At 40.1% G+C, this 67,150-nt stretch overlaps 3 protein-coding genes and 3 non-coding genes across 9 annotated transcripts; 2 read left to right on the forward strand and 4 right to left on the reverse strand.

Annotated features, from left to right (window-relative positions):
* Positions 1-8,104: 8,104 nt before the first annotated feature.
* On the forward strand, positions 8,105-9,162 carry LOC125919843 (olfactory receptor 11A1-like). The gene has a single exon (XM_049626679.1). The coding sequence runs from the start codon at positions 8,110-8,112 to the stop codon at positions 9,160-9,162; it is 1,053 nt and encodes a 350-aa protein (XP_049482636.1). The 5' UTR covers positions 8,105-8,109.
* A 5,099-nt stretch (positions 9,163-14,261) lies between these two features.
* LOC125920219 (lysozyme C, milk isozyme-like) lies at positions 14,262-17,086 on the forward strand. The gene is given in 5 exon segments (XM_049627284.1): positions 14,262-14,382; positions 14,385-14,456; positions 15,690-15,851; positions 16,399-16,477; positions 16,823-17,086. Coding segments are annotated over 5 exon segments (444 nt in total). The 5' UTR covers positions 14,262-14,318; the 3' UTR covers positions 16,890-17,086.
* A 21,845-nt stretch (positions 17,087-38,931) lies between these two features.
* KANSL2 (KAT8 regulatory NSL complex subunit 2) lies at positions 38,932-58,891 on the reverse strand. Of its 4 annotated transcripts, XM_049627246.1 has the most exons (10): positions 58,801-58,891; positions 57,991-58,249; positions 57,019-57,197; positions 56,351-56,465; positions 50,717-50,880; positions 50,325-50,491; positions 49,331-49,427; positions 45,516-45,769; positions 40,578-40,697; positions 38,932-39,661 (listed from the first exon to the last, which is right to left on the reverse strand). In XM_049627246.1, exons 2-10 carry the CDS (start codon positions 58,239-58,241, stop codon positions 39,530-39,532), a joined length of 1,479 nt encoding a protein of 492 aa, XP_049483203.1. In that variant the 5' UTR covers positions 58,242-58,249; positions 58,801-58,891; the 3' UTR covers positions 38,932-39,529. The 4 variants fall into 4 exon arrangements, with proteins under 4 accessions (XP_049483203.1, XP_049483205.1, XP_049483202.1 ...); XM_049627248.1 differs by lacking the exon at positions 58,801-58,891 and having other exon boundaries at positions 45,618-45,769; positions 50,325-50,487; positions 50,713-50,880; positions 57,991-58,443; XM_049627245.1 differs by lacking the exon at positions 58,801-58,891 and having other exon boundaries at positions 50,325-50,487; positions 50,713-50,880; positions 57,991-58,440.
* LOC125920547 (small nucleolar RNA SNORA2/SNORA34 family) lies at positions 39,864-39,998 on the reverse strand. Its single transcript, XR_007457126.1, has one exon. It is a non-coding gene; the product is annotated as a small nucleolar RNA SNORA2/SNORA34 family (small nucleolar RNA).
* On the reverse strand, positions 41,627-41,759 carry LOC125920546 (small nucleolar RNA SNORA2/SNORA34 family). The gene has a single exon (XR_007457125.1). It is a non-coding gene; the product is annotated as a small nucleolar RNA SNORA2/SNORA34 family (small nucleolar RNA).
* LOC125920545 (small nucleolar RNA SNORA2/SNORA34 family) lies at positions 49,103-49,239 on the reverse strand. The gene has a single exon (XR_007457124.1). It is a non-coding gene; the product is annotated as a small nucleolar RNA SNORA2/SNORA34 family (small nucleolar RNA).
* Positions 58,892-67,150: the final 8,259 nt, after the last annotated feature.

The raw sequence follows: 67,150 nt of genomic DNA on the forward strand, positions 1-67,150 counted from the left end.
GATTGTTTTCTTTGCTGTGCAGAAGCTTTTTGTTTTGATGAGGTCCCAATAGTTCGTTTTTGCTTTTGTTTCCCCTGCCTCCGGAGACGTGTTGAGTAAGAAGTTGCTGTGGCCAAGGTCAAAGAGGTTTTTGCCTGCTTTGTCCTTGAAGATTTTGATGGCTTCCTGTCTTACATTTAGGTCTTTCATCCATTTTGAGTTTATTTTTGTGTATGGTGTGAGAAAGTGGTCCAGATTCATTCTTCTGCATGTCACTGTCCAGTTTTCCCAGCACCACTTGCTGAAGAGACAATCTTTATTCCATTGGATATTCTTTCCTGCTTTGTCAAAGATTAGTTGGCCACACATTTGGCCTACTCTGTTCCATTGAACTGAGTGTCCGTTTTTGTGCCAGTACTGTCTTGATGATTACAGCTTTGGAATACATATCTTTTTTTTTTTTCAATGTTTATTTATTTTTGAGAGAGAGAGAGAGAAACAGAGCCCAAGCGGGGGAGGGGCAGAGAGAGAAGGAGACACAGAATCCAAAGCAGACTCTGGACTCTGACCTATCAGTACAAAGCCCGATGCAGGGCTCAAACTCACAGAACCATGAGATCATGACCTGAGCCAAAGTCAGCTGCTTAACCGACTGAGCCACCCAGGTGCCCTGGAATACCTCTTCAAGTCCAGGATTGTGATGCCTCCTGTTTTGGTTTTCTTTTTCAAAATTGCTTTGGCTATTCAGGTCTTTTCTGGTTCCACACAAATTTTATGATTGTTTGTTCTAACTCTGTGAAGAATGCTGGTGTTATTTTGATAGGTATTGCATTGAATATGTAGATTGCTTTGGGTAGTATTGACATTTTAACAATATTTGTTGTTCCTATCCAGGAGCATGGAATATTTTTCCTTTTGTGTGTGTGTGTCTTCTTCAATTTCTTTCATAAGCTTTCTATAGTTTTCAGTGTATAGATTTTTCACCTCTTTGGTTAGAGTTATTCCTAGGTATTTTATGGCTTATGGTGCAATTGTAAGTAGGATCAATTCCTTAATTTCTCTTTCTGTTGCTTCATTATTGGTACATAAGAATGCAACCGATTTCTGTGCATTGATTTTATATCCTGCGACTTTGCTGAATTCATGGATCAGTTCTAGCAGTTTTTTGATGGAATCTTTTGGGTTTTCTATATAGAGTATCATGTCATCTGCAAAGAGTGAAAATTTGACCTCCTCCTGGCCGATTTGGATGCCTTTTATTTCTTTGTGCTGTCTGATTACTGAGGCTAAGACTTCCAATACTATGTTGAATAACAGTGGTGAGAGTGGACATCCTTGTCTTGTTCCTGACCTTAGGGGGAAAGTTCTGTTTTTCCCCAGTGAGGAGGATATTAGTGGTAGGTCTTTCATATGTGGCTTTTATGATCTCGAGGTATGATCCTTCTATCCCTACTTTCTTGAGGGTTTTTATCAAGAAAGGATGCTGCATTTTGTCAAATGCTTTCTCTGCATCTATTGAGAGGATCATGTGGTTCTTGTCCTTTCTTTTATTGATATGATGAATCACATTGATTGTTTTGAGGATATTGAACCAGCCCTGCATCCCAGTTATAAATCCCACTTGGTTGTGGTGAATAATATTTTTAATGCATTGTTGGATTCAGTCAGCTAGTATCTTGTTGATGATTTTTGCCTCCATGTTCATCAGGGAAATTGGTCTATAGTTCTCCTTTTTAGTGGGATCTTTTCTGGTTTGGGAATCAAGGTAATGCTGGCTTCATAGAAAGAATTTGGACATTTTCCTTCCATTTCTATTTTTTGAATAGAGCTTCAAGAGAATAGGTGTTAACTCTTCCTTAAATATTTGGTAGAATTCCCCTGGAAAGTCGTCTGGCCCTGGACTCTGGTTTTTGGGAGATTTTTGATTACTAATTCGATTTCTTTACTGTTCATGGGTCTGTTCAAATTTTCTATTTCTTCCTGTTTCAATTTTGGTAGTTCATATGTTTCTAGGAATTTGTCCATTTCTTCCAGATTGCCCATTTTATTGGCATATAATTGCTTGTAATATTCTCTTATGATTGTTTGTATTTCTGCTGTGTTGGTTGTGATCTCTCCTGTTTCGTTCTTGATTTTACTTATTTGGGTTCTTTCTTTTTTCTTTTTGATCAAACTAGCTAGGAGTTTATCAATTTTGTTAATTCTTTCAAAGAGCCAGCTTCTGGTTTCATTGATCTGTTCTACTGTGTGTTTTTGTTTGTTTGTTTGTTTTGTTTTTTGTTTGTTTTTGGTTTTGATAGCATTGATTTCTGTCCTGATCGTTATTATTTCTTGCCTTCTTCTGGATTTGAGTTTTATTTGCTCTTCTTTTGCCAGCTCTTTAAGGTGTAAGGTTAGGTTGTGTATCTGTGACCTTTCTTCCTTCTTTAGGAAGGCCTGGATTGCTATATACTTCCCTCTTAGGACCGCCTTTGCTGCGTCCCAGAGGTTTTGGGCTGTGGTGTTATCATTTTCATTGGCTTCTATGTACTTTTTAATTTTTCTCTTTAACTTCTTGGTTAACCCATTCATTCTTTAGAATAGTCTTTAGTCTCCAAGTATTTGTTATCTTTCCAAATTTTTTCTCGTGGTTGATTTCAAGTTTCATAGCGTTGTGGTCTGAAAATATGCATGGTATGATCTCGATCTTTTTGTACTTGGTGAGGACTGATTTGTGTCCCAGTATGTGATCTATTCTAGAGAATGTTCCATGTGCACTGGAGAAGAATGTGTATTCTGCTGCTCTAGGATGTTCTGAATCTATTAAGTCCATCTGGTCCAGTGTGTCATTCAAAGCCATTTTTTCCTTATTGATTTTCTATTTATATGATCTGTCCATTGCTATAAGTGGGGTGTTGAAGTCCCCTACTATTATGACATTATTATCAATGAGTTTCTTTATGTTTGTGATTAATTGATTTATATATTTGGGTGCTTCCACATTTGGAGCATAAATGTTTACAATTTTTGGGTCTTCTTGGTAGATAGACCCCTTAATTATGATATAATGCCCTTCTTCATCTCTTGTTACAGTCTTTATTTTAAAGTCTAGATTATCTGATATAAGTATGGCTACTTCAGCTTTCTTTTGTGTTATGACACACATTTATACAAAAATATAATTTAATACCTAGAAAATAGGATATAGATCCTTTATTTCCACTTTAAACTTACAGATAACACTTCAGAAAAGAGTTGAAATTAAAATAAATCTTAAGTACACGCTGTATATTTTTATCACAATTATCATAAATTCTAAGTCATGGAGTGCCTGTGTGGTACAGTCAGTTAGGCATCTGACTGTGGATTTCAGCTCACATGATCTCACAGTTCATGGGTTTGAGCCCTACAACAGGTGCTGCGCTGACAGCACGGAGCCTACTTGGGATTCTCTGTCTCTCCCCCTCTCTCTGCTCCTCCCCCACTCACACTGTCTCTGTCTCTCTCAAAATAAATAAATAAATAATTTTTAAATAGTAAAATAAAAAAAATAAATTCTAAGTCAATAAACACAAAGAGCCTTTCTACCTAGGAAGAAAGATATTCTTCTTTTTCTCACCTGACATATCCCTCAGGCTCTTGACACAACCCAGGACCTAGGCAGACATATTTTATTTTCAACTACTCCCTCAAAGAGAATATGCTAGGAAACTAATTTGACAATAAATTTCATATAATAAAAAATAAAATAAAATAAAATAAAATATAAAAAAAATAAAAAATAAAAAATGGTAAAAAAAAAAAAGAATATGCTAATTAATTCCTTGCAGGTCACCTCTTCCTTATCCAAGTTTTCCACTCTGTCTTTCACCTGTCAATGTAAGACACTTGTCCAATTTCTTCTAGGAAGGGCCATCATAGACTGTTACTGGAAAAACCCAGCCCCTGTCATGACCCTATGCTATCCTCCTCCTGGCCTAGACCTGCTCTCTGTTTTCGTATGGAAATAACTCAATACTACATTTCTGTAGCAGGTTTCCTTTGCATTTGTCAGTCAGCTGCATTTACTATCTGCCTCTACTATCTTGATGGGGCCTGACCTGGTTTTATATTAATCTGTGATGTTAAACTATCAAACTAAACAGAACAAATTATCTACAGAATTACATGGCAGTTTCTTCCTGCCTCCTCCCTGTTAAGAGATTAAAGTAGGACCCCAGGTCCTAATTCATACCACAACAGAAAGACTGCTGATCTAGCCATTATAGGTCATCCTCTAGATAATCCATCCCAATGCTGCAAGACCAAATCACAGCATACTCACATTACACCCTGGGGCTCATTCTGAGCATTGGATATTAATTAAATAAGTTAATATTTGCTTTGTGAATTATAAAGTATTAGATAAATGTTGGTCTTAATTGTGGCTATTTTTATGTCTTTCCAGTCTTTCCCTATATCATAAGAAAGAAGTCATTAGTGAGTGAAATACCTGGATGGGGTCCCTGGTGGACCAGAATATTCCCCTGGAACCAAAACACAGGTGCAGCTGCTCCAGTTAGCTCCAAGCTACATCTCCTCCCCAGGAGGCTCTTCTTCATCCCCCCACAAGGGAAGGAGGTTGCCCTGCTCTAGAAAAGGCAGTAGTGTCCACTGCAGCACATGTAAAATAAGGACAATAGTGGTCTGTGAGCACTCTGGAGTAGGGGAAGCCAGTAACATGGAGCCTCCATAAGAGAGAAGCATAAAGTCCACAGAGCTGACAGCTGACAGAAGAATTTAGTCTGGAGGTAAGAACAACCAGGAGAGGAGTTGACTCAAAGCCCAAAGCAGATCAGACTCCCTTTCCACTGAATCTGAGTGTCTAGGGTGCATCTGGCTCAACACTACTCTCTGCCAACAGAGAGAACCACCTCTGACCAACCTAAACAAATTCAGAATGGAGCTTGCCATATTTTTTAAATGTCTTGTGCTTATTCCAGTATGTTCCAATGAATGGGACCCATTATTTGCCAACTCCTGGAGCCTCTAGGAAGGAACTTCATTTCCTCCCCTCTGATCCTGTCCAATGAGCCTCACTTTATTTTGATACCCCAATATCATGCTGTAAATAATAATAGTCCACCCCATAAGAATCACCTCTTTGAAACCAGCACAGGTAGGTGGGTACGGATTTTCCACCATCATCACCCCTTGGTCCTTGTTCTGCCCTCTGAGCACCTATGAGCTAACTTTAGTCCCTCTTCTTTATAAGAATCCTTCCAGGGGGCTGGGGGAGGAAGGAATTGGATGAAGGTGGTCAAAAGGTACAAACTCCAGCTATAAAATAAATAAGTCCTGGGGTGGGGGGGATCCTTCCAATACCTGAAAACAGCTATCATATTCTCCCATCATTTTGTCATTTCCAGAGTAAACATCTCCACATTCTTCACATGTTCCTCATACTTCACAGTTCTGAAGTCCCAATTCATAACACTCAACAAAATCTCAAATCATTTTCACATAAATGGCTACTTTTCAATTGATTGTTAAAGCCTACAAGCCGATTTTATATGTGCCCCGGTTAAATTTCATCTTTTTAGTCTAGCATTTCAAAAGACAAGATTATTTTGAATTATAATTCTATCACCTATAATACTGGCTTTTTCACTCTGTTTTCATATCATCTGAAGTTTGATGAGCCATGCATATTTGCTGTTTATGGAAGTCACTGCCAAAAGAGGTAAAGACAAGAAGACAAAGCCTTCTCCTTTTTACTAGACATGTTTCTCCAGATTTTCAGAATCATTAATGAGAAATTTTGGTGTATAGTAGCCAAACTAAAAGTGTTATTTTTAAGCTCACAGTCATTATCTTTTCTATGAAGCTTTACTGAAATTAATATGCCCTTTTTCTACTCCTTTCTCCTGATCTACTAAATTATTAATACTACCATTAAGGGACATCATGTGAGGTTTGACATTATATTTAGTAGCATTATTTAGCTTCTGGTGATGTCTCCTTATGAGACTTCCACGTGCTCTATAAAGCATCTATTTAATAATTTTACCAGGGACCAAGGTCAAATTAACTGGTTAACAAGAGCAACAGTAACTTTTTTATCATAAGCATTGACTCAGAGACTTGACAAGACTTAAGAAGTTTTGGGTCTGTTGACTGGTTGGTTGTTCTGGTTTGACTAGTTTTTTAGTTTCTTCCCTTGCTCCATCTTTCTGCTAAACCTAGGATCTATTCCATTCTCAATTTAAATCTCTTTCTAGCTCTTTAAGAAGTCACTAGTATGCAAAAGATAAAACTATGTATCCAATACATTTGAAAATATTCTATTCCTTCTATGTCTGTATCCCCCATGTGACCAAATGTGTGTCTGCATAATATAAGCCCAAAACCAGAGGGAAAGGTAAGACCAGGGAAGGAATACAAAAACCATGTATTCTTGCTGCCATCTGCTAATGCGGCACGTCATCTTTTTTTTTTTTTTTAATGTTTATTTATTTTGAGGAGGAGGGGCAGAGACAGAGGGAGAGAGAGAATCGAAAGCAGGCTCTGCACTATCAGTCCAGAGCCCAATGTGGGGCTCAATCTCACAAACTGTGAGATCATGACCTGAGCAAAAATCAAGAATCAGACCCTTAACCAACTGAACCACCCAGGTGCCCCTGGAATGTCATCTTTCTTAACTTCAAAAATGAGAAAACTCTCTATCATGTTGGGCTTTCTGGTTTCTTCCCCCTACCATACACATACACACACACACACACACACACACACCTACTTGGCTTCCATCTCCAACTTTAATCATGGTTCCATCTCAAACTCTGAGTGACAATATACCAATATTCCCTCAGTTAGGGAAGAACTCAGAGATTCCCTCTCTTATTTTAGCAATCATTTAAATGCCTCTTTCCCTAGCCCAATCATTAATAATCAGATGCTGCAAGTTTTTTGTGGCAATTTATCATAGGAAAATTACTGTGATTAATTAATTTATTTATTCATTTATTCATTCATTCTACAAATATTGATCAAGGTCTTCGTCTGTGTTTGGTGTTAGTGTAGTATTGTTAACGACTAAGAGAAGGAATCTTATTACAGGGTAGAAATGTCTAAATAACTGACATTAGGGGAGATAAATTGACCAAGTGACCTGTAGAGAGAAATAGGGCAGCAAGCCAAAAAAAAAAGGAAGTATTCTCAGCTTCCAATAAACTGATTAGAGTCTGAGCACAGTTTGAAAATGGCTTTACCTGTGAGCACTCTGGACTCTGAAAATGGCTTTACCAATGGTCACCAGGCCAGTTTTCCAAGGAAAAGGAATGGCTTCCGAGGGGAGTGGAATCTGGGTTAATTCGGATCTTTCTAGATTGTATCTCACATAGAATAAATGTTATAGATTTCTCATCAAAATTTCCAAGTCTCATTTTCTTGGAAAGGGAATAACAGTATGAGATGGGTTACTTCAGGAATGTGCATGACCTCAGAGTAGGACCACCTCCCCACTAAGTAATGGGTACTCCTCCCACCCCTCCAGAAGAGGTTACCTGGTGTGGTTCTGCTGTTGACGCTCAGCCAAGACGGTCAGTAAACAGCTCACTGATGACTGGAAGAGCCCTACGCTGCTCTCTGATACCGATATTTCTATCACTCAGGAAGGATTTGAGAAAGCACTATAGGATAGTAGACTATGGAAGGAGATTTAGAGTCAAGCAAACTTGGGTTCACATCATGACTCCATCATAATTGCCTTAAATAATTGACTTAATCCCACTGGGTCTGTTTCTCCTCTATATACAAGAGACAATAAGGGCTATCTTTAGTGCTTGCTGTGATGAATAAATAAATAAGCCAAGTATAGCATGTGGTCCTAATAGGATCTTCGTTAAAGTTAACCTTCTTCTAGGGGTGCCTGAGTGGCTCAGTTGGTTAAATGGCCGACTTCGCCTCAGGTCATGATCTTGCAGTCCGTGAGTTCGAACCCCGCATTAGGCTCTGTGCTGACAGCTCAGAGCCTGGAGCCTGCTTTGGATTCTGTGTCTCCCTCTCTCTGCCCGTCTCCTGCTCATACTCTGCCTCTGTCTCTCTCTCAAAAATAAATAAACATTAAAAAAATTTAAAGTTAACCTTTTTCTCTTCTCTTGGGCCCAGATCTAGATGAGGAAGCAGTCCAGTGGTGATAGTGAAAACCAGACCACCTGGCTGATCCTGGTTGGCTTTGGGGAGCTGCAACACCTGGGCTTCCTCCCCTTCACCTTCTTTTTAGCCATCTATGTGATAACAGTTGGGGGCAACGCCCTCATCGTGCTGGCTGTGGCCTCCAGTCGGACACTCCACACACCCATGTACTTCTTCCTCTGCCACTTCTCCTTGCTGGAGATTGGCTACACCTCCAACATCATGCCTCAGCTGCTGCAGAGCTTCCTGAAAGGGAGGGAGGCCATCTCACTGGTCAGCTGTCTGGTCCAGTTCTACATGTTTGCCTCGCTGGCTGCAGTTGAGTGCCTCCTGCTATCTGCTATGTCCTATGACCGTTACCTGGCCATCTGCCACCCGCTTCGCTACCCTGTCCTGATGAGCACATGGTTGTGTGGCTGCCTGGCTGCTGGAGTCTGGGTCAGTGGATTTTCTTTCTCTGCCTTCACTCTGGCCCTGGCAGCCCCTCTGACCCTCTGCCCTGGCAACAGGGAGATCGACCACTACTTCTGTGACTTTGCTCCAGTTGTAGGGCTGTTCTGTGGAGATGTGGGGGTTATGTGGGCAGCTGGAGTGAGCATCTCAGGCTTTCTGACACTGGTCCCCTTCCTGTTGATTGTGGCATCCTATGCCTTCATCTTAAGGACTGTGCTGCAAATACCTTCAGGCCATGGTAGACAGAAAGCTTTCTCCACCTGTTCCTCCCACCTCAGTGTGGTCGGGGTGTATTATGGCACTCTCATTGTGGTCTATGTAGCCCCAACAGACCACATGGCCCCCTTGCTCCGAAAGGCCTTCTCTGTCCTCTACACTGTATTCACCCCTATGGTCAACCCCATTATTTACAGCCTCAAGAACCAAGAGGTAAAGGGGGCCCTTCATAGGCTCTGGGGACAGCTCATCCCAAGTGATGCCCCACTGAGGGGGAATAGGACAGCTAGTGACTTCTACCTGGATTCCAGCTTAGCCCCCTCCTCAAAGTCTAGAGGACTAGAGACCACAGTGAAAAGATGAATACTGAGGGATTGAAAATAGATGTCTGACAAAATAACGTAACTTCATTTTTCCAGTTGGGATGGGGTAGGGATCAAAATCTCATGCCTTATACAGGGCCAAACTATTATAGACACTCCATAAATATTAGTTGACAGAAACGAACGAATGAATGAATATGGAAAAGAATGCAAGAAAGAGCAGAGAACAACACCAAGTGGGGAACATCTGCAAATTATTAATCTAAGATGGCAAGACTAAGTTTGGCAGATAGAAAAAGGAAGGGGTAGGGAGATGGTAATGAGGACCACAATTAACATCTCCTGACATGCTTCAAATGAAATCACAGAAACAGAGACAGACTTGAGCGTAAAGTCTATGGAGCAGTGATGTAGGTAGTGATGGTGCGAGAGCCAGTTCCCCTGCATCCAGACAAGGCATCCCCTTGGGAGAGAGGAGTCAGCCATTCATACCTACGGCCCAAGAGGCCAACTGGGCCACTGCTCTGAGAGTTCCCATTAGTCCTCCCGTTGTTGATGTCAGACAGGTAGGAAGTAGGGAAAAGGAAGGAGACAATTAAATGAGAAAAGAAAGACATAAATTAAACTCAACAAGAGAATTCTGTAGTTTTCCCTCTATCAGAAAATCTTTGAAACCTCTTAAAAATGACACCAAAAAATTCTAATTTTTTTATTTGAATTGTATCAACATATTTCTCAAGGTATGGGATGTGGACCACCTGGTACCAGAATGATCTAGAGTAGCTGTTTACAAATGAAGACTTCTAGGCTCTTCATCAGACCTACAGAATCAGAATCTCTAGATGCGAGGCCCAGGGATCTGCATGTAACAAATGCCACAGATGATTCTCGGTGTAGGGAAAGGGCACGGCTCTCAGGGGTGACAGGAATAATAGCAGGAAAACTGACCCCAAAAAAAAAAAAAAAAAGGAATATAGTTCCCAGTTCCTCATGGATGTCGGGAGATGCAACCCTGAGTGATGGGTACGAGATAGGGAGATGTACAGAATGTACAGGGCCAGCAAGAGGATCTGGAGGAAAGTATAAAACCTGGGATAGCCAGCCCTGTCTGGGTGGAGTGGAAATACAGAGCAAGAAAAAACAAAGAGAAAATGTCCCTGCCTAGAAGGTTGCTTGGGAAGTGGTCAGAACCTAAGCTGTATATGAGTATTAAAAAATGTCTCTGTGATGTTTATTCTTTGCATTAAAGTCAAAAGTGAAATCCTGTGTTATAACGGTGTCTTGGAGGCCAGCACAGAATATACAGGATGCACATCAGGTTCCCCAAACAAAGAACCCAGCAGCTTCCTCAGGATGCATGCCTCACGCGCCCAGAGGGGTTCCTTCACCTTCTGTGTGAGAGGCATTGAGAACAGAGTCAACCTGGGTGTAGACAAAGTTGGGAATTGTCGTGGAGGCACGGGGAGGTGTGGGTCCCAAGGCCTGCACAAATGCAATGTATTGCCTTTACAATATCATTTCCAGTGTTTTGACAAAGTTCCAAGCCCTTCTCCTCACCTGCCCCACAACCATCACCTGACATCCCCTGCCACAAGCAGTCCTGTGTCTACTCCTGAAGCCAGAAATTCCTAACATGTCACCATTTGAATAACTGGTCAAATGCACATAGTACCTCGGTAGAGGAAAGAGGCACGCCTATCTGTGTTGATCTGTGCTCTCCCTCATACCAGCTTCAGCAAATTACTGCACCTCTTTGAGCCTCAGATTTCCGATCCGTGATATGAAACCAATAATAAATAAGACAGACACATACATACTTCACAGGGTTGTTGTGGCAATGAAAAAAATACATATAATAAAGTCCTCTATCTCTGTGTTTTACTTGGCCTGTGACACATTTTAACAAATATTAACATCCTCCCCTCACTCTCCCTTTCCTCAAGGGAAGTCAGGAGACACCCTGTCCCTTTCGGTCACATCACCGAGGACCAGCCCTTTCCTGGAGTGGAACCTGACTGCATAGACACATGAGGCACATCTGCTCCTTCTCGTTACCTGGCATTAAAGGGTTGAGAATTCTGGGAGGACACCAGGTTATAAGAAAACTGGACCTAAATAGAAGAGAAACCCCAGAGGAGAGAGAGAAGGAAAGTAGAAAAGAAGAGAAGAGATGGGAGAGGAAGGAAGACAGGGAACAGGGAAATGACAAGATGGGAAGGGGAAGAGGAGAGACAATGGAAGGGAAAGTAAACAACAAGTGGAAGGGGTAAGAAAGGAAAGAAGTAGGAGAAGGAAAGGAGAAAGGAAGGGTTCCGGAAGCCATTCCCACATTCCTCCACTTGGACCACACGTTTCTGTTCCTAATGAAAAGGTAGGGGCACCTAGATGGCTCAGTCAGTTAATCATCAGACCGGATTTCAGTTCAGGTCTTGATCTCAGGGTGGTGAGTCCAGTCCCGGTGTTGGACCCTGTCCTGGGCGTGAAGACTGCTTAAAAAAAAAAAAAAAGGAAGCAGATTGGGTTTTTAATGGATTGCTTTAAAATGTTTCAGTTATTAATAGGACTTCTGTTCAATATTGCACTGTAAGTCCATGCTTTGAGATACCCTACATAAAGCAAGCACACAAAAATAAATGAAAAAATGAAAAGGAAAAAGTGTAAAAGGCATATAATAGCTCAAAAACAAAATAGGGGCACCTGGGTGGCTCAGTCGGTTAAGCCTACTTCGGCTCAAGTCATGATCTCACGGTTTGTGGGTCCAAGCCCCATGTCAAGCTCTGTGCTGACAGCTAGGAACCAGGAGCCCACTTCGGATTCTATGTCTCCCTCTTTCTCTGCCCCTCCTGCACTTGCGACCTGTCTCTCTCTCTCTCAAAATAATAAGTAAACATTAAAAAATAAATAGGTTTTAAAAATAAATTAAATAAATAAATAAATAAATAAATAAATCTCTCCAGGGGCGCCTGGGTGGCTCCGTCAGTGGAGCATCCAACTTTGGCTCAGGTCACGGTCTCACAGGTTTGTGAGTTCGAGCCCAGCGTCCCTGTCAGCGCAAAACCTGCTTCAGACCCTCTGTTCCCCTCACTCTCTGCCCCTCCCCCTTGTGTGCCCTATTTCTCTCTCAAACCTAAAATAAGCTTTTTTTTTTTTAATAAACAGATAAATAAATAAATAACATAAACTTTTTTTTTAATTTTAATAAGTAAATAAATAAAATCTCCATGGGCCACAAATCTAAGGAAACTAATAAAAGCTGTGAGTAGGGCTGAAGCTGAAGACCTTATAGCAAGAGGCAGCTATAAGTTCAGCTCCTGCAGGTTAACAGAGACCAAAATTTCTCCACTTGCAGTAGGAACTGGAGCCAATGTCACTCTAGAAAGGAGGGGCTGGGAACAGGGCCTCTTTTTATTAAAGAGAGATGGGAAAAACTGCTGCCTGCTCCTGTCTGAGGCAAAAGCTTATCCAGAGCACATCTGAGGAGGCGAGAGAGTACATAGCTTAATGACCAGGAATTGAGAGTGTGTACGTGTGTTCTCGCACTCAAAATGAGTCTGAGATCCAACATTATAAAAGACTTGGAAAAAACCTCAGTCCACAAAATGGCCAAAAATCAGCAGTTGGAAGATAAATTTACACTAGAGAATATTAAAAAATCTCAAGTCTGAAAGACAAGTACCATATGATTTCACTCATATGTATAATCTAAAAAAAAAATAAATGAACAAAAAACGCAGAAAGAGACCCATAAATACAGAAAACAAACTGATGGTTGCCAGAAGGGAGAGGAGTAGGGGAATGATCTCACAGTTTGTGGGTTGGAGCCCCACATCAGGCTCACTGCTGTCAGTGCAGAGCCCATTTCAAACCCTCCATCTCCCTCTCTCTCTGCCCCTCCCCAGCTTGTACACACACACTCTCCCTCTCTCTCTCTCAAAAATAAATAAACATTAAGAAAAAAATTTTTTTAAAGAAAGTACTGATATAGTGATAATTCTTCCTTCACAATGTCTATCCATCTAACTGAAATCAAGGCCTTGTGCTTTAATAAAAATAATCAGCTTTTTTCTTTTTAAAAATTTTTTAATGTTTATTTTTGAGAAAGAGAGAGAGAGAGAGAGGTGAGAGAGAAAGAGAGAAGGAGACACAGAATCTGAAGCAGGCTCCAAGCTCTGAGCTGTCAGCACAGGGCCCGATGCAGGGCTAGAACTCATGGACCGCGAGATCATGACCTGAGCCAAAGTCAGGCGCTTAACCGACTGAGCCACCCAGGCACCCCAGCTTTTTTCTAACCATGTATATCTCCTCTTAGTTCTGTTTCTCTAGAGAACACTGACTAATACAAGATGTTTGACAATCACTGATTACACAGATACTAGAGAGAATTCAAGTAGAGTTGGAGGTTTAGATCTGATGACTTCTTTCAGACACAGAGATATTATGAACTTAGGTTCTAGTAGTCTCCTGTTCAACTTATAGTTCACTGATTGCTGATGCCAGAAGATCCTCAATTTCCCCAAACTCAGTGATGCCAATCATGGATTCCCCCCATTAGACTGAGTAGGAAAATACCTTCAGCCAACCACAGATAATGAGCCAAGTTCAGCAAAGTACACAGGGACAACCCCCTCTGGGGACATTCCAACAAAAGCACAAGGCTTGAAAATCATACTGGTGGGGCACTTGGGTGGTTCAGTCAGTTGAGCATCTGGGTCTTGATTTCAGCTCAGGTCATGATCCCAGAATCAAGGGATCGAGCCCTGAGTCAGTTCCACACTGAGCATGCAACCTGCTTGAGATTCTCTGTGTCCCTCTGCCCCTCTCTGACTTGCACACTCTCTCAAAAAAGGAAAGCAAAGGCAAGGCAAGGCAAGGCAAGGCAAGGCAAGGAAAAAAAAAAGAAAAAAAGAAAACCATACTTTTTCCTACCAACTCCCATCTCTCCCCATTTTACCTCCTCATGCATTTGCCCAAATACAGGACCCACCCCCACCAAAATGAGACTTTATTCCTGGTATTATTCTTGGTTACATCCCCTTCCCTGAAGGGGCCAGTTTGGGGAATTAGCCTTGGGCAACCATATCCTTCCTGGCAGAGCTGCCAGCATTATTGCCCAATCAGAGACATCTTTGTGCCCGTAGGGTATAAGAGACAACAGCATCCTGGACATAGCAGACTGGGGTTCCACCAGCTACAGAAATGAGGTCCATTCTGATCATCTGCCTCCTCGGCTGCTTCTTTGCAGCATATGAGGCCAAAATCTTCTCAAGTGTGGGCTGGCCCGCAAGCTGAAGGCAGAGGGAATGGATGGCTTCCATGGCTACAGCCTGGCAAACTGTGAGTATGAACCATCCATCATTCTATCTCTGCTCAAAGAGGCCTTCTTCCCCAACCAAGCAATCTTTCCCTTTTCACCTTGTGATTTACTCATTTACTCATTTGCTCTCTTGCACTCCCCGAATGCTCCTCTTGTCTCCACCTCTGCTGCCTTGTCATTCCTATCAGGATCTCCATTTTTCTCTTTCCACCAGGGATTATTTGATCTGTAATAGATTTTCTTCTGCTGTTCCCCGAAATCACCTTCCCACCCAGTGCCCTTGAATACTTCCTTGGATCCATCCAGAAACTCACCTAACCACTTGCAAGTTTGCTCCCATCACCTTGGCTTTCATCTGCATCCTTTTTAGTCCAGGTCCCTGCAGCAGAGCTGGTGCTGCCTCCCACCCTCTCTCCTGCCCTTTTGTCCACCAAAAACTAACCTCCATCTGCTGAGTTTGTCTAAAGTCTGTTCTATCCGTGTCACAAGAGAGTTGGAAGGGAATTGTGAGAACAGAAGGGGAGACGATGACAAAGTGCAAGAAGGATTGAGAATCTTGGTCACCCATCCCATTAGGCACAACACATAAAGTTATTTCAATTTCCCTTGGATATCTTCATTTTTCTTCATGCCAAACATCCTTTCCTGTCCCCGCCAAGGATAGCTTTTTTGGGCTCCCTTTCTAGGATGCCCCTCCATTACTTCTCCACCTCTTCCCTTCCATATACCTGGGGATAGAAGCCAAAAAAGGGGGGGGTAAATATACAAGGCAAGAGTTAGCTATTTGGCTGGAAGATGAGGCTGGAAATGTAGACTGGGAAACAGACTGTGATTGATTATTGGGCATCCCGAATGCATTTATTTAACAAATTGTTATTACATACTTATCATGGGCTAATTATTGCTTAGGACCAGGAATACACAATGGATTATAAATATAAATCTAGGGGTGTCTGGGTAGCTCAGTCAGTTAAGTGTCTGACTCTTGATCTCAGCTCAGGTCTTGATCTCAGGGTCGTGATTTCAGGCCCCACGTTGGATTCCATGGTGGGTGTGAGCCTACTTAAAGTGTGCGTGTGTGTGTGTGTGTGTGTGTGTGTACACACATACATATAAATATAACATTGAGGACCTCATAGTCTCTTCATTTCAGTCTTAGGGGACTTTATGGCAGTTCTAGTACAGCAGAAGTTGTGTCTCATCACGAAACAATCCTCCTTTTCTAGCCACACCTTTTGTTCTCTCTGACACAGGGGTCTGCATGGCTGAGCATGAGAGTAACTTCAACACCCAGGCCTTCAATGGGAAAAATGACAATGGCAGCAGTGACTATGGGATCTTCCAGATCAACAGCAAGTGGTGGTGCAAAAATAACTCCTCCCCTTCAGCAAATGCCTGCAACACAATGTGCAGTAGTAAGGACACCTTCCCCTCTGAGGGCTGGGTGACATGGGGCAGGTGCACTGCTCCCTAACACCTGACCCTTGGCCAGTGCTGTAGAAGTTGAGGATAGGGAAGAAAGGGGCCCAAACAGTCTTCCACAGAGCTCTTCCTGCCAGAAAGGAGGAAGAAAGATACAATGACCTCTGACTAAGCCTCACCTTCTGGGCTCCCATCCCTCAATACATGGCATCCTGTTCCTCGCACACACATGACTGTATCACCCGTCCACATGCCCCACATAGCACTCTGGACACACTAAGTTTTTCCTGAAAACAGAGGTTCTCCCGGGACCCTCAGGTATGTCCTGGGTGCCCTCTGGAAGGAACAATGCTCAGAGGCAGATTCAAAGCAAGGCAAGAAAATCCAGGCAAACAGAAGGCAAACCCACAGAAGAGCTCCAGAGATAGAGGGTTTCTGACTCCGGCTCCATTTCCTCTGGGAATTCCTCTCAAAAAATCATTGATTAATGAAACAGGAAAAGGGGTTTTTCCCTCCCTGCTCAGCCACTTTTCCTTTCAGGGTTTCTGGATGACAACATCAGTGATGACATCACCTGTGCCAAGAGGGTTGTGAAAGATCCTAATGGGATGTCTGCCTGGTAAGCAGAACATACAGGGCAATGATGAGCCACGCTGCCAGGGATGGACCCAGACAGTATTCGGGATGCTGATAAAATAAGCAGCATCTCTGCCGTAGGATTCTCCCTGGGCTTTGTAGGGAGCTGAGACTCTTCTCCCGATGTGAAATGAGGCAGAGTAATACCGTGATGTGCTCACCCCATGCATCTCTGTGGCACATGTTCTTAGATGGGCAAACCCTCCCTATTGAGCCTCTCCCACAGTATAAACTGAGTCCAGCCTGCAGACCCTACATCCCCTCTCAGCTGAGCCACTATACACTCCTGCCCCTGCCTCTGATCTATGCTGTATTTCTCTATTCTTAGGGTGGCCTGGGTAAGACACTGCAGAAACAAGGATTTGTCCAGATATCTAGCCAGTTGTAATCTGTGAGACTGTCATTGAATATGGCTCCTGGAGAAAGTGGCCAAGTTCTTGGAAACTCTGAATTTCTAACCCCCCTCCCCCATCTCTGCCTCCAAAATAAAAGTTACTCAAGTTCAGCTGTCTTAAGTATCATGTTTAAGGACTGGGTTATGATGAGACTTGCTACCTGCTATAGACAGCTGAAGATCCTCATTTCTCCAAGCCCATCACTGAAGTTCCCTGTATCTCCTCTGGAAAGCCAGTTAAGGAAAATCCTTTCCTGAGAACTGCTTGAGACTGAAACTGACTGTTGAATATAGCATTCTTGATGTAAGCTCTTATGAAATTCATTAGGTAGAGGTGGCTGATATTATTCTCCATCACCATGAAGGAGAGTTCAAGACAAAAGAGAAGAAAATTGTGGGAAACATTCAGTTTAGACATAGAGAAGGACTGGAAGAATGTCAGGATGATTATGTTGGCTAGGGTAAATGACTAAGCTGCTATAACAGAACCCCAAAAACATGGCATTCTCACAAAACAGTCCAAGGTGCATAGACAAGCTCCTTTGTCCCACACAGAGATTCAGAAATTCAGATTCCTTCCATCTTGCACTTCCACCACCCTTTAAAGCAGTGCTGCTCAAAGTGCGGTCCACAGACCAACAGCATCAACAATATCTGGATACTTGTTAAAAATGTAAATTCTTAGAGTGCCTGGGTGGCTCAGTCATTGAAGCATCCAACTCTTGATTTCAGCTCAGGTCATCATGTCCCGGTTTGTGAAATTTAGCCCCACATTAGGCTCTGAGCTGACAGTGTGGAGATTCTTGTGATTCTTACACTACCTTTCTTTCGGGCTCTCCCCTGCCTGTGAAAGGGCTCTCTCCCTCTCTCAAAATAAATAAATAAAACTTTTTTTAAAAAAGCAAATTATTGGGCCCACAGTAGACCTACTGAATCACTGTTTTAATCTCTGTGGTTTTTAAATTTTTTTATTTTTATTTTTTGAGAGAGAGAGACAGAGAGTGCATGCAAGTGGGGGAGGGAGAAGGAGGGAGAGAATCTTAAACAGGCTCCATACTCAGCACAGAGCCCTACATGGGGCTCGATCTCACAACTGTGAGATAACGACCTGAGCCAAAATCAAGAGTCAGAAACTCAACCAACTGAGCTGCTCAGGCACCCCTTAATCTCTGTTTTAATGAGCTCTCCAGATGTTACTTATGCATTAAAAAAGAAATTGAGAAGCACTGCCCTAGGGTATTGTCCTACAAGGACAAAGCTAGATTGAAGACACTCCATGCTCTAAATTGAGGATGGGGAGTAAGTTTGGAGAAACATACATGCAATGTTTTAAGGTCCAGGCCTGAAGGAGGCACATGTCACTTCCATTAATACTCCAAAGACAGAATATAATCACCAGCCATTCCCAGATGCAAGGGGGCTTAGGAAACATAGTACCAGCTAGACAGCCCAGGGCCTGTTAATAATACTATTACAGGAAAAAGGGGAAATGGATTTGGATGGACAACTAGTAGTTTCTGCCACAGTAATTAATAAATCATTAAGAAAGTAAATCACAATCACATTCCTATGGTATAAATGTTTTCATATAACAGTATTTTTGTGCCCCACCATCCGTTTACACATATCTTGTGGGCAAGGTTCTTCCGCCTCTGGATAAAAACTCAGGCAGGTACCATGACTTTCATGGTCACCCTCAGATAATGAGAGCACACCAACTCTGTCCAAGGAATTTTCCCCTCCTCTCTCCAGCTCTTTTCTTGGCATCTCCAACATCTTTTATAGACTGTCAATGGAAGATTCAATTAAAGATGCAAAACAGATTCCCACAATCTCTTTTTTAAATATTTGTAGTCTCGCAACCATCCAAGCACCCTGTCCCTTCCTGTACTAGAATGAATGGTTATTCCCAATTCCTTACCCCCTCTGTCATGGGATATTCCAGAGCACTACAATGGACAGAGTACCCACCCACCACATGGATGTTGAACTTGGTCATGTGATTTGCTTTGCCAATAGAATGTTAGCAGATGTGACACAAGTAGAAACTAAAAATGTGATTGCATGGTTTCGTCTGACCCCTTGTGCTCCTGTGATTGCCCGACAAGAGCATGCCCCAGGTACTCACTGTCCCCTCACCCCCACCTGGGCTCCAGAATGAAACATGTGGAACAGACTTGAAACCAGCCCAAATCCTGGTTCCTAGAGTCCCCTCCCCCTCCACTCAATCAAAAATCCACCAGACCCAGGAGCAGGAAAAAAAAAAAATGTTGTTATAAGCCACTGAGTTTTGAGGTGGTTTGAGACATAACAACAACAACAACAACAACAACAACAACAAACTAATACTCTTTCCCACCCTTGTGTCTTCTCAGAGTCATCCCCTTTACATGACCACCACAAATCCTACCCCTCACTTAGATTACCAGCAGGACTCTTTACTGTGAGAATACAGATGCTGTACTTCCCTTGATGGATTTGTATTAATTTAGTTAAAATATATTTGCTGAGCCTTTACTTTGTGGTTAGTTGCTCTGAAAAGAGGTTTAGATGAGGGCCTTGCCCTTTTCCATATTGCAAACCCAGGGTGGAAATCTAAATTCCCTACCCAGAATAATCCAACCAGTAACTAATATAAATGGGCCCTCAATCAAAATCTAATATAGTTCCTTTCCTCTCCCTGCATAAACCAATGATGGGAGTGTATACATAGTTTTTGTAAATGTTGGTTAGGCATTTGTGAAACAAAAAAATTTTGTCTCCTCTGGGATGCTTATTTTTATTCACCCCTGAAAATGCAACAATGTTCTTTTTAATTCTATAAAAATCATCTGAAGAATAGCTGAGGCAATGTAAAGAAAAACAAAACCAGAAGACTCACACTACCAAATTTCAAGACCTATTACAAAACTATAGTAATTATGATAGCACGGTATGGGGGTACAGATAGGCAAATAGACTCGTGGGACAGAATGATGACTCTCACAAACCTGGCCAACTGATAGGACAAAGGTATTGCAGTGGGGAAAGGATGATATTTTTAATAAATGGTGCTGAATCAACTGGCTATCCATATGGCTGCTCTTATTATCTTTTATTCATCTCAGAGCTCTCTGTGGTATTAGAAGAAGGAACAGACACACATCTATGATTCTAACCAGCTACGAACTTTTCCACTCATTGAATAAATAAATATTTAGGGACGCCTGGGTGGCTCAGTCGGTTGAGCGTCTGACTTCGGCTCAGGTCATGATCTCACCATTCATGAGTTCAAGTCCCACATGGGGCTCTGTGCTGACAGCTCGGGAGCCTGGAGCCTGCTTCAGATTCTGTCTCCCTCTCTCTCTGCCCCTCCCTGCTCATGCTCTGTCTGTCTGTCTGTCTCTCTCTCTCAAATAAACTTAAAAAAAATTTTTTTAATTAAAAAAAATAAACATTTAACAGAAAGCAACAGAAGAGGTAATAGTAGACTTTTTTCACCTTCCCAAGATCCAGATATAAACTGGACTTTGAAATATTTTGCCTCAGAGCTGCAGAATCAAACAAAACATTGGCCCTAAAACCTCATCCTTTTGTTTTGTTTTGTTTTGTTTTTCCTTTTTGCTACACCAAAGGAAGCTGCACTGGAAAGAAAGGCAAGCAAACATTTCACCCCACAGCAGAGAAGATCCCAGGATAGAGAACACCCAGCCGTGGAGTTAGCAGAGTTCTTCTCTGGTGGGAAAAACTCATGCCACACACAATTAATGCTCTGATCTCATACTGTATCATTTTACTCAAAACCAATAAGCTTCCTTTTCTCCAGAAAAAGCAGAATGAGTTTGTTGTTCACATTTTTAGAAATCCTTATTTGAGCAATACAACCTTGCGGTTTGAAGGGAGGAAAGGAAAAGTTTGGACATCAGGGTTACAAATCCTCTCTGACAGATATGGCCAAGAGTAGGGGAACTTTGAACAGACATTTCACCAAAGAAGATACATGGATGGCAAATAAGCATCTGATGAAAAGATGACCAACGTCATTAATCACAAGTGTAAAGCTAACAAAAACAACGAGATACCACTATACATCATTAGAATGGCTAAAATGAAAAAGACTGACCATACCAAGGGTTGTTGACGAGGATGCGGAGGAATAAACTCTCATGCACCACTAACGAGAATATAAAATGATAAAACCGTTTTGGCAAACGACGTTTTAGTTTGATCCAGCCATCACACTCATGTGTTTACCCAAGAATAAAGGAAGTGTATGTGCATACAAATGCATGTACAAAAGTGTCCATAAATGCCTTATTTGTAAAAGCCAAATTCTGGAAATAAGCCAAATGTCCATCAACGTATAAGGAATAAAGAAATTGCAATATATCCATGTAAGGGGACACTACTCAGCAATAAAAAGGAACTATTGATACACACAATATGATTAAGGTTCAAAATAATTACGCTAAATGAAAGAAGTCAGGCCAAAAAAGAGTATATAATCCCATTTATACAAATTTATATAATTCCATTTATATAAAACTCTAGAAAGTGCAAACTAACCTATAGTGACAGAAAGCAGATCGGTGGTTGCTTTGGAAAGGGGATAGAAGGAATGTGGGGGAGGGGCACCTGGGTGGCTCAGCAGGTTAAGCATCTGACTTCAGCTCAGGTCAATATCTCATGGTTTGTAGGTTTGAGACTTGCATCGGAGTCTGCTTTGGATTCTGTCTCCCTCTCTCTCTGCCTCTCCTCTGCTAGCACTCTCTCTCTCAAAAATAAACATTAAAAAAAAAAAAAAAAGGAAGAAATGTAGGGGAGACACTACACAAAGACCCAAAAATGTTTTCAGAGGAATGGATATGTTTACTATCTTTATTGTGATGAGTCTATTATTATTCATGAGTTTATACATATGTCAAAATGTATATTTTGGCAAATTGTATACTTTAACTATGTACAGCTTATTCTATATCAATTATGCCTCAATAAAGCTATTTTAAATTTTTTTTTAACGTTTATTTATTTTTGAGACGGAGAGAGACAGAGCATGAACGGGGGAGGGTCAGAGAGAGGGAGACACAGAATCTGAAACAGGCTCCAGGCTCTGAGCTGTCAGCACAGAGCCCGACACGGGGCTCGAACTCACGGACCACAAAATCATGACCTGAGCCGAAGTCGGCCACTTAACCGACTGAGCCACCCAGGCGCCCCAAAGCTGTTTTAAAAAAGAGGCGTGCCTGGGTGGCTCAGTCGGTTAAGCCACTGCCTCTTGATTTAGGCTCAGGTCACGATCTTATCGTTCATGAGTTCGAGCCCTGAGTTGGACAGTGACAGTGCACAGCCTGGTTGGGATTCTCTCTCTCTTCCCCTCTCTCTCTGCACTTCCACTGCTCTTGCGCTCTCTCTCCCTCTCAAAATAAATAAATAAACTTTAAAAAAAGAAAAGAAAAACTGTTAAGCGTCTACCATAAGCAAGAATAAGATACAAATCTCAAAACTGCACTCTACCTCAAAGGAAAGAGGTTCAACTAAAACTTCAAAGTTAATATTCTACACAACTGGGATAAATTCATTACAAGAATACAGACTGGTACGTGCTCCATGTAAAGTGATCTTACTCATGAGTCTATCTGGAGTCTTACATCAGCTCTGACACTAACTACTTGCTCTTATGGGTTGAATTGTGGCCCCCAAGAAAAATACGTTAAAGTCCCAATTGCCAGAACCTTGGAATGTGAACTTATTTGCAAAGTAGGGTCTTTGCAGATGTAATTAGTGAAGACCTGATCATGAGAAGTAGGGTGGGCCCCTAATCCAATATGACTGGCTTCCTTCTAAGACGACAGCCATGTGAAGACACAAATACAGGGAAAATGACATGTGATGAAGACAGAGATTGGAGTTATGAAGCTGCAAGCCAAAGAATGCCAAAAAGGCTGGCAAACCACCAGAAGCCAGGATCAGGAAAGGAAGGATCTTTCCCCACAGGTTTCTGAGGGAGCATGGGCCTGCCAACACCTTGATTTCAAACTTCTGGCTTCTGGAACTATGAGAGAATAAATTTCTCCCCCTGCATTAGTGGGGGAGGTGAGAGGACCTATTGCTCTAAGAATGCCCTTCTGCCTGCATCTGACCCTTTGTCACAGCTACTTAGGACTTCTTTCTGCTTGTTCCACTCCTTACTTGGTCCTCATCTCTAAATTACAGGACATTTCTCCTCCTGTTAAGCATTCTTTCTCAGCATTCATTGGATACCTAAATTCCTTATCCTTTGGGATTGGTGACATACTATAGATTGCCAGAACTGGAAGAATTACTACTGCTGTTATTAGTACTAATTCCACTGGGTTACACTTACTTAGTGCTTCTATGTGCCAGGCAGTTATAGATTCATCTTCATTTCACAGAAAGGGAAGTTAAGGCATAAGAGATTAACTAATTTGCCCAAAGAATTTCATATATAATTTATTACAATCCTTTTTTAAGTTAATTTATCTGAGAAAGAGAGAGAGCATGCGAGCAGGGGAGGGGAAGAGAGAGAGGAGACAGAGAATCCCAAGCAGGCTCAGCACTGTCAGTGCAAACCCTGACATGGAGCTGGATCCCATGAAGTGTGAGATCATGACCTGAGCCGAAATCCAGTCAGATGCTTAACTGACTGAGCCACTCAGACGTCCCCTCTTTTTTTTTTTTTTTAAAGTTTAGTTTATGTATTTTGACAGAGGCGGGAGGAACAGAGAGAGAATGAGAGTGCATCCCAAACAATCTCTATACTGACAGCACAGAGCCTAACCTGGGGCTGGATCTCACAAACCATGAGATTGTGACCTGAGCCGAAATCAAGAGCTGGATGCCTAACCAGGTGCCCCACAATCCTCTTTTATAAAAAGTGAGGAAACCAAGACCCATAAATATTACTGACTTAACCAAGTGTATTAGGTTCCTGGGGCTGCTGTAACAAAGTGCTATAAACTGAGTGCCATCAGACTACAAAGCATGCCCGGCCCTTATAAAGGAGAGAGGGAAGGAAAGAGGGTTGAGTAGAAAGCATCCTAAAGTCCAATGCAATTCTACACATTTCGTAAGGTCAATGGTGAGTCCATGAGCCAAAGTAATTCTGGGAGACTGAGTTTCCCAGAAATAGGCCTGCCTCAGTACTTCTGCCACACTCATCCGGCAGTGGGAATCATGACCCTGATGTGAACATGGTGCCATGGCAGGAAGGAGAAAGTAGTTGAGAGCACTAAACTGCAGAATTTGTGCTAGTTATTTTTGCGCTTGCCTCCAAGGGGGTCCCTGACACCAAGTACAGATACAAGCTTAGGAGAAGATGCCATCAAGTGAAACTGATGGAAAAAAAAGAAGTATTGCTTGGAGTTAAAGACTCAGTGCTCCATAATGGGGGTGTGAGAAGAGATGGGAATGAATTCCCTCTCATACTACAGTATGAGCACCAAAAGGGCAGGAGCAAGCCAGCTACCTGCCCAAGAGCCTAGCATAATACTGAGAACATTAGAAGGTACTCAATAAAGGTTGTAGGTTCTAGGTTCACTTATTTATCAATTAATGTTCAAATACAAAGGAAGTGAGAAAGCAGGTAGTAGAATAAAAGTGTGAAGGGAAGAAAATAAAGTCATGAATAGGCTATATAGAGAAGCAAAATGAGGTACTCCCACCAAGACCTATACATGGAGGTATAATTGACCTTAAAGAATTCAACCAAAAAATAGATCCATAATGGATCAGAGAAGACACATGTAAAGTTACCTTAAAAATATAGAATGGCCCAGGGGTACCTGGGTGCTAATACACATAAGACAGCATTCTCACTTGCAAAATATTAGGATATTATATTGCTGCTGGACATCATGGGAAATAGTACATAATCCAAAGTACCCATTTTTGAACACACATTAGTTGCATAAAATCCCATTCCCATTTCATCACTTCAACCCTGACATTAAGCCTGCCATTTCAACCTTCACATTTCAGTCTCTTGCCAAAGTTGCTTCCCTATTTCTTGTAATCTCTGGGCATCGGAAGACATTCCATTCTGCATATTGGCATGTAAAAATTACCTCTGTGTCCATCATCAAAAAATCAAAAGAATACCATAAAGCTGAGCCATGAATGAGGGAAAGGTATTGGAGTGAGTGCACTAAAACAAAGAAATACAAGTTGCCACTAGGTCCAACCTTTAAGAGATAATCCAAATGTCTATACTTATATTTTTAAAATAGAATAATAGGGGTGCCTGGGTGGCTCAGTCAGTTAAGTGTCTGACTTTGGCTCAGGTCATGATCTCACAGCTTGTTAGTTCAAGCCCTGCATTGGGCTCTGTGTGGACAGCTCAGAGCCTGGAGCCTGCTTTGGATTCTGTGTCTCCCGTTTTATCTGTCTCTATCTCTGTCTCTCTCTCTCAAAAATAAACATTAAAAAAGTTTTTTAATAAAAAAATAAATAACCAGAAAATTTATATAAAGGTATATGCTTTTCAAAAAAATGCTTTGTTTTATAATTTTTACTATGGAATTATATAACATTTTAAATAATTATAAAATAACCCATTTGGCAAAATAATTATTCAAGAAGGAACCATTCCAAACTGACTTAAAAATACTATAATTTAAAGTGCGCTTGGGTGGCTCAGTCAGTTGAGTGTCCAGCTCTTGATTTCGGCTCAGGTCATGATCTCACAGTTCATGGCATTAAGCCTTGTGTCAGGCTCTACACTGGGGGCTCAGAGCCTACTTGGGATTCTCTCTTTCCCTCTCCCTCTCTCTGCCCCTCCCCCCTCTCAAAATAAATAAACATTAAAAAAATACTATTATTTAAAATATATATACTATGTGGGGAGCCTGGGTGGCTTGGTCGGTTGAGTGTGCACCTCTTAATTTCAGCTCAGGTCATGGTCTCCCAGTTCGTGAGATTGAGCCCTATGTCTGGCTCTGTGCTGACTTCACAGAGCCTGCTTGGGATTCTCTCTCTCCCTAAGTAAATAAATAAACTTAAAAAAAAAAGAGAAAAGTTTAATCTAAAATGATGGTATGGACCCTAGGCTTATCATGGGGAACATGTCATAATATATAAAAATATCAAATCACTATGATGTATACTTAAAATTAATAGGATATCCTATGTCAGTCTATGTCAATTAGACTTCAATTAAAAAATAAAATGAAAAAAAAAAAAGAAAAAAGAAAACAAAGGGGCGCCTGGGTGGCTCAGTCGGTTGAGCGTCCGACTTCAGCTCAGGTCATGATCTCGCAGCTAGTGAGTTCGAGCCCCACATCGGGCTCTGTGCTGACAGCTCAGAGCCTGGAGCCTGTTTCGGATTCTGTGTCTCCCTCTCTCTCTGTCCCAACCCACTCACATTCTGTCTGTGTCTCTCTCAAAAATAAACATTAAAAAAAAAAAAAAAAGTAAATAAATAAATAAATAAATAAATAAATAAAATGATGGTGGGATGCCTGGGTGGCTCAGCTGGTCAAGCATCCATTTCTCGATTTTGGTTCAGGCCATGATCTCATGGTTCATAAGATCAAGCCTGCTGTTAGCACAGAGCCTGCTTGGGATTCTACCTCTCTGTCTCTTTCAAAATAAATGAATAAACTTTAAAAATAAAATAAAATGATGGTAAAAAGAAATACATGCAAACACTAATTGAAAGAAGCTGGTATATATATATTAATGTCAGGCAAAATATACTTTAAGGCAAAAGCATTATTAGATATAAAAATAATAGATTTATTAGAGGCAGAAAGTAGGAAGAAATAATAAAGATAAAGGCACAATCAATAAAATAGAAAAAATCCGATAGAAAACAACAACTCAACCCCAAGTTGGTTCTCAGGAAAGACAAAGGAAATTGATAAACATTTGGAGAGACTAAGCCAAAAATGGAGAATGCACTGATAACCAATAACAGGAATGAAAAAAAGAAAATCACTTAATATGATTCAGTCCTCGATAGGATTATATTACAAACAACTTTGTAATAAATTTAAAGTTTATGAAATGGGAAAATTCTTAGAAAAAATATAACTTACCACAATTGACACAAGAAACAATACATTTAACAATCATTTACCATTAAATAAATTCAATCAGAAAATAAGTATTTTCCCACAAAAAGCAACAGCAACAACAATGAAAACACCTGCAGTCTCACAGTGCCACAGGCCATATCTACTAAATATTCAAGGAAGAAATAATTCCAAACTTACACAAATTATTCCAAAGAATGGAAAGAGATGATAGAAGCCCAACTCATTTTATGAGGGTAATATAGACATGACAGCAAAACAAGAAAGGAAAATTACTGGCCAAACCCAGGTGCAAAAAATCCAGTACATATGAAAACTAAATCTAGGAATCTAGGAATATGTAAAAACACTAATAAATTATTGCCAGTTGGGTTTATACAAGGAATATAAGGAATGTTTAAAATTAGAAATAAATCTATGCCTTTCAAATATTAGAGATTAAAGAAGAAAAATAATAACCATCTCAATAGATGCAGAATTATTCTAATAAAATTCAGCATCAGTGATTTTTTTTAAATTTAGCTAACCAGAAATAGAAAGGAAATTTTTTAATCTAGTACTAGCTACAAAATAAAACTTCAGCACATTTTTTACTTTTATTAAGATTTTATTTTTTATTCTTTCTTTAAAGATTTTATTTCTAAGCAGTCTTTACACCCAGTGACCTCACAACCCCGGGATCAAGAGTCAAATGCTCCACTGACTGAGCCAGCCAGGTTCCCTTAAATTGGAAGTAATCTCTACACCCAACATGGGGTTTGAACTTACAACCCCAAGATCAAGAGTAGCACACTCTACCAACTGAGCCACCCAGGCACCCCAAACTTTTTAAATCCAGTTCCTTCTGAATCCAAACCCCATTCATTTGGTCATATTTTAAGTAAACTTTTTCAAGTAAACCCATGAAGTTGAGTATGGCTGGAAAGTAGCACTTGAAAGAACATTTCTTTGAAACAATTGTCATTAGATAATTAAGGTCAGATCATGAATAGTCTTAAGTGCCATGCTAAAGAGGTTGTTTGTCTTCCTGACAATGAGGTACCAGTGAAGGTTAGAGGTTGGCATAAGCAGTGGAAAGACCAAATAAAATCATTTCAGAATGATTTTTCAGAAAATCATTCTGGCTGCAGTATGGATTTAAAAAGGTAAGACTTCAGGACACCTGGGTGGCACAGTCAGTTAAGCATCCAAATTCTTGATCTCAGCTCAGGTCTTGATCTCAGGGTCATGAGTTCAAGCCCCACGTTGGGCTCCACACCGGCTAAAGCCTACTTAAAAAAATTAACATAGGGGGTGGGGCCAAGATGGCAGAACAGCATGGAACTTTTTTTTGCATCTCTCGACCCTGAAATACAGCCAGATCAACACTAAGCCATCCTGCACACCTAGAAAACTGATTTGAGGATTAACACAACAATCTGCACAACCTGAACCAGAGAACTCAGTAGGTATGTGGTGCAGAGAGGTGAACTGGGGGAGAAAGCTGCAGAGGGCAGGAAGCTGTTTTTGCTTGAGAAGAGAGGATGGAGATGGGGGGAGAGTATGGAAAGCATCCCCCTGTCCGAAAGCAGCTGGGGAGAAAAGAAAGGGTATGCAAGGGACTGAACAAAAAAAGGAGGAAGGAGAAAGGAGAAAAGAGAGGGTTTAAATTCCATTAAGTCTCTATAAACAGGGGCAGCACAGAGTCTGAAACTCTGCAACTCAGTACCTGGTGGTGCTCTCGTGGGAAGGGTGAATCCCCAGGAGCAGAGAGCGAGATCCGAGAGGTCCTCAGACCATATGGGGAGGGGAGAGGCTGTTCCCCTTCTGGGAGGACATTTGGTAGAGGCTGTGCAGCCTTCTCACAGGCAAAGGTCCCAGTGGACCCCAGAGAACAACCGTATTCACTGTTGCTGGAACAAGGACATTAAGGGGGAAGCCTGGTGCCATATGTGTGTTATGATTTTCCATAATCCATGAAATGCTGCTGCCACACGAGCGCGTGAATTTTTATGGGGCGGGCTAGCACCCAGTCGCAGTCTCTAGGCATCAGCAGGAGCACAGTCTCCCGAACGCTCCTGGGGGTGGGCCAGCACCCGGCCATTGCTCAGTGAGACCCTCCCTAGAAGGCCTGAGTAGGTCAAAGCCGCAGTCCCTCAGAAATGAGGGGTTGGGAAACAGCCACATCAGAGATAAAACTCAGGAGGGAGGTGCCGCCTGACAACTTGATGGCTTGGTCACGGACAGTGTAAAAGCGGGGAGTGGATAGAAGCCAGAGACAGAGGAGAGGTGCACGATTGCTGGTCAGGGAGAGCACTGAGTTCTGATACTAGAGACTGGGTAGCTGGGTGGTGCCATTTTCACTCCTCCTGCACATGTGCATAGACACACACAGGGGCCACAACAATCCACCCAAGTAAGCTAAGCAGCGCCATCTAGTGGAAAATGGAGCCATTACATAAACCCCGCCCAGCTGGGCCAACCTCCCTCTTCAGGAACAACAAAAGTCTCTGCCTGCTTAGTTTACAGACTATAAAGTGCTTCATAGATTGACTTCTAGGAGAAACTGATATAATTCAATCATAGTTCAGTCTGTTTGCTGGTCCATCCAACTTTTCTTTCCTTTTCTTCTTGAATACAGAGAAAAAATTTATTTTTATTTTCCATTTCTATTAAAAATGTTTTTTTTTCTACTATACTTTTTACTTTTTTGTAAGTTTTTCAAACTCTATTTTTTAACTTCCATCATTTCATTTTATTCTATTTCATTGTATTCATTTTTTCAAATTTTCAAATATTTTCCTTTTGTTTTCCTTTTCTTATCTTTCCCTTTTGTCTCTAATCTATCAAGCTCCTTTCAATAACCAGACCAGAACACACCTAGGATCTAGCATCCTTTATTTTTTTTGCGTTGTTTTTAATTTTAATTTTTTTTTTTTACCTTATTAATTCCTTTTCTTCCTTCAAGATGACAAAACAAAGGAATTCACCCCAAAAGAAAGAAAAGGAAGAAATGACAGCCAGGGACTTAACACAGATACAAGCAAGATGTCTGAACCAGAATTTAGAATCACAATAATAAGTATACTAGCTGGGGTTGAAAACAGATTAGAATCCTTTCTGCAGAGATAAAAGCTAGTTAGGATGAAATAAAAAATGCTATAACCGAGCTGCAATCTCGAATGGATGCCACAGCAGCAAGGATGGATGAGGCAGAGCAGCAAATCAGCAATACAGACGACAAACTTACGGATAACAATGAAATAGAAAAAAAGAGGGAGACTAAGGCAAAAGAGCATGATTTAAGAATTAGAGAAATCAGTGACTCATTAAAAATGAACATCAGAATGATAGGGGTCCAAGAAGATGGAGAGAAAAAGGGGTAGCAGTGTTGTGTGAGCAAATCATAGGGGAAAACTTTCCTAACATGGGGAAAGACACAGACATCAAAATCCAGGAAGCACAGAGGAGTCCCATTAGATTCAACAGAAACCAACCATCAACAAGGCATATTGTAGTCAAATTCACAAAATACTCAGGCAAGGAAAGAATCAGGAAAACAACAAGGGGAAAAAAAGTCTTTAACCTACAAGAGAAGACGGATCAGGTTTGCAGCAGACCTAACCACAGAAACTTGACAGGCCAGAAAGGAGTGGCAGGATATATTCAATGTGCTGATTTGGAAAAATATGCAGCCAAGAATTCTTTATCCAGCAAGGCTGTCGTTTAAAATAGAAGGAGAGGGACACCTGGGTGGCTCAGTTGGTTGAGTGTCTGACTTCAGCTCAGGTCATGATCTCATGGTTTGTGGGATCGAGCCCCACGTCAGGCTCTGTGATGAAAGCTCAGAGCCTGTTTCAAATTCTGTCTCTGGCTCTCTGCCCCTCGCCCGATTGTGCTGTCTCTAAACTAAATAAACATTAAAAAAAACTTTTTTAAATAATAAATAAAATAAAAGGAGAGATAAAACGTTTCCCATTCAAACAAAAATTAAAGGAGTTCATGACCACTAACACAGCCCTGCAACAAATTTTAAGGGGGACTCTCTGAGGGGAGAAAAGACAGGGAAAAAAAAAAAAAGACCAAAAGCAACAAAGACTAGAAGGGACCAGAAACACCACCAGAAACTCCAACTTTACAGACAACGTAATGGCAATAAATTCGTATCTTTCAGTACTCACTCTAAACGTCAATGGACTAAATGTTCCAATCAAAACACACAGGGTAACAAAATGGATAAGAAAACAGGATCCATCTATATGCTGTTTACAAGAGACCCACGTTAGATCTAAAACACCTTCAGATTGAAGGTAAGGGGATGGAGAACCATCTTTCATGCTAATGGTCACCAAAAGAAAGCCAGAGTAGCCATACTTATTATATCAGACAATCTAGACTTTAAAATAAAGACTGTAACAAGAGATGAAGAAGGGCATCATATCATAATTAAGGGGTCCATCCACCAAAGAGACCTAACAATTATAAACATTTATGCTCCAAATGTGGCAGCACCCAAATATATAAATCAATTAATCACAAACATAAAGAAACTCATTGATAATAATGCTATAGTAGTAGGTGACTTCAACACTCCACTTACAGCAAGGGACAGATCATCTAAAGAGAAAATCAACAAAGAAACAATGGCTTTGAATGACACAGTGGTGCAGATGGACTTAATAGATACATTCGGAACATTTCATTGTAAAGCAGAGGAATAAACATTTTTCTCTAGTGCACATGGAACGTTCTTCACTTCTCCAGAATAGACCACATACTGGGACACAAATCAGTCCTCACCAAGTACAAAAAGATCGAGATCATACCATGCATATTTTCAGACCACAATGCTATGACACTAGAAATCAACCACAAGAAAAAACTTGGAAAGATAACAAATACTTGGAGACTAAAGACCATCCTGCTAAAGACTTAATGCGCTAACCAAGAAGTTAAAGAGACAATTAAAAAGTACATAGAAGCCAATGAAAATGATAACACCACAGCCCAAAACCTCTGGGACGCAGCAAAGGCGGTCCTAAGAGAGAAGTATATAGCAATCCAAGCCTTCCTAAAGAAGGAAGAAAGGTCACAGATACACAACCTAACCTTACACCTTAAAGAGCTGGAAAAAGAAGAGCAAATAAAACCCAAATCCAGAAGAAGGCAAGAAATAATAATGATCAGGGCAGAAATCAATGCTATCAAAACCAAAAACAAACAAAAAACAAAACAAACAAACAAACAAAAACACACAGTAGAACAGATCAATGAAACCAGAAGCTGGTTCTTTGAAAGAATTAACAAAATTGATAAACTCCTAGCTAGTTTAATCAAAAAGAAAAAGGAAAGAACCCAAATAAGTAAAATCAAGAACGAAAGAGGAGAGATCACAACCAACACAGCAGAAATACAAACAATCATAAGAGAATATTACAAGCAATTATATGCCAATAAAATGGGCAATCTGGAAGAAATGGACAAATTCCTAGAAACATATGAACTACCAAAATTGAAACAGGAAGAAATAGAAAATTTGAACAGATCCATGAACAGTAAAGAAATCGAATTAGTAATCAAAAATCTCCCAAGGGGCGCCTGGGTGGCGCAGTCGGTTAAGCGTCCGACTTCAGCCAGGTCACGATCTCGCGGTCCGTGAGTTCGAGTCCCGCGTCAGGCTCTGGGCTGATGGCTCGGAGCCTGGAGCCTGTTTCCGATTCTGTGTCTCCCTCTCTCTCTGCCCCTCCCCCGTTCATGCTCTGTCTCTCTCTGTCCCAAAAATAAATAAAAAACGTTGAAAAAAAAAAAAAATCTCCCAAAAACCAAGAGTCCAGGGCCAGATGACTTTCCAGGGGAATTCTACCAAATATTTAAGGAAGAGTTAACACCTATTCTCTTGAAGCTCTAATCAAAAAAAAAAAAAAAAAAAAAAAAAAAAGAAGGAAAACGTCCAAATTCTTTCTATGAAGCCAGCATTACCTTGATTCCAAAACCAGACAAAGATCCCACTAAAAAGGAGAACTATAGACCAATTTCCCTGATGAACATGGAGGCAAAAATCATCAAGATACTAGCTGACTGAATCCAACAATGCATTAAAAAATTATTCAGGGCGGGTTCAATATCCTCAAAACAATCAATATGATGCATCATATCAATAAAAGAAAGGACAAGAACCACATGATCCTCTCAATAGATGCAGAGAAAGCATTTGACAAAATACAGATCCTTTCTTGATGAAAACCCTCAAGAAAGTAGGGTTAGAAGGATCATACCTGGAGATCATAAATGCTATATATGAACGACCCACTGCTAATATCCTCCCCAATGGGGAAAAACAGAGCTTTCTCCCTAAGGTCAAGAACAAGACACGAATGTCCACTCTCACCACTGTTATTCAACATAGTATTGGAAGTCTTAGCCTCAGTAATCAGACAGCAAAAAGAAATAAAAGGCATCCAAGTTGGCGAGGAGGAGGTCAAATTTTCCCTCTTTGTAGATGACAAGACACTCTGTATAGAAAACCCAAAAGATTCCACCAAAAAACTGCTAGAACTGATCCATGAATTCAGCAAAGTCGCAGGATATAAAATCAATGCACAGAAATTGATTGCATTCTTATATACCAATAATGAAGCAACAGAAAAAGAAATCAAGGAATTGATCCCATTTACAATTGTACCAAAAAACATAAAATACCTAGGAGTAAATCTAACCAAAGAGGTGAAAAATCTATACACTGAAAACTATAGAAAGCTTATGAAAGAAATTGAAGACACAAAAAATGGAAAACTATTCTATGCTCCTGGATAGGAAGAACAAATATTATAAACATGTCAATACTGGGGCGCCTGGGTGGCTCAGTCGGTTGAGCGGCCGACTTCAGCTCAGGTCATGATCTTGCGGTCCGTGAGTTTGAGCCTCACATTGGGCTCTGTGCTGACAGCTCAGAGCCTGGAGCCTGTTTCAGATTCTGTGTCTCCCTCTCTTTGACCCTCCCCTGTTCATGCTCTGTCTCTCCCTGTCTCAAAAATAAATAAAAACGTTAAAAAAAAAAATTTTTTTTAAATGTCAATGCTACCCAAAGTAATCTACATACTCAATGCAATACCTATCAAAATAACACCAACATTCTTCACAGAGCTAGAACAAACAATCCTAAAATTTATATGGAACCAGAAAAGACCCCGAATAGTCAAAGCAAATCTTGTAAAAGAAAACCAAAGCAGGAGGCATCACAATCCCGGACTTTAAGCTGTATTCCAAAGCTGTAATCATCAAGACTGCATGACACTGGCACAAAAACAGACACTCAGTTCAATGGAACAGAATAGAGAACCCAGAAAAGGACCCACAAATGTATGGCCAACTAATTTTTGACAAAGCAGGAAAGAATATACAATGGAATAAAGATAGTCTCTTCAGCAAATAGTGGTGTTAGGAAAACTGTGGACAGTGACATGCAGAAAAATGAACCTGGACCACTTTCTTACACGTACACAAAAATAAACTCAAAATGGATGAAAGACCTAAATGTAAGACAGGAAGCCATCAAAATCCTTGAGGAGAAAGCAGGCAAAAACCTCTTTGACCTTGGCCACAGCAACTTCTTACTCAACACGTCTCTGGAGGCAAGGGAAACAAAAGCAAAAATGAACAATTGGGACCTCATCAAAATAAAAAGCTTCTGCACAGCAAAGAAAACAATCAGCAAAACTAAAAGGCAACCGACAGAATGGGAGAAGATATTTGCAAACGACATATCAGATAAAGGGTTAGTATCCAAAATCTATAGAGAACTTATCAAACTCAACACCCAAAAAACAAATAATCCAGTGAAGAAATGGGCAAAAGACATGAATAGACACTTCTCCAAAGAAGACATCCAGATGGCCAACCGACACATGAAAACATTCTCAACATCACTCATCATCAGGGAAATACAAATCAAAACCACAATGAGATACCACCTCAAACCTGTCAGAATGACTAACATTAACAACTCAGGCAACAACAGATGTTGACGAGGATGTGGAGAAAGAGGATCTCTTTTGCACAGCTGGTGGGAACGCAGACTGGTGCGGCCCCTCTGGAAAACAGTATAGAGGCTCTTCAAAAAATTAAAAATAGAACTACCCTACGACCAAGCAATTGCACTACTAGGTATTTATCCAAGGGATACAGGTGTGCTGTTTCGAAGGGGCACATACACCCCAATGTTTATAGTAGCACTATCAACAATAGCCAAAGTACGGCAAGAGCCCAAAAGTCCATCAATGGATGAATGGATATTACTCGGCAATCAAAAAGAATGAAATGTTGCTATTTGCAACTACATGGATGGAACTAGAGGGTATAATGCTAAGCGAAATTAGTCAAAGACAAATTATCATATGACTTCACTCACATGAGGACTTTAAGATAAAAAACAGGTGAACATAACGGAAGGAAAGCAAAAATAATATAAAAACAGGGAGGGGTACAAAACATAAGAGACTTAAATATAGAGAACGGAGGATTGCCGGAGGGATTGTGGGAGGGGAGATGGGCTAAATGGGTAAGGGGCTTAAGGAATCTACTCCTGAAATCATTGTTGCACCATGCACTAACTTGGATGTAAAAAATAAGTAAATGATAGAAAAAAAATAAAAAAGAAAAAAAGAAAAAAATTAAAAGGGTAAGATTTCAAGCTGGGAGAGGAGTAGGGGGCTATTGTCTTTCTCAAGAGAGAACGAGGGGTTGCAAATTCCAATGTCTGTAGGAGCCTGACATTAAGTGAATGAAGCAGACAGGGTCTAAGACAAGAGAGAGGTGAGATCTGTGGAAAATGAAAAGCACGTATCCCTAAAAAAACACTATTTGGCTCCAGTCAATTGTTTCATTCAAGAATATTGCTCAGTGGCAGCTTTTTCTACCCACGGGTCCTGTCCTCATGCTTTAATAAAATCACCTTTTTGTACCAAAACAAAACAAAACAAAAAAAGAATATTGCTCAGTATCGCTAGAGCTTCCAAATTATCAAGACATTTTTAATGTAACTTTTTTATTTTCACAATTGTGCAAAAAAGTCCTCACATATAGGCCAAACCTGGTAATGAAGGTCATCAGTTTGCAACCTGTGGCCCAAAATAAGGTAATGTCAGTAGAGATGAAGAAAGGAAACAAACTCAAGGGACATTATGAAGGAGGAATTGTGATAGCAATCAATCAGGTGTGGGCAGAAGAGAGAACAATGGAATACTTCTAGAATTCCAGTTTGGTCACTGGGTGGATGGTATGCCATTCACTAAGCCATGAAACACAGGTAGAAGAGGTAAAAGGAACATTTGGGTAGCTGTAACTAATCAGCTGAAGGAATGACTGGGGTTGGAGCTGAAGTCATTTTCCAGCTATATCCGTTCTCTAGGCACCACCACTCCCATCCCTACATCTTTGGTTCAGCTCCATCAGTGATACCTAGTCAACTGATGAAACATGGGACATCAAAGTGACACCTGGTACTAAGCAGACTAAGTTTGAGAAAAGCTGGGTAGATACATCCATCAAATGGAACCATCCATGGAGGCTAGCAGTGAAGCCAGGTGGTATTGTCTAATGTTACGATGGTGACAGTCCTGGTGACCTAAGGTTACAACCAAAGTGGCCAATCATTGCAGGTTGAGAGATCTGGGGAGCTGAGCCAGTTGGGGACCTCAAAGTGTTAGGAAAATGAAACAGGGAACCCAGAAAATATCCTCTCTTCTTAAAGGAAACTTAATTTCAAACATTGAGACTATGATCACCTGCCCATTACACCATCCCTGGTTGCTGGAATCTGAAGGCATTAACCTATCTTTATTTATCCCAGCCACACACTGGTCAAAAGGCTTCCTGAGAGAAAGGAAATCCTGCCATTTGGGACAACATGGATGCACCTTGAAGGCATTATGCTAAGTAAAATAAGCCAGAGAAAGACAAATAGTGTATAATCTCACCTACACATGGAGTCTTAAAAAAAACCAATTCACAGAAACAGGTAACAGACTGGTGGTTGCCAGAGACAGGGGTGGGGATAAGGGAAATTGGTGACCGTGGACAGAGGTACAAACTTCCCATTACACAATGAATACATTCTGGAGAAGTAATTACAGATTGAAAAAAAAAATAAATGGGAAGTAGGAGAGCCAAAGGGGTTTCTTAAAAGGAGGCCTCTTTCACCTGCAGCACAAAAGCACCCAGAACTGAGTAACGGGCTGAGATTTAAGAGGTAAATTCTAAAAAAAAAGCTCCAATGCTCAACCACAGTACTTATGCTAAGGTCAGGAGCCTGATTGGAAAAACCTGAGATCTTATAGTATTAACACATCTGGGTAGAAGCCCCCAAGAATACTGGCTCTGCAGACTTCCCTGAACTGTATTTGCAGAGGTGGCCCATCACTCCCTAGCAATAGCTAGCACTTCCCTCATGCAGGCGGGCTCTCTTAATGCCTTCCTCACACAAAGCTGCCTCAACCTCATCTCTCTTCTGCCAGGCTAGTAACCAGGGTTAAATCCCAGCATAATCCAGCTGGAAATGCAGTGGGTCAAATAAAGATACTGTACCACAAACGAACTAAGAACTAGCTAGCATATACTGGTAGGAGGCAGGGGAATACCAAGGGTATGCCTAATCAAGGGCACCAGAACATAAAACTGGGTAAGTCATGGACTTGGGAGCATGTCCTCAGTACATCTTGGCCAGGAGCCCAGGGAATGGGGTAAACTAGCTTCCAGGGAGCCTTTCAGAAACCTGGGGAAAAAATGATAGCAAGCACTCAGCGAAATGAAAATGCCAGAACTGCCCTGGCAGAAGGCAAAGCAATCAAAAGGTGCAGAGAGGAGGATATGCCAAATTGGGTCCATTTTGAGAGGCCCAGAGGACATCCTCATTCACCAAAGCCATCAGGTAAGCAGGGCACCAATATTACTAAGTTCAGTGCGCCTTCTCTGGAGGCCAGGACCGAGCTTGGTAATACCTGTGAAGATCATGGGGCTACTAAATAATGTAAGTCAGGTGGGCAGCACTTTAACTGACAAAAATCAAGGGACAATTACAGGTATACCTCATTTTATTGTGCTTCACTTTATTGCACTTCGCAGATAATTGCGTTTTCTCACAAAATGAAGGTTTGTGGCAACCCTGCATTGAGCAAATGTATTGGCACCATTTTTCCAACACCATTTGCTCACTTTATGTCTCTAGGTCACATGTTTAATTCTTGCAATATTTCAGACTTTTTCATTATTATATATGATCAGTGATTAGACTTGCTGAAAGCTCAGATGATGGTTAGCATTTTTTTAGCAATAAAGTATCTTTTAACTAGGTATGCTCTTTTTTTAGACATAATGCTACTGCATACTTAATAGACTATAGTATAAACATTTTTATATGCATTGGGAAACCCGAAAATTCACCTGGCTCTTTATCTAGATACTTGTTTTACTACAGTGGTCTGGAACCTAACCCACAATACCTCTGAGTTAAGCCTATAATAGATAACTTCTAGCATAGGTAACTCAAGCCTAAATGAACTTCTATTTTAACCCTATCTTTAGATTCATCATCAAAATGATCTTGACAACTTATGTCTCTCTCAGTGATCTAGCATCAGGCCTGACTTCAATGGAAGTTTTACATATATATATATTCCAAGCTCTGGAGAATTCTATGATAACCAGACAGTAACTGGGAGAAAGAAAGGCAAGTGGAAGTAGGGGACACAGAGAGCAGGATGAAAATAAGGAAGATACTTGGAACTAGTAGGCTTTAATAAGGAAATTCCACCCCTTTCTACCTACTTCTTACAGGTTTTTATGTTATCCTCCAAACCAAACCAATTTACCGAAAATGTTATCTACTTCTTGGAAAGGAAGTTTATCTGTCCTGTTTTCCCTTTCCCATCAGAGACAACTCCCTAAGGACTTCAAAATATATATATGTTCACAAATATAAACAAAACATGCATTCAAGTGATTGTTTTACATTTTCATAACATTTTAACATTTAATAGAAACTATATACAATAATTTTTTATTGTATCTTACATAAGATAGCCACTACAGAAATTTACATAGGTTAGAAGCAAGATGGATGGTTAAGGAGGGCCCAGTCCTGTGGGCTATTCTCAGAGGTTATAGGTCAGAGTTCACTGGAGGGTTGAGGGGGGGTTCAGATTATCCAATCAGGTGAGAGGTGAAGAAAGGCTAAAACACAAGCCATTAGATAGAGAAAATCAAACACTGGGTTTCATCAATATCCGAAGGGTACACATCTCCTGCCTAAACACCTATGTGGATTTATTCCAAGACTTGGGAATTCCCATTACAAAGATGTCTCTCCCCTCAGGCATGGTCCCAAATACTCTCTCAATCCCAGCAGCTCTGACATGAATCACCGATCTCTCTTCCTTGCACAAAGTGAGAAGGCATCCACAACCTGTAGATACTACTGGTCCCTTCCCCCCAAATTTGGTTTGACTACAGCACTCAATAACCCAGAGGAAAAACAACGTAATCGGAGTTGTCCTTCAGTGAGAGAGAGTCATAAATATTTGTTTAAAGAATGGAAAATTCAAATCCTCCAAAGTCAAATGGTTCCCAAAACAAACTATCAACTGATAGAAGAAGGTTCTGGCTTCCCATTTGCAGTAGCCACTCCACTTTGAGGCAGTGGTGCAGAGACTTTCTCAGAATTTCGAGACCCCTGTGATCTGCACCCATCTCCAGCCATCTGTATCTGGCCCTGTTAAAAGAAAATCACTTTGGTTACAAATCCATTCATTAGGGTCTGAAACATGAATCTGAATTATCAAGATCAAGACAGCAGACATAAAACAACTCTGAGCAGATGCTCTTCCCCATACGTAACAATCTCTGACCCTTGGGAGTAAGCAGTCATTAGCTATAGCATTCCTGAGGCTCTCCCAATGGGAAGGAGAACTGTGGGTTGTTTCTTCCAATGAAACAGCCATTCTTTGCTGAGACTCCAGAACAGCCAGCAAATCACAGGAAGATAGTTCTTTGGGCCTCTGCTTGAAACCAACAGCATAATACAACTGCTAGTCTTCAGTCAGGGCCACTGGTACCCCACCCAAGAATCAAAGAAAGAAGCCATATCACATTACTTGTCCATACTCTATGAGAAAAACAATTCCAGTGCTGAACCCTCCCTTTAAAAAGAACCATTTGGGGCGCCTGGGTGGCGCAGTCGGTTAAGCGTCCGACTTCAGCCAGGTCACGATCTCGCGGTCCGTGAGTTCGAGCCCCGCGTCAGGCTCTGGGCTGATGGCTCGGAGCCTGGAGCCTGTTTCCGATTCTGTGTCTCCCTCTCTCTCTGCCCCTCCCCCGTTCATGCTCTGTCTCTCTCTGTCCCAAAAATAAATAAAAAACGTTGAAAAAATAAATAAATAAAAATTAAAAAAAAATAAAAAATAAAAAGAACCATTTATGTAGACTCCTTGTCTTAACCTCTTCTAGTTAACTACATAAACAGTTTCCTGCTGAGATTCTGGGACTAGTGTCCATCAGGTGTTCTCTCTAAGGGCCCATCTGGAGAACTGCCATCTGGGGCACCTTATAGTCACCCCACTCACTGGGAGTACATGCTAGCCATAGCCAGCAGGGAGACCTGTGTCTGGATGGGGTTGTTCTTCACTTGCCAGAATATCCACTGAGCCTTCAGCAATTTCTTTGACTGAATGATCTTCAAGGGTTAGTGAAGGATCAAAAAGCAAGGGTGAAGGAGGGCACTGCATACCATCACCCACAACATCCAAGTCCTAGGAAAAGAAAGAGAAAAGCCTATCAGGAACACCAAGGGAACCAATAAGCTTAAGTTGGCATATTTTTCAACAAACCTCAAAGCAATTCTCCCATAGTTCCCTCACCTCCTTGCCTACTTTTAATCAAAAAAAGATTTTCCCCAAATGTCTAACAAATGGGGTAAGATCCAAAAAGCACTAAAAACTTTTCCTTGCTGCTGAGTATAAAGCACAGACCACTACAGTAACTTAAACCCATATTTTCAAATTGAAAAATTCAGAGGCAGAAAGAATAGTAACTGGAGGGAGAGAGGAAACAGGAGTTTTAGTTCAATGGGCACAGAGTCTCTGGGCTGATGGGAAAGTTCTGGAGATGGTGATGGTTGTGCAATACTGTGAACGTACTTAACACCACTGAATTATACACTTAAAAATGGTTGAAACAGTCAATTTCATGTTACAAACATTTTACAAAGAAACTCTATTAAGAAGAAAGCATATTCCCTCTAAGACTAACTGTAATCAAGATCTACATTCACCGATGTTGAATATAATACAGACAATCAGCATAATCACAAACTAAAATATTGCTTTAACAGATTGGACAATATGAGGGGTGCCTGGCTGGCACAGTCGATGTAACATGCGACTCTTGATCTCAGTGTCATGAGTAGCCCATGCTAGACACAGAGCTTACTACAAAAAAAAAAAAAAAAAAAAAAAAAAAAAAATTGGACAATAGAAGATTGCTTGATTACAATGCCCTAACAGCCATAGTGAACTACAAAATTCTACTCTGATTAAGTCCCTATCCCCAAACAGCAAATCCCTGATTTTTACACATACTCCAGTTGCTGAGAGAGAAAGGAAAAAAGCAAAAAAGGAAAAGGAAAAGGAAAAGGAAAAGGAAAAGGGGAAGGGAGAAAAAGTATGAACAATTCTATAAACTATGTTCTTCCAATTGAACTAGCCATTCCCATTGGGGTGCTGAATGGCTAACAGACCACAGAAACACATTACTCTTGGCTCCTGTTTGAAACCAACAGCTACAGCAAACCACTGGTCTTGATTCAGGGCCTAAGCATTGCAAAGCCATAGACAATGTGTCAAACTGACTTTCATGCCACCAAGAGTCTACTGCTAACCTCTCCTTCACAAGAGTGAATATTACCCAAGGGTTTCTACTCCCCTACACCCAATCCACTTAGCCCCACAAAGCCCCAATAGAGGCTCAAAGTTTCCAGTAATCTAGCTTCACAAGAAGCTTAGTTCTATGCTTTTAAATTAAGTCTAAGAATATGAAACCCTTTCCCTTTCTTTGGTGTGCTAATCACACTTCACAATTAAGGTAAAGAATACAATTAAAGAATGTACTAGACTTAAAGCTGATTAAAGCAGAAATTTGGAAAAGGGTACGGCCGGCTAACATCTATTTCGATGTGTAAGAAACTTCTGTACTATTCACAGAAACCAGTGTTTGCACATGGTTAAGCCTGTGAACTATTTTCTCCAATTCTTTTAATATGCACATTATACAAATAATTAACATGGAATTTAAAAGAACCCGTTTAGGTGGTACACCACAAAGTTTCCAAATCTCAGGACGACAATGGTAAGGAAATGTCTTCAAAACAAAATAGATACTGAAAAGGCTTTTCTCACATAGTTATGTTGTCTGTTACAAGAATTAAAATTGGGGGAAAGAACCTAAAACAAGAGAGGAAGAAGGGATCAGCAGAAATGCCTATCACAACAGCAATATTCAGAGATATAAATCCATCAGGACACAAAGAATATATATTTTGTTCTGATCTCAAAAATCACACACAAAAAGAGAGGAACCTCAAAGTAATAGAATTAAGGTATTAGGTACTTGCCAAACATCCTTGGATCAAAGCACAGAAAACAGGCAAATATAACACCCAGATGAAAGACTGAATTTTAGCCTAGATTAATACCTAATACCAGGTCTTCCCATAGGTAAAGTTCTTAACTTCTGGTAAAGTTACCAGAAATTATTAACAAGTTATAGAAATGGTGTATAAGGCAGAATATAGGTTACAAGCTAAGAATGCTTGGTGAAATTCATACAGTTAAGAAATCATTTTTTTCCCAGCAAATTTTTTATGCTAATAAATATATCCAGAATTATAGGACAAAATTTCTTTTCTAAAACTGGATTTTGTTTCAACATTTTCTGGAGAATTTTTACCTCCAAAGATTAAGAATAAAACTAACTTTTAATGACCAATATGGTTTATCAAAAGTACATTAATATGAACATAATAGATGTTCAAGTACAAAATGGAATGTTTATCATTTTTAAATCTCTAATGTCAAAGGTCCATCTTAAAAACTCACTGGGTTCCCAAAAATAAGGGGTTACTTCTCATACATTCTTTTTAAGTTTATTTATTTTGAGAGCGAGCAAGCACGTGCATGAGCACACTCACAAGTCAGGGAGGGGCAGAGAGGAGACAGAATCCCAATCATGGTCTGCACCATCGGTGCAGAGCCCAGTGCTGGGCTCGAACTCTCGAACTCATGAGATCGTGACGTGAGCAGAGATCAAGAGTCAGATTTTTAACCAACTGCACCACCCAGGCGCCGCTCCCATACGTTCTTTTTAAAAAATCCAAACAACAAATAAGAATTAACAGATTTGATAGTATATTTTAAAATATTTTTTAAGATTCCTTAAATGTCAAGCTTCACCTATGATCACATCTTATAATCTCTAATGTTTTGTGAAAAATTCTCCAAAAAGCAATACTGAGATGACAAAAACAGGTGAAAAGGGAAAAGCAAAAAGGTCAAACAGAAATGGTTCTAAGAAATTAAAATCAGATGATATAGAATTTACTAACCTAATACATCTATATAAAATACATTTGCTACTTTCTACATATGTACATTAGTACCTGAAAGGAATCTGGTGATGTGCTTATTAGGTTAATTTTTAGATCCTATAAAGCTGCTCATGTTACTAAAAGTTAGAAAGAAAAGAAAAGAAAAGAAAAGAAAAGAAAAGAAAAGAAAAGAAAAGAAAAAAGAAAAGGGCACCTCTGCATTTTCTTCACATTTAAAATGAAGGAAAGTGGACAAACTCTGTCCTTATCAATCTAGGACTATGTATTCATTTACCCTCTTCAACATAATCTCTTTGGAAAAATTTGGAAAGCACTTAAGTATATAATAAGGTCCCTTTCTAGTTTTCATATTCTATGAAATGTGTGAAAAATTTTTAATAAGAATTAAGATTATAATAAAAATTGTAATTTTATTATAAATGAAGTAATGAAAATCAAAGTCTAATAAGCATGTAAACCATACATAATCAAAACAGGGGGGTTATGGAAAAAAATTAGAATCAATTTATTCTTTTGTTTTTTAAGTTTTTATTTATTTTGAGAGAGAGAGAGAGAGATATCTCGGGGTTGTGGGTTTGAGTCCCACATTTGGTGTAGAGATTACTTTAAAAAAATAAAATTTTAGGGGCGCCTGGGTGGCTCAGTCGGTTAAGCGGCCGACTTTGGCTCAGGTCATGATCTCGCGGTCCGTGAGTCCGAGCCCCGCGTCAGGCTCTGTGCTGACAGCTCAGAGCCTGGAGCCTGTTTCGTATTCTGTGTCTCCCTCTCTCTGACCCTCCCCCGTTCATGCTCTGTCTCTCTCTGTCTCAAAAATAAATAAACGTTAAAAAAAGATTAAAAAAATAAAAAAATAAAATAAATAAAATTTTAAAAAACAAGCACACCTGGCTGGCTTAGTTGGGAGAAGCACGCAACTTTTTTGTTTAAGTTTTTTTATTTTGGGGAGGGGCAGAAAGAGAGGGAGACAGAGAATCCTGCCCAAGCAGTCTATGCACTGTCAGAGATCATGACCTAAGCCAAAGTCAGACGCTTAACCGACTCAGCCACCCAGGTGCCCCAGGATCTTTTTCAGATATTACCCTGTCCTGGTATATCCCCTTTTTTAGCAAGCAATACCCTTGAGGCCACTCAAACTTTGCTTCTACCCTTTGCAAAAATCTTAAAACCTATATTCAATCTTCCATTTAGATTTGTCACATTAAATGTGACATGGTTATATATAATACACCTTTTATTATGAAATTCAGAAGAATTATCTTCAGAATAAATAATGAAGACCTTTATCCAGAGGGCTAAATATTAAGCAAAGTGCTAAGCTAGAGATGGTGTGTCAACTGATGCCTGAAGTCAGACAGTAGGGTAGTGCTAATTAGGGAAACGAAATCAGAGATGGGTTTATGGGCTGGGACCAATTGAGGAACAAGTTTCAAAAAGTAGTGTACATACTTAGAAGGCTATAAAAATAAATAAAGAGATCACTGCTGTTCTAGTCCATTCACAATAGAATCTATGATAACGTATCAAAAATAAAGCCAGTAGCCAGAGCTAAGTTTACAGTCATTTTCTGGGGGGCACGTTAACCTGAAAATGAAACCTTTACTACGACAGAACAAAAACACAAGCTTACAACTGTCAAGAGTAGATCTCAGAATCCATTTGTATTACTAAGATTCTAGTGAATCACTCACCTTGTGGGTACCAAATTTCCTGGCTACACCAAATCCATCCATAATCTTAACTTTCCAACTTCCCATAGGTTACAGTTTATTTTCCTTATCATTCTTGCAGCAAAACTTGCCAATTTAACGGTCTCTAAATCAATATGCTAACATACAAATACAACCATACATATATCATTTCAAAAACTTTATCAACTCTCCTGGCCACAAAAGACTAACCTAGTCTCACCATTAACAAATAAGGCCTTGCCTCAAGGGCCAACCAGAGCAGAGCTTCTCTAACTTACATCACTGAACTCCAGAGGTAAACTCTCAGTGGGCTGAAGCTCGGCAGCACTCAAGTACAGATCCATGGGGCCGGCTTCCAGATCGTGTGGCACAGACAGTACCTGCTCGGGCTTATACATCTGAGGAGGCAACTGGAAATGCAGTGGGCAGCAGGGATCCTCAGAGAGGCTTACAGGAACTGGTTTGTTGCAGGGTACCTCTTCAGACCCCTGGCAGCATTTGAAGAGAACCTGATTCGTGTCCTGACAAATATCTGTAGAAAAACGGTCAAGGGAAATAAAATGGATCTATCGGAGGCACAAAATAGGAAAGAGTTGTCTGTCATGTAAAATTCAAGGTGTGGACTACGGAGACAACTGGTTACATTTGAAACAGAACCAAACCCAGTTAGCAATTTTTAAAGTTCTTCTCAAAATAAGTGTCATTCACTAGCATCTAATTCTAGCTCAAACAGCAATTTAAATCTAGTCCCCAATCTACACTTCAGGATCCCAGTCATTTAAACCAGAGACATTAATCTTGTTCTCACTGAGGAGAGTCAAACGCAAAACATTTGAAAACAGTGCTAAGCAAATAGCAATAACAATTCTAGGTCTCTACACCTATTCAGAAGAAACATGTTATGGCAAAAGCAGGTGGATAGCTTGCAGAGGCGGTACCACCTCCTTCCAAGAATCAAGACACAAATGTTTCTGCTCTGTTAAGCAGACTGGCAAAAGATTACAAAAACTTTTTGAATTTTATTTCCAAACTGTTCACAGGTTTTATACTTAAAGCAGCAGAGAACTGGGGAAAATAGAACCTCTAATAACTAGGGATCTTATCTTGACAATAAAAATAAACTTATTTTATTTCCATGCCCCCTTCCCTTTTGAGGGGGTGGGGGTACTAATGCAGAGGAGTTGCATGCTCCCCCAGAAAGAAAGGAAATAGAATTTCCCATGGAAAGGAACTACTCCAGGAACATTTCAGGAGTACTAACAATTACTTCTATTAAGAGTAAAACAGAAAAGGGCCAGTTTCCAAGTTGGCAAAGAAGCTCTGTAAAATGAATCAAAATTAAAATCATGGTTAGGTAAAACAACAAAATTTAGTTCCAGTTACTCTATGAAATAGTTTTTTACTCAAATGATACCACTTCTTGAAATCTTAACTACATGTTTTTTCCCTAGATTAACAGACAACTGTTATTTCAAATGTGGGTTTATTTTTAAACCAGAAAGCTCCATTTCCTATAAACTACGTGTACCCAGGATTATAGAATTATGAGTAAACTTTTCTCCCACATTTTGTGATAATTCCTAAAAATTAAAAAAAATCTAACATACAATTTATTTTTAAACCAAGTAAAACTTCTTGAATAAGCCATTTCTCACAATCACTTCTTGGAAATCTAAGGCAGGGTTTCACAACCCTGGCACTATTGACGTTACTGGCTGCCCAGTGCACTGCCAGGTGCTTAGCAACACTCTGGCCTCTACCCACTAGATGTCAGTAGCATCTCACTGTCACTCCTGAATTAGAACAGGCAAAATTGTCTCCACACATTGCCAAATGAGGATAAAATGGCACCCAGTTGAGAACCACTCCTCTAAAAGAACAGTAAATAGTACAAAGTAAACAGTATTTATTGAATGAAAACGAACAATCAAATGAACAAGCACATGAATCTAATAGGAACAATCAGATTTGCATTGCTTAAGAAAATCTAAACAGTCTCCAATGTGCTTAAAAAGCCCAATCTTATTAAATTATTAATACTTAAGATCAATCCATTAAATTAAATGTTTTAATCAGAACTTTTTTCATGGAATTCAAAGAACTTTCGTAAGTCTCTTATTTAATACAATATATGTATCTTGGAAAAACCCTCCCCCCCCATCCTCCTCCACCCCCTTTCCTTTCAGATGGGGACAAGAGAGACAAAGAGAAGGGAATGGTTGACCTACAACTAGAGTCTGGGTCCTTCACTTTCAGTCCAGTGCTGTCTCCATTAGACCAGAGTAAAGAGTTAACAGGTCCCCAATGGCAGTCGCATCTTTCTCTGGGAGAAGGACTTAAGGAAGGGTAAGTGACTTAAGCAACTATGGAGTGGAAAGGAAAAAAGCATAAAACAAAAAAAATCATACTTCCCTTCTCTTTTCAAATACATTTCATTTTCAACTCTGCTTTTTAAAATATTAATATTCTAATAAGCTATTTGAGAATAATACTGTAAGTCTAAAATACTCCTTAATATCTGTAAATTGAGTTTTTTTGACTTATAAATTCAAGCTCACTGAAGAAAACCTGCAAGTACAAGGCAGAGGAATAAAGGGCATTCACAACCCCACCATCCAAAAATAGTCAATTTTTACTTCCCCTCCCAGGATTTGATTATATGGAATTCCATACCCTATTTTTGTCACTATCAAACATTTTTCTATGTCACTCATTAATTTTATTAAATAAAATGTTTAACCCCTGACCTATTCCATATTATATAATAATTTTCTTCTTTGTTCCCCATCTCTGAGAATTTCAAGGCTGTCTCTAGTTGAAAAAGTTTTATGTAAAAATATTGGTCTTTGCATTTGATTATCTCCTTAAAATAAATTCCCAGAGGTGACATTATCATATCAAAGAATATGAATACTGTCAAGCTGCTTTCTAAAAAGTTTGTGCCACTTGATCTTCCCACTGACAGTATTTAGAAGGATCCATTTCACCATAACCTCAACCTGAAATTCACTGAATAAACATCATATATATACAAACATCAAATTCATAGATTAAAATTTTCATTTCCTATTTCACTTATGTACAGTGAAAACACTTTTCCACTATTAGCCATTTCTACTTTTAAATCTGTCCACCTTTGCCCAATTATGTTTTGAGCATTTATCTATAGTTTTTAATTACCTTGCACAAGTATTTTGTGTATTAAGGACAGTAATCCTTCATCAGACATTTATTGCAATAATTAATAAACTAGTAAAACATTCAATAAATAGAATAGAAAAAAGTCTTCTTTTCAAAGACCAAGAAAAGGTTCTCCTTTTTCTATTAAAAAGATATTTTATTTTCCATATACTTTATATCTCCTTCCAGGCAAATGAAATCCATCAAGATTTATGCCTTTAGATAATAGTATTTAACAAGTGCTTTACCGTGAAAGCAACTTACTCGATATCCATAATAAAGATGCACTTTCACAATCGAATAAACAAGTCAAAAAGTCTTGTAACCTGATAGTAAACGTGACCTCGTAGCCGAATCAAGAAATGCTATGATGGTTCAAAGGCAAACTAATTGGGAGGGTAGGGGTGGGAGCATTCCATTTTTGGAAACAGATAAGCTTCCAATTTGAATAAAGTCTAAAATACACAAATTGGCCATACAAAAGATTAATTCTCAAAGGAAGGTCACAGTTCAGAACTTATTGTTTTTTTGGTGGAAAACCCACAGTAAATTTTTTTTTTTGATAACTGGACTTAACAGTATTATAATTCCAATGAACAAGTTCTATCAGGGATCTCTATAGTTTGGAATCCCAGTATTAATCAACAACAAATAAATATTAGCCCACACCTATCTCTAATGACTCAGATGTTTCTTTCTAATGAACTGACCATTACATTTCCAAAGTTCTGAAATGGCCAACAGACCATAGAAAGACATTTCTTTAGGCTCCTGCTTGAAACCAACAGCTTCGACAAACTGCTGGCCTTGATTCAGGGCCAAAGGAAAACAAAGACCTTCAATTAAGCAAACTATGAGATATTCCCACCAGCCTTTAGCCTAGCTAGCAAACTGAAAGGAATAAAAAAGATACGGGTAAGGCAGTGTCTGGTCATTGGAAGAGACTGATTGGAACATCGAACATCATCCACAAAGGCCAAGCACCTCTGACTGGAACGAGTCGTATGAGCCTAAAACGGAGAAAATAAATAAACGTTCAAAAGAAAATACAACCAGTTATCTATGACAATACTAACTTGTAACATGTAAGGTACACCCTTAAAGGCTAAAGAAAAAAAAAACGCTCAATATTTGACAAATTTACTCACAAGACTATATGAAAGAAAAAAAAAGTTAAAACCTCATGTTCAAATAATGAGTCAACCCTAATCCAAAATACTTCTCCAGATTATAAGAATGTGATCAGCCTAATGGTTTTCAAACTATTTTGTCTTTTAGAAACCCTTCCCCCCTTTTTACGGCTTGAACTCATAACCTCAAGATCAAGAGTGGCATGCTCCAAAGACTGAGCCAGCCAGGCACCCTAGCAAACCACTTTTTAAAACTGTAATTTTATAGGCGCCTGGGTGGCTCAGTCAATTAAGTCAATTGACTTAATTAAGTCAATTAAGCATGACCTGCAAGGCTCAGGTCATGCTCTTGCAGTCCATGAGTCTGAGCCCCACATTGAGCTGTGCTGACATCTCAGATCCTGGAGCCTGCTTCAGATTCTGTGTCTCCCTCTCTCTGCCCTTCCCCTGCATACACTCACTCACTCACTCACTCTCTCTCTCTCTCTCTCTCTCCCCCTCCCTCACACAAATATTTAAAAAAATTTTTTTTAATTGTAGTTTTATGTGGAGCCTCAACAAATAAAACAGATAAAAATGGAATTATCATTGAGGCAGAGACCAAGGGCTTAAAAAACAAATTAAGAATGATCACTTAACTGTGCTCTTTTCAATTTACCCCACATCCAATTAAAAATTAAGTCAGATTTCAGAGCCAAGACTATACAATATTTTGACTATTTGTGACTTTGTAAACAACGCAAATATATGCCCCTTAGAGGTATAAACACAAATTACCTGTTGGGCAGCACCATCTGTGGCCAGCATTCTGCGTTCCTTCAGCTGCCTATGTAATAAGGCTTCCACTCCATAGCGCTGACGATACCGCCGAAGACATTTTAGACGCTTTAAGTTCTCTCGTTCTTTGGCCAAAAGTCCCTCTGGGCCAGTCAGGAGACTACTACCTGGTGAGTCACAACAGTCAAGACGCTATGTGCCAAGTAACCAATGAAGGATGGCTTCCCCAAATTAAGAAGAAATAAACTGGGAAATCTTTAGCCGTAAGACAGCCATCTTCAAAAGCAAATTTTTCACTCCAGGTACCAAGACAGAAATACATCTAAGTACTACCAAATGCACATGTTGAACCCACAATACAACAGCTTATTGGAACTTAGCATAAAACTTGCCTAGAGCTTCATGTTCCACTTTGCGATTATGTAAATAACGTCGCTTCTTCTCTTTGAGCAGATGCTGAAGTCGTTTAAACTGATCGATGTACAAAGACTGCAACCGAATTAGTTTCTCACGCATAATCAGGGCAACTTCTTCTGCTGTATAAACACCAGCATGTCTACAATGAAACAGAATTCAGCAAAGCATAAGAAAACACAATAAACCCCAAGCTTAAAAGGACACAAGGTTAGAGGTGAGACTTAACCTTGTTACTTAACAAGAAGTCACCCAACTGCCCATCAACAGATGAAGGTAATGATGTGGCATATATATAAATGGAATATTTACTCAGCCATCAAAAAGAATGAAATCATGCCACTTGCAACGTGGATGGAGCTGGAGTGTATTATGATGCTACACAAAATAAGTCGGTCAAAGAAAGACAAATACCATATGATTTCACTTATGTGGGATTTAAGAAACAAAACAGATGAACATATGGGATGGCGGGATGGCGGGATGGCTGGACGGCTGGATAGATAGATAGATAGATAGCTGGCTGGATAGATAGATAGATAGATAGATAGATAGACAGACAGACAGACAAAAAAGAGGGAAAGAAACCATAAAAGACTCTTTAACTACAGAGAACTGAGGTTGCTGGAGGGGAGGTGGGTGAGGGATGGGCTGGAAGGGTGATATGTATTAAGGCGTGCACTTGTGATAAGCACTGGGTGTTATGGAGTCTTTTTTTTTTTAAGTTTACTTATTTAGTTTTGAGAGAGAAAAAGAGAAAGCACATGCGCACAGAAGGGGGAGAGCCAGAGAGAAAAAAATCCCAAGCAGGCTCCACACCATCAGCACAGAGCCCGATGCAGGGACTGAACTCACGAACTGTAAAATCATGACCTGAGCAGAAGTTAGTCATTTAACCAACTGAGCCATCTAGGCACCCCAAGCATTGGGTGTTGTATGTAAATGATGAATCACTGAATTCTATTCCTGAAGCCAATATTACACTGTTTGTTAACTAACTAGAATTTAAATAAAAATTAGAAAATAAAAAAGAACTCACCACTGAGACAATCACCTTATTAAATATGAACATTGTCATGCAACATGCAAGTTGTTATTAAAAAACAAAACAACAGGGGTGCCTGGGTGGCTCAGTCGGTTAGGTGTCTGACTTCAGCTCAGGTCACGATCTCGCGGTCCGTGAGTTCGAGCCCCGCGTCAGGCTCTGGGCTGATGGCTCAGAGCCTGGAGCCTACTTCTATGTCTCCCTCCTTCTCTGCCCCTCCCCCGTTCATGCTCTCTCTCTGTCCCAAAAATAAAAAAACGTTAAAAAAAAATTTAAAAAACAAAAACAAAAACAAAACAACAAAGAAAATCTCCAAGTATGGATGCTAATGTATAATCTCACAATATGAGGAAGGGGAGATGTTTCATTATTTTCCCCAGTTATGTTACATTATGTTTAAGAAAAAGTGAAGATATAGAACACTCAAAAATTTTTATTAATCTACATTCTTACCCCATTTCATAATTTAGTCACTTACCAGTCAGGACAGCTTAAAAGTATTCAATTTAGTAGCATTTATATCTTAATATATTTTAAATTAAGTACAAAAGGTAACAAATAATTTCAATTTCTAATTTAAAATACATTCTTTTTTTTTTTTTTTAATTTTAAGTAGGCTCCACGCCCAGCCCAGAGCCCAACTTGAGGCCCAAACTCATGACCTGAGATCAAGACCTAAGCTGAGATCAAGAGTTGGACATTCAACCGACTGAGCCACACGGATGCCCGGTAATTTAAAACACATTCCTATATTGGGGTTTACGTGGGCCCTTAAAACACTGGTCCACAAACGCTATTCACTGTCCTCCAGCTCATTTCCTTGACAAATTTCTCAAAATACAGTACCCTAGGTTAACCTTTAATTGCCAAAGATCTAGATCCACACCAATTTTACTAAGCTTTGCCACCAATTATAAACAGAATTTTTTAAAGTTATTGTGCTGATTATGAGGTCACAAAGCCAATGAGTTAAACGGCGGTTTAAATGGAGACTTTCCAGACTGATTTAAGTAACTCAAATGAAAAGACTAGTTGCAAATTTAAAAGACTTTTGGTTCCATTTGCCTTGTGTGATCATTAAACAGGAAGAGCAAACTAGGTATGTACCGTGACTTGCTATTTTCATTCTGAGTAAAAAATTATTTCCTTCACTTAAAACACAATGCATGCAAATTACATACTCTAATTTTAGGGGCACCTGTGTGGCTCAGTCAGTTAAGTGCCCTACTCTTGATTTTGGCTCTGGTCACATGCTCACCGTTGAGCCCCATGTCAGGCTCTATGCTGACAGAGCAGAGCCTGTTGGAGATTCTCTCTCCCTCTCTCTCAGCCCCTCCCCTGCTCACAATCTCTCTAAATAAACAAACAAATAAATATGGCTGTTCCAGACATTCATGGCTAATTATTACAATCATGTTATTAAAACCAGGACACACAGGTGGCTCAGTCAGCTAAGCATCTGACTCTTGATTTTGGCTCAGGTCATGATCTCACAGCTGTTGAGATCAAGCCCTACATCAGAATCTATGCCAACAGGGGGGCCTGGGCGGCTCAGTCGGTTCAGCGTCTGACTTCGGCTCAGGTCATGATCTCACCATTCATGAGTTTGAGCCCCATATCAGGCTCTCTGCTGACAGCTCAGAGCCTGGAGCCTGCTGCGGATTCTGTGTCTCCCTCTCTCTTTGCCCCTCCCCCACTCGTACTCTGTGTCTGTCTCAAAAATAAATAAAACATTTAAAAAAGTTAAAAAAAAAAAAAAAAAACAAAACAAAACCATGCTGACAGCCAGAGCCTGCTTGGAATATTCTCTCTCAAAATAAACAAACATTAAAAAAAAAATTTTTTTAATAAAAGCATGCACCAACTTCCCTTACTCTGATACTCATAAATTTAAGTCAGAGATTTATTATCTGACTGCATCTTCTTTTTTTTTTAATTTTTTTTTTTTTTAACATTTATTTTTGAGACAGAGAGAGACAGAGCATGAATGGGGGAGGGGCAGAGAGAGAGGGAGACACAGAATCGGAAGCAGGCTCCAGGCTCTGGGCCATCAGCCCAGAGCCTGACGCGGGGCTCGAACTCACGGACTGCAAGATCGTGACCTGAGCTGAAGTCAGACGCTCAACCGACTGAGCCACCCAGGCGCCCCTCTGACTGCATCTTCAACAAAGAGGGAATCATCTTACATTCCTTGTATATTAGTGTCTCTTATCTAAGGGCATTCCTCCAAATTTATTTTAATAACAATGAAGACTCAATAACTTGAAATGACCTTTACCAAAACTAACTCTGAATGTCTGTAGAAGTCATATAATAAAAATTACTTTCTAAAAAGGGAACGATTGAACAATTACTCTTTTTTTTTTTTTTTTAACTTTTCTTGGCTATTTCTGTTGTTGTTTATTTTAGAGACAGAGAGGGGGAGAGGGGCAGAGAGAAAGAATCTTAAGCAGGCTCCACACCCAATCTTACCATTGTTGAGATCAGGACCTCAGCTGAAATCAAGAGTCAGATGTTTAACCGACTGAGCCACCCTGGCGCCCCTAACAGTTACTCATAGGCTAAAACTTCACCAGTGCTGGATGTTGTTATAAATGGACTTTTCAGATTCCTTTTTTTTATTTTTTATTTTTTAGCATTTATTTATTTTTTGAGAGGCAGAGAGAGACAGTACGAGCATGGAAAGCACAGAAAGAGGGAGACACAGAATCTGAAGTAGGTTCCAGGCTCTGAGCTGTCAGCACAGGGCCTGATGCAGGACTCGAACTCACCAACAGTGAGATCATGACCTGAGCCACCCAGGTGCCCCTCAGATTACTTTTTACAAAGCAATTAAGTAAATGGTTACTTTGAGGGAAATCACATACACATACCTATAAGGGGGAAAAGAAACTATGCCAATATTAATCCTAGTTAGGATAAAATCTCTAATGACATCATAAACAATACAAAAAGCACCCTCCTGGAACAAGCAAATGAAGACGATATATGCTGTAAATTGCTAACGATTCAAAAAGTGGTCCTAGTGACAATAAGACACTGGCACCAGAGATGAAATTCAAAGAATTTCATTAAATACTCTTTTATTAAATTTAACAAGACAGTAATATGCAACCACATTAACAAATTTAATACTCTAAGACATTTCACAACTGTATTTACATCCCTAAAAATGCAAATATCTTAGGAGGTCAAAATTTTTTGGATAATCTCATGGGGGAATTAAGGAAAGCCTTATATTTAGTTGCCTAATAGTTGACCATACTTGGGGCTTTACTTTCCCCCTTGGAATGTTCCTTTTAGGAAAAATTGACACCACATACCTAGTCCTTTTAACATTTATACTTCTCATTAACTGGTATTTTTAAGCTACACTAGCATAAATGTGTCCCCAAGAGACTGATCCACTCTAGATTACTACTGACAAAATCAAGTTTCTGGACCTTCAAAGCTATTTACCATACCAAAGGACAGTCACTTTGTAACCCTACAGAGCATATACCTCTTCAAAGCAGCAAGTCTGGCATTTCCAGAAGCACAATGGGGGGGAAAGAATGTTTGATATTAAGTTACCAAGTAAATAAACCAAATAAACCGAAGTTACTATGAGAGAATTCTGCTAGATAATGACTAGATAATGAACATTCCTTTGCAAACTACTTAGATGGAACTTTCCAATAAGTACTTCCTGAAGAGCTGACTACACTGACATTACTCAAGAAAAATAGACGCAATTATTATACTCAGAAAATGTAAACCTAAATGACTTTTTATGAACAGACTAAAAATTCATTACCCCTCCCACTATTTATAATACTTCTATGCAAATGGTCAGTGGGAAGTATTAGACAGTAATCAAAAAGAATGAAGAAAACAAAAAAAGAAAAAACTCAAGTAAACACAAACCATGAGACTTTTGAGTGGCAATGTTTTTGTTTCTGTAACTCCAAGGTGACCCATGGGTTAAATGAAGAGTAGAACCTTAGTTAAGATATAATTACATACACATATTACTCACTTCTGGTTTCTACCTCAGTTTCTCTTAGCCATGAAACCAAAGGGCACTCTTGAACATCTTTTTATTTTTCCACCAGGGGAAAAAAAAAAAAAAAACACTCATAAAATGTAACTCTGAAAAAAATGTATTCAAATACAATCACATTATTGTTCCTGAGATTTAAGCCAGGAATCCACTTACATCAGTTTCCTCTTCTCTAACTGATCTAAGCCATTTCTCAACCAACCTTCCACTCCTATGTCCAAGAAATTTCCTATTTTTTCCCCTATACTTTCTCATGTGTAGAATTTGATACCTAAAAACTTCCCCAAATTCCAAGACTTCCAAACAAGAATCAAATTTTGCCTTGCAGCAAGATGGTGATGAACCAGGACACTTTAACATACAGAAGCTGTTAAGCTATTACTGCTCACAAATAACTAAGTTATCTTCAACACGGCTAGGTTATTAACCTATTAATAGTTTACTATAGTTAATTAACAGCATTACTGTAGTCCACACACTGACTGCAAAAAATATTTAAAAGCCTTATGTGGAGTTACAACTTACTTTAGGGGATCTTCTTGATCACTGTCTATGCTATCAGCTTCACTGTCAGGGTCACCTCTCCATGTCTGATCCACAGTAATGGGTTCCTGCTCCCCATCACTCCAGCTGTCTTCATCTGAGGCAAGGAAGGGAGAGCAGCCATTAAGACTTCCCACCTCTGTAACTCCACCACACAAAACTAGATTACTTAACACATCAACCCAAACCTTAAAATTTAAAACAAAACAAACAACTCCCCCCCCACCACCTCCCCCCCAAAAAAATTTTTTAGCAGAAAGGCACTGGCAAATAAAGTCAGCTTAAAAAATACAACCCAGGTAAGCGTACTTATAACATAAAGGAGGTAACCATGCCCTCAAAAAGACAGAAAGGTCAACTCAAAATTACTCTTGCTTCCTGAAATTACCTTGCCTAACAAAGACAAGCATAAAAACAGCTATGAAGGAAACAGTCATAAAGTCAAGAAAGTAAACCCAAGCACAGGCTACTTCAAACTGAAAAGAACTGGCGAACATAGCAATGCTGGAATTCTCATCAAATTGTCAATGAATTATATTATTACCGTATTATCACGTGTCCTATATGTTCAAGATACTGTGCTAAATAAACCAAAATAAGTTCTTTAACTTACTTTTTCCTTTTTCATTCTAAGGAGAGAAGATCCTTACCCAGAATTCGGCTGGCTTCGCTGCGGCTACTTTCTGGAGTCTGAGACCCCAGCTCTGTCTTAGCATAGGAGCTCAGCTGGCACAAGAGTGTTTCACCCATAGGCCCTGGATTAGTCTTCTTCATTTGAGCATGAAGTGCCAGGGCATTCCTACGGGCATGTTCAGCACAGAAAGACACCCTAAGAAGACAAAATATTAACATTTTATACTCAGGTCCCTTCTTGAAAGAGTTCTACCATTTTCACTGTCACTAATCTTTAGATCATTTTTAGGAAATTAAAATTACTATTACCTTCATTTATAAATTAAAAAGGCCAGTGAAGCAAAGTAATTTAACTAGCCCAAGGTCAACTCATTTGGTATTACTAAGGGGAAATGCAGGTATCATAATCTGGTGCTTCATTCATCAAACAAAACATTCCAACTATAAAAACGCTGACATCATCTTAGAACAAATCAAAGAGATCCTCTTTCATCTTTCAAAATTGGTTCTGGAAGGCAACTCTACACTTTAATTCAGTATCAATCCACTGAAGGTAAGAAGATGTGGGACACAATTTTAAAACCAAAATATACATGCAGAATTCACTAGCCAAGTTATGTGAATACTTTTGCTTCTGGGATGAAACCTATAAAGCTTTTCTGGGGAACCAGAATACACATACACGCAGTTTTGCATATTACTTAACAAGGATCAGGGATGACCCACAGGGCCATGGACTCCAGAGTTAAGAATAATCTAGAATATCCCTTTATTTTATAGACAAGAGAAAAGGTCTAAACAGATTAATTGAGTGGACCAAACGGAAGTGGTCTCTCCAGTTTTCAACGTTTTTATTTTTTCTCCCCAAGGATATATCCATAACCCCAATTTTACAAAAATCCCAGATATTCCCAAGCCCACAATATACCACATCTCCCCTCTCGCTTTAAAAGTACAAACGACATAGATTATTATCTACACATATATACCCATCTTTCTTCTCAGGCTTTGGAGCAGCACTGGGACATCTTTTTCCATTCTTCGTCGATATATAACTACACTGCTTGAAGGGTGCATTCTTGTCTTCAAGGATATGCTTAATACAAAACTCCTGCCCCTCCAGACGAGGTTGCGAGCATGGGCGATGAGTGAATGAACAAGACAGAGGCTCCTGAGACCTGGGCACTGGGGTTATCCTCCCCCGATTGGTCGGCAAGACGTGGATCCGAATCCTGTTCATACCAAAACCTGCAGGGTCACACACACAAAAAGCCCTTACCCTTCCCGAAAATTCCTGCTCTACGACATCCGGGCAGACTGCAGATAGTTTCCAAAGGACAAGCAGAAGTCACGCTCTGTAACTCCCCTCCGCACATGTCTCCCCAGGCCATTAGACAATTTGTCTCACTTCAACCTCTGCGCCATGCCCGCCCCCACCCTGAACACAAGCACGTCGTATCTCAGACTCGCATGGCCGGCGCACGAGGAAGGAGCGCCCGCCCCACGCGGTGGCGGCAACGCCGCAGCGCCGCGCCCGGCCTCCGCCTCCGCCTCTTTGCCCGCCGCCTTTGTCCCAGCCCGCCTCAGAGCTCACGGCTGGGCCCTGCCCGTCCTCGGCCGCCTGTGCAAGCGCCATTTTGTCCTCCGGCTCTGGGCACCAGAGAATCTGGCTTCTGGGAGCCCAGAGCAGGAGAGCGACATCCAGGCTGTTTGAGACAAAGTAACAACTCGGAGAGGGCAGGAGGAGCGAAGCAGCAGCCTAACCGCAGAAGAGAGATCAAGCACCGCGGCCATGTTACCTGTGCCGCCGCGCCGCGCCGCTAGGCCTCTGCCCGCGCCAGCCGCTTCTAACTCGGCCCCCGCTCCTTTCCAGGCTCCCAATTCCTGATTGGCTACTGTGCCCACGGCGGTGCGTCACCATTGGCCGAGGCCAGCTACCTATCATGTCTGGGGGGGGGAGGGGCGCTGAGAAAAAGCGCGGCTGGGGTGGCTAAGAAGACCTGTCCGTCAGTCAACAGCTCCGCCCCGGGGAGGGTGAGGTTGAGGGTGATCTTGCTGCCGGAGTCTTTGGCACGGCGGTGCTGTTTTTTTCTACGTCACAGCGTGGCTTCCTTTCGGTATACTTTTGGGACTACTTTTGGCCGCTGTGTGGTTCTAGGGTGCTGTTACCTCACCGTCCCTACACAGCGGGTAAAAAAAATCAGTCATATAGAGGCCAAAGGATCACGGTACAGTTGACTCTTTATACAGGAAAAAGCTGTAGTTTTCTTTTGTGAGCAGTTGGTTTGAGTACGGAGTCTGGGAAATTAAACACTTGATTTTTCAGAGCAACCCTAAGAGGCAGAGGCTATTATTTCCATTTTACAGATAAGATAACCAAGGAATAGAATGGGCCTAAGTCTAGTAAATGGCAGAAGGAGAATTTGAACCCAACCCTCATTCTTTATCCCTTTATAGTACAGAGCATTGGACTGAGAATAAGGAAATATGAGTTCTGGTTTAGGCCTTGGTTATTGAAAATTCTCTACAATTTCATGCTAAATAATGGAGGTATATAGAAATGGTAGACACAATCCCAATTTTATCATACGTTAGCAATTTTTAGTTAAAAACATCTTTTTTCATCACCACACCTCTTGTAGAAATGAACCAACAATCTTTCCCTCTAACCCTTCTGGATCTTTTTTGCATCCCAACATTCCCAAAGCTTCTTTATCTAGTGTCAGTTTCATTTAAAACGTTTCTCCAGTACCAATGAGCAGGTATGATTCACAGTGCAGGTGAGTATAGAGAATCTACAATGCTCCAACAACAGCAGTCAGCTTAGTCACAAGGGATTAAAACAAAAATGGGAGGTGGAGTAGGTAGAGGAGATGCCAATTCCAGATTAGGGCATCCCTAGAAGGCCCATTACTGAAATTCATTCAAGAAATATTTACTGAGTGCCTAAGTGCCATGCACTAGACATACAGAGAGAACAGGAAAGATAACCATGCTCTTTTGAAGTAAACATGCTTGAGCAGTTTGAGATTGTGGATGCAATACAAACATAATATTAATAGCAACTGTGATTTATACACATAAGCAAACACTCCGAACTTCAAAAGGGGTACAAAGAAGATATTTGTTATAAACACTCTATAACTCCAAACTAACTGGAGGAAACCACATTACAGAAAATATGGGAATCAGAATCTACAACCAAGGACACCTGACTGACTCAGTCAGTAGAGCATGCAACTCTTGAACTTGGCATTGTAAATTCAAGCCCCACGTTGGGTAGAGAGATTACTTAAAAATAAAACCTAAAAAAAAAAAAAAAATCTGTAACCAAATGTGGTAATATCATAAAGGGATATTAAAACTCTACTATACTGAACAATGAAAAGAGGCTTTAGGAACTAGATAGGGATACAGCAGACTTTAACTAGGTCTACCATAGGTCTTAGTTGAAATAAAACCCTCCTGCTAAATCCAAGAAAGGCAAAAAAGTTGCTATGTAGAGCCACTTCCTTCTAAGTGAGTAAGAGGGCAGATATTATTGAAGGGTCAAGATGTTAGCAAACTTTGTGCTGTTTAACAAAGTAGATGGCTGTTTGTAATCCACTGAACACTCTGCTAGGCATTAAATAGGTTAAAGTGGACCTGAGGATCTTTGTAAAGAAAAATTGGCAAAGATGAATTTTTTTAATCTTTTTTATTTAAGTAACCTCATTTGGGGCTCAAACTCATGAACCCAAGATCAAGAGTCGCATGCTTTCCTGACTGAACCAGGAGGCCCCACAAAATCAGGTGCCCCACAAAAATGAATTCTTGAGAGTTTTTCAGAATTTGGAGTTTTGGGGACCAGTCCTAGAGAAAGGTATGCATGTGAGACAGAGACAGAATGAATATGAATGAATGCCAAACTCCTCCTCTTTCTATAGTCATTCTCATCTCAGTATGACAACTCCATCCTTCCAGTTGGTCAGGCCAAGCACTGGGAATCATCCTTGACTTCTCTTCCAACCTTACAGCAGATCCTATGGCTCCATCTTCAGGATACGTAATTTCTCACTACCTAGTCCGAGCCACTCTCATCTGTTACCTTAATTATTGTGAAAGCCCCTTTAGCTTTGACTCATGCAATCCATCTTAAATACAGCAGTCCAAATGAACACTTTAAAACCTAAGCCAGATCTTGTCACTTGTCAGCTCAAAGCGTTTCGATGGTGCATTTCACTGTCTACAGAATGGCTTACAAGGCCTTATAGTATCTAGCTTTCCATTGCCTCTCTAACCACATATCCTGCTACTCTCTGTTCCTCACTTATGTCCATATTAGCTACACTGGCCTCCTTGCTATTTCTCAAACCTGCCAGTGTATTCTCACTTCAGAACCTTTGCACTTGTTTCCTGGAATGATCCTGTAAAGTTCTTACCCCAACTATTCTCACGGCTTGCTCTCACCTCTTCCAGATCTTTGCTGAACTGTAATTTCACGAGGCCTTCCTTCCTAGCCATCTTATTTCTGATTTCAAGAGCCTTACCTACACACACACAAAACATCTCTATCCCTCCTTCTCCCCTTTACATTCTCCAAAGTCCTTGTCATCTAACATACTAAGTTCTACTTATTTATTTGTTTCCCCTACAACTACAATGTGTAAGTTCTGTGAGGGAAGGATGTTTGTGGTTTACCGCCATATCCCCATCAGTAAGCGGTACACAGCACTTGATAGGTACTATTTTCTTTTTTTTTTTTTTAATGTTTTTATTTATTTTTGAAGGAGAGAGAGAGAGAGACAGCATGAGCAGGGGAGGAGCAGAGAGAGAGACACAGAATTGGAAGCAGGCTCCAGGCTCTAAGCTGTCAGCACAGAGCCCGATGCGGGGCTCGAACCCACAAACTGTGAGATCATGACCCGAGCCGAAGTCGGACGCTTAACCGACTGAGCCAGCCAGGCACCCCTGATAGGTACTATATTCTAATGAAGGAATAAATGTAAGGTAGAAAAGTGCCTGAAACTACTCTTCAGAAAAGGTTGATCTAGTATTCAATTTTAACTTGCTTTTATCGCTGTGGCTTCTTGGTTACCTGTTGGTTTTGTGTTATGTGAAATGAAGAAAAGGTGCAAAAAGGTAGCACACATAGGACAGGTGACATAAACCACATGAGTTCAGAAATAGGCCCCAGAGCTACAGATTGCAGTGAACACATGCCTCTTATACAGTAAATGCAGTCCACAGAAGGGGCTTCAAACTTTCCTCAGAACAATGAATGAGATCAAGCCATTCTTATTCAGCTATCAAGAGTCATGGAAACCATCATCACATAAACATTAAAAGATGAAGCCTAATTCTATCAATTAGTTTAACAAGCCCTATTAATGGGGATCCAGTTGCACACCACCTTTATATTGATTTATACCTCATCTATTCCCAAGGATGACAGTTGATAGTAACTCTAACAAAGAGAAATCACTAAACTTATGACTTTGTAGTATCATCCATCCTTACATTATTTCTCTTCTCTTCCATTCAAACCAGACCAGAATTCTTAAAATGCCAGCAATTCCCACAAAAGTTTTAGGAGAGGTACAGCAAACAAAAATCCTAAGTTGTCTTATTTTAGAAAATGGAAGGATGACCAGAACTCAAGTGATTTTTTTTTTCAGAAGTGTACATCATTCTGTTAAATTGATCTTTTTTCCTTGTAGAGTTTACTTATTTTTGAGAGAGAGAGAGAGAGAGAGAGAGAGAGAGAGAGAGAGAGGCAGAGAGAGGGTCCCAAACAGGCTCTCCACTGTCAATGTGGAGCCCAAGTCAGGGCTTGAACTCCCAAACCGTGAGATCATGACCTGAGCCAAAATCAAGAGTCCGATGTTTAACAGCCTGAGCCACCCAGGAGGCCCCGCCTTTTAGTTTTTAAACTATAGCTTCTGCTAACTTTGTTATAATTTGGGAGTATTTTAGCATAAAATCCTTTCCCTTTAAATGTGTAATTTACATATGTGTGGTTTTACATGTCCCAGAAAGAATATTCACTATCAATTTTTCCAAGCACCACCAAAAATACTTTACTGAGTGAGGGTTTTTTCCCCCTCTGACTACATCATACTACCATACTACCGGGTTCACTGTGACCACCAGATCTTAGGTCCTTCCAATGAACTCAATTCACACAGGATCCTGTGTAGTCAGAAAGTACATACTACTACCAAAACTAAAAACTGTAATCATAACAATAAGGTGACAGTTAAAGACTAATTTGAAGACTTAGGACACATAAACAACAATCAGATAAGTGTTTTATCATTAACATTTATTGATGGGATGGATAAATACATATTGAGAAACATACTTGACAGCAAGATATCAAACTGATAGCCAGACTATAAAATGTATACAACATCCTTTTTTAAATTTTTTAAAAATGTTTTGAATTTTTTTACAAAGAGCCCTTACTGTAATGGTCACTTACATCCTATCAATCACATAACAACAGTAGAGATCCCAGGGGTAGCATCCAGAACTGAGGTGCCCCAAGGAGGACAGAGGCAACAGCAGAATAGTATGCTGAGAAAGGTCTCTTAAGAGCAATACAAAGAAAACAGACAAAAATATTACCACAAAATTGTACCTGAGTGACATAGATTGGTAAAGTATTTTACTTTTTTTTTTTTCTTCTTTGCTCTTTGGTCTGATAAGAAAACGGACAGTTTCAGGTGTGTGGAACAGGATAAGGAAAGGTCAGTTTCAAATCCAGAAACCTAGGTTAACACTAAGTTAGGCTGCCGCATTCTTTTCTTTGGGTGCTTAACCCAGACAGCACTTCCATCTTACAACAATTTCCAATGTGATCAACCACTAATCAGTTAGTTCCTCAGCATTCGACTGAAGAGTTCCTGATAACCTGATGGAGACATACTTGCTCTGGCTTCAATTAGCATGCTGTCAAGCATCCCTCTCCACGCTTAACGTGGCAACGGAAAACCCGAGTCTTTCTCTTCTTTTAATTCAACCATAAATATGCACTCACAAAGGGGAAGAGCAGACACTGCTTTTTAGTAAACATTCATTTTCTTTCCCTCCCTTTTCCAATGCCAAGTTCATATTAAAAACTTTAGAAACATTAAAATGGAAGGGTCTCCCACTTAGAAAATAATTCTCACTCCAGGCCACTCTATCAGGTAGGATTGCAGTACCATGCTTGTTTCAAACTCACACCCACAGAGGGATAAAACGACAAAATAAAACTTGATATTCTGATAGAACATGAACATTTCTTAAACCATCAGGAGCAAACCTCAGTTAAAAGCTGGGTGTTAAAAAGCAGCAACATGGGAAATCTGGGGAGGTACTGAAGTCACTGAAAGCTTAGTGGGACTGCGGAGGGCTTATTTCTCACCATGTGAGGGGTTGCATAGACTGCTTAAATTCTCCTAAACCCAAGAGAATAACATTTGTATTCCAACTTCAAGATGTTCTAGAATATCCCTTTTCCTACCATTAGTATCAAAACAACTTATCAACAAAAGAATAATCCTTTAAAGAAGTGATTTGTTCCCAAGTTCCCACAGTCCCTGTGTTTCTGTGGGAAACACAAAATCCTACCATACTGGGATAAGATCCCTCTAATTGCCTTTGTCCAGAAGCATAGTATGAGGGGTATACATTTTCAATACGGGGAATTAGGTAGCAAAAGTTTAAGGAAATCAAGCACTGATGTTACCATGATTTTATTTCTATACCCTAATCCATTGCTGTTTCCAACTGGAGATTTAAATTTTTTTTTTCTATCAACCCTGGTGAAGCCAATAATACGTAACTATGACAAAGGATATATTGAATCAAAATACTAAAATCTTTAAAAAAAAAAAAAAAAGAAACTGAGAGTCTCAGATATTGCAACACATTGATTCATGAGTGAGAAACTTAGACTAAGTCCTACGTATTTTCTAAACCCAAAAAGCATAACTGATATTGCAGAAGACCAATTTAGCTTTAAATTAATGCTTCACTAGAGGTCAGTCAACAGCAACACAGGTATCTGATTAAAAGCTCTAAGGATATTCCACAGGTGTTTGTTTTTGCCAACATGAGAGTCAAGCAAGGTTTTAGTAATGAGATTTATATAGAACTTGAAGCTCCGGGACTGCTTACCACCACTTATCCTTTTGACAGTCTAGGTTAAAAGGAGAAAAAAAAACCCATGTTTAACTAGACTAACTTTGGATGTATAAATCCCATTCTCACCCTTTGAAGGTGTGAGCATAGAGAAAACACAGAGTTTAGAAACCACACTACCCTTTGAAGCCTAAGTCTATGTTAATTTGAACAACATGCATGCTAGCTGACAGGCACATCTGCTAACCCAAATCCAGCAGCTTCATGCAAAGCACATAGGACATTCATGACATATGAACAGATCTAAAAGCAAACACTGTAGGTATCTTAAAACAGTATCAGGAGGCAGTAATATAGAAGTCTTTAAACTGACCTATATCAGCAATGATCTACTAGTGCAAACGCCAGACTACACAGCAGAAAGCAGCCCTCAGGCTCTAAAAAGCACTTTTTCTAGTTTACTCCTGACAAAAGGTCTAAGGAACTAACTACAGACTGCCATGGAGAACGGCTCGGAGGCCAAATGGATATGTATGCCTCTGTGGTGAAGGGAGTGCATATGATTAGAAAATATGTGGCATTTGATGAGAAAAACTGAACACTGTAAAAGGTATTTTCATAATCAAATCAGTGATCAATTCCACCAAGACACAAATCCAAACTAAATAAACTTTTGGGAAGGTCAGGAAGGAGAGCAGACTCCACCAAACAAAATCTAAACAAATAGCCTAGATTTAGTAAGCACATCATAAATCTACCAATTACATAGCACAACACAGAAAATATCAAGGAGAAAGAGGAAAATGCCATCTGTAAAAACGAAGTAACATTCCAAGTCAAAAGTATTACTGGTTTATAGATCAGCAGAGAGCTCATTTTACACAGCAATGGCAGGCACTCTAGACAGTTCAAATATGCAGAGATACAGGACACTAATTCACCTTAAAGTTTACTGTACAAATTCCTTCCTACATTAGGCCAGTGCATCAACAATTCCAATTGCCTCGGTTTTCTCCCCAATCTGTTCCTGGCAAGCAGCAGCACATGTACAACTCCTGTCTCTCTATGACTTCCAATGAAAAATATTCAATTTCTCTATAAAGAATATTTGGTAAAGGAAGCTGCGTTAAAAACAAGAAGACAAATTCAAATTGCATCATCTTTTCCATAGCAAGAAATACCATGAAGACCAAAGACTATCACATCAAATGATCTGTAGCTTGGTGGCATTTTCAGTTACACAACTTGGCTTAGAATGCTTTCTAGCCCCTTGAAAAATTTTTTTCCTCAGCAAAAGTGTTGAGTGCTAGGATCCTGAATACCACTTATCCTGAAATCTGGGATAGTCAAACACCCGTAAGAATAGGACTCCTAATCCATTTTTTTAAAAAAAATTCTTAGAAACCGGAAAAACCTCTGCCTAGAAGCTAAAGCCACCAAAGATGAACAATCTGTACCTGTGGGCTAGGCTTGCTCACCCTCATGACACCAGTACTGTTAAATTCACAAGCTCTAATCTCTGAAGTCATATAGGTTTGCAAAAATTAAGGATGCAGCTGTTTCCCTTTAGATATACAGATAAAAAGCAAGTCTTACATTCATAATGTAATTTAAAACACAATATCCTAAAAATACCCAATCACAATTTCATTGTTTTCAGTATCCTCTAGCTCCATGGCTTCTCCCAGAACTACTCTCATATATGGTCTGGGCTTTCATAGGCAGGATATACAGCACATCCCCCTTCCCTTCAGAGACCCTGAGACTGCTCTCACTTGAACACTTTCCCAAAGCCCAACTTGAAAAAAAGACACACCCAATTCTGTAGGGCAGAAGCCAGCCTTGCTCTCCAATCCTTCTTCCGCAACCCCACCTTTGTGCTGCATCAAAAGGAAAAGGGGGGTAAAAGTTTTTATAATGGAGTCCAGAGTCAGGCCACTGGCTACACTTGCCCAAACTAGAATTTAGAAGGCTACCAGTCAATTACAGCATAAAGAAATGGGAAAATACCATGTTAAACACATGCCTCTTCCTTCCTTT

This window comes from Panthera uncia, chromosome B4 (genome assembly GCF_023721935.1).
Source record: "Panthera uncia isolate 11264 chromosome B4, Puncia_PCG_1.0, whole genome shotgun sequence".
Lineage (NCBI taxonomy): Eukaryota > Metazoa > Chordata > Mammalia > Carnivora > Felidae > Panthera > Panthera uncia.

Coding starts and splice junctions, on each gene's coding strand:
- KANSL2 (XM_049627246.1), bottom strand. CDS start 58,241: ATGAACAGGATTCGGATCCACGTCTTGCCGACCAATCGGGGGAGGATA. Junction 57,198..57,990: donor AAGCCTGAGAAGAAAGATGG/GTATATATGTGT, acceptor TTGTCTTCTTAG/GGTGTCTTTCTGTGCTGAAC. Junction 50,492..50,716: donor AGTGGAACATGAAGCTCTAG/GCAAGTTTTATG, acceptor GTGACTCACCAG/GTAGTAGTCTCCTGACTGGC.
- LOC125919843 (XM_049626679.1), top strand. CDS start 8,110: ATGAGGAAGCAGTCCAGTGGTGATAGTGAAAACCAGACCACCTGGCTG.